This window comes from Schistocerca americana, chromosome 2 (assembly GCF_021461395.2).
Source record: "Schistocerca americana isolate TAMUIC-IGC-003095 chromosome 2, iqSchAmer2.1, whole genome shotgun sequence".
NCBI lineage: Eukaryota > Metazoa > Arthropoda > Insecta > Orthoptera > Acrididae > Schistocerca > Schistocerca americana.
In genome coordinates, this window is record NC_060120.1 from 1056264233 (window position 1) to 1056336321 (window position 72089).

Consider the following 72089-nt stretch of genomic DNA (forward strand, 5'->3'; position numbering starts at 1 on the left):
ACCAAAGGGATTATCCTATGAAAAGATACGGAACCCCAGACCATCATTCTTGGTTGTTGGGCATTAAGGCAGGCGACAGTGAGACTGGTATGCCACCGCTGTCTGGGGAGTTTGCATACGCTTCTTCGGCCCTCTTCAATCTGAGCCACAATGACCTCCAAAAACGAGATTTTCTCATTTAAAAAAAAAAAAATCTTTCTCCTGAGTAAAGCATTCGATTTTTCTGAACTTGTAATCATTTCTTTGTCACTGAATATCCATAACAATCACAGATTTCTGACCCCTTTCAGATGTTTTCGTCATAGTGCTTTATTTTTTCTTCTTTTCTTCCCTTTTTGTCCTAGAGTGTTCTTTCATAACGCTTGTGTTTATGCTAGATCTCGAGATAATTCTCTTTTGCCAGAAAAGCTTGTCTTGTTATTGGGAGTCTTTATCACATATCTTCTTTACTTCTGCCGTCGTCTATTATTTTGCTCCCCAAACAAAGAAACTCGTGTACTTCTTGGACTGTCTCATAATCTAATTCCTTCAGCATCGCTGATTTGAGTAGATCACTTTCCACATTTCGTTACTGTTCTTTCATTTTCGTTGATGTTATCCTTGTAATCTCTTCTTCGTACACCACCAATTCTATTTAACTGACTTTTCAAGTCTTTGTCGTCTCTGACTGCACTACAATGTCATCGGCAAAACACAAGGCTCTAATTTATTCTTCGCCGGCCGCGGTGGTCTCGCGGTTCTAGGCGCGCAGTCCGGAACCGCGCGACTGCTGCGGTCGTAGGTTCGAATCCTGCCTCGGGCATGGATGTGTATGATGTCCTTAGGTTAGTTAGGTTTAATTAGTTCTAAGTTCTAGGGGACTGATGACCACAGCTGTTAAGTCCCATAGTGCTCAGAGCCATTTGAACCATTTTAATTTATTCTTCCTTCAATTTGATTTCGTCTTCAAAATTCTCTGCCTTTTAGGCTTTCTGAAACTCCAACATGGATTGTCTGCTACAACGTGTCGCACACCCCTGACAGTTACGTCAGCTTTCGGAACTTCCGCTGATCTCTACAAAAAATTTTTTCATAACATTCGACTGCCAGTAGTGAATTGCTTACAAATTAATAATTTTGAAGCCTATACTTCAGTAAACTCTGTCATATGAATTCCCTATATTTATAAATTCAGTATAGGTGTGGAGGGTCCGTGTATAAGAGTTGCCAAGTGCCGTAGATTGCTGAAGAGGTTATACACCGTCCAGTCACATTGATGTAACCACCGCCTATGTTCCACGTCAACTTATAATAACCACTGTGGCAGGTGGCAGCACAGACAGTGGGGGGTATACTCGTATAAAGCATGTCGTGTGGTGGTGGGGGGTGGGGGGGGGGGGGGGAAATGGGTGCGAAAGAGTGCAGTCGTTGTCGTAATATGAAAACGGAGCGATTTGTCTGACGTCCAAATGGGTGTGGTCATTGGCTATTGGGTCAAGGGTGGAAGCTGAGTGAGGTTTTATACTCCATCGACGTGAAACGTCAGAAAGCAAGCAAGAGGGAGCCCAATGGCCTGTGGAACGTTTTGGTGGTATTCCCTGGGTATCTTCGTCGTTTTGGAAGGCACAATGGATCCGCACAAGTATGTATGTATCCTATGGCACCATGTCCGCCCCTACAAACAGTTTGTTTTTCTTCGGCACGATGGCTTCTGCCAGCAGGAAAATGCAATGTGTTGCACAGCTCACAGTGTATATACGTCGTTCGAAGAACACTAAGATGTATTTACCATACACCACTAGCCACTAGCCACCAGCCTCCAAGGATTTAAACCCAATCGAGAATCTGTGGCACCATCACGATCAGGCTTTTGACCATGGGCCCACAACCGTGAAACCTAGGGCAACTGCCCACAGTACTGTAGTCGGCACGGCTCCACATCCCTCTCGGTATCCACCAGAACCTAATTAACACTCTTCCTGCACGTCTTTCAGCAGTGTACACTGCAAAGAGCGGTTATTCAGGCTTGTAACAGGTGCTCACATTTAAATGAGGGACAGAGTGGTAAGAGCTACAGGGACAGGGAAGCACAAACAACTCAGGTATGCCACCAACACTATGTTTAGAGCTATGACTCAACAGTCAGATTACTACCCTCTAATCATTCCGTGAAGACCTTTGCCTTTCACTGATAAGTGCCTAATCTCTCTATAAACGTGATGCAGCCTTCCTCCAGCAGCACCTCACGATCATTCACCCTTCACCGACCCTCTTTCAGGCACGTCGCTCTGGATTGTCACAGCGCGACCACGACACACTGAAGGACACCAGGTGGTGAGAAGACAAGTCCTTACATCGCTGGCTGGAAGTGGATGAAATTTGTTTCTGGCCAATCGTTAGTTGGCAGTCCCATTTGAAGTTCAGAGTCCAGCACGAGATTATGGGGGCTAATAATTTAAAGTTGCTGTGGGCAGTGACAAGCTACTGGGTGTGATATCAGTAAGCTCTTATATACCCCATAAAATCAAACGGTTCCAGCGAAGAATGTTCTCAAAAGTTGTTACCTTGGTATCAGTGAGACGAAAAACAGTAATCTCTGTAACTCTGCTCATTGGCATTTTACACACGTCAGTATCTTTCAAGACGTACAGCCACAGTAATAAATGAAATAAAGGAGTTTATGATTAGAAGTCACATACACGGTATTTTATTTTTGTATATTAATCCGTACTGAGTTTGTTGCTCGCTTCCACCTGTATCTGCACGCACGTTGCAAGAACTATGACAGGGGTTTTGATCAGGTTTTGACTGATTCACGAGGAACGTTTGTGCGTATAATTTATAATTATCTCGCGGAAATTGTGTGAAGTATGATGGAATGAAGTCACCCGCCGCCGTAGAAACAACTTCATTGCCACTTTGCGCTACAGCACCACACCTGCGGGCAGGAGGTGTGGTATCGATAGCTACGATGCCACGGCGTAGGTACAAGTTCTTAAGTTGGCACTACGACACCGACACCGACGACAGCGCTCTCTAGCCGGCGCTGTGCAGCTCTAGTAGCGCCGCTCCAGGTTCAGCCCATTTGATTCCGAGCAGACGACAAACTAACATTGTTTCATTTTCATAGTGGGCGAGCCACTACAGATTTTGCCTGTGTTAGCTTTGATACATCCGGCTTCCCACCTACGTGTTCATCATAGCCAAAGTTATGTTAACCCTGTATTTACTGTCTTACCTAGAGCAAACATCTTTTACTTTAAAAGCAGCACCGAGATTTTTACCTTACCTGCTCTTACTCGCTTCCTACATTCGGCCTACCCTTCTGTTTACAGGAGCAGACCCACGCGCCGCCTTGCAGGAGGGTTACAAAACGCGAGCAGTGAATCAAGGGAGAATCAAAGCTTAAGAAAGTTCTACGCTATGCCTCGTGGTCTGGTGGTTTTAGAGCCACGGCTGCGTACATGTATTGTTTTATCTTCCCTCTAGCACAACAGGAGAAATTTGATTTTACTGCAGCATTCTTGCCATAACCCGCAAATTATCACCCCCTGGAAGCATGGAATCGTCCGGAGATCGTAGTGCTACGCCGAAGTGAACAACACGAATCGATACCACAGACATCATTTCTGTTGAAATGTACTTTCATAGCTGTTGTATTTTGTACAGCAAGAGAACTGCTTTTTGATCTAGGCATCATGTGATGGTTTCATAGTCCATTACAGTTGTAAGTTATCAAACAATCCTGTGGCAAAGAGCGACCTCAAGATATATTCTACACGCAGAAAGAATTTAAAATTTAGATTCGATCTGCTTTTTATTCATACAGAAACACATGAAACGCCTAACAAGTCCGTATTTAATACGGTAAACTTAATCCTTCAAAATTCACTCTCTGTACAACACATTTTCACAAGAAAAGCAGCCAGAATTTCTGCAAGTCCGACCAGAATAATTTTCATGAAGACACTCACAGACCCACCACTCTTCGTGAGTTAAACATTCAGTCGTTTCAGTGGTCTTCTTAGTAAGAAGTGCCCGCCAAAGTATTCCGTACAGAGCGCGAAATATGCCACGCGGAATTGTTACTAATACCAGAAAGTTCACACGCTCATAAATCTCCAAATATTTAATTTAGAGACACCAAATTTTCATTAAAATGTTCGTAACTCCAGTCGCTTCCGTCACGACACGCTCTAACCGAAGTGATCTCACTAGTTCTTCATCTTATAGACTATTTTTACGGAGCTATCTAACGTGGTGTTATCCGTAGGCCGGTTAGCAAACGACTATCTCGAACTCCTCTGCTCTCTTCCCACCTCACTATATTCACGTGGGATCAGCTTAATTCTGATTAGCTGTTGATCTAAACGACCAATCAGATTGTTCCTTCCAGATCATTCTCACGGCAAAACGTGCCTTATTGAATCACTAATCTGATACTAATTAATATTAAAACTTCAGATTCTATGTATTTGTTTAATCAAAACAAGCAAAGTACAAATTCTTCTCCAGATTGATAAATAAACTTATTCCACTTCTAACTTTCATTCTGGCTGCTTTTATACAAAAGCAACCTCACACCGACGTACGTCATCTGAATCAGGGTTGCACCATAACTTTCCCATTGTCTACTTGTAAAAGGTTTTATGAAAAACGACATATTAAGTATTAACGTATGTCCCACATACACTCTCTCAATCATTCTCATAATCTCACAAAGCAAATTTATAAGCAAATAATAATTTTGAGCGATTTTTGTATTACATAATATGAAGTAACTAAAGTTTTGAAAAGAAAATTCTAATTAATTGATTTTATACACTGATAACTTTGTAATGACATCAAATGATAATGAAAGTCAATTTGTTATTGTTCCTAACTGCGTTTTAAAACGTAAGCGTCGGTCTTAGAACTTTTAGGTAATTTTCCTTATCTCCAGAACTATAATAAATAAAAATCTGAAATTTCATCATAATTCCATTAGTAACAAAAGGCTGTGTATGAAATTTGAACAAACGCGAATGACAACTAATGTGGATTCGTAGAGGGTATGAATTTTCATACCGACTGAATGTTACTCTATGAAGTTCTCATGGCAGGCAGCGTCAGCTGCGCTGTGAGCAAAGCGAAAAAAAAAATAGGCGTAGCCATCCTCCAGCCACCGTACCAATCGGCTACGTGCCTTACTGCAACGAATGTCATCCCGTAATAACTTGCTACGTTACAAGCTTCGAAAAAACGCAGCGGCACGGTAGGCGTTCAAATGCATTTAGAATCAGAATTTCTTTTATAGCTGTCTAATTTCCATGTTTTCTATGGTGAAGGTGTGTGCTGTATACCTGAGGTTCGGGAAATATTACCGCAGCGTAACGAAAATTTAATGTGATAGCCGAATATTAAATGTTATTGAAGGACATTATTTTAGTGTTGGAATTGTACATTTCCGTGAAATCACAGCTTATGAATTAAAGCTCGCTCTCATTCAGCTGGTAAAATCACACTGACAGTTACACATATTTTGTAGACAACCAGTTCAAAAGATTTACTTTGAGAGTGTGACAGCAGACTATGATTGCCAACTTTGATTATAATTAACGGAAACACTTCAATCGGGGCACACTACATGTTTTCGTGAGTAGGTATAGCGAGTGAACTGTAGGACTCGTTACATTTGATAATATGAACAGTAATAGAAAGGAAGACTGAAGTGCAGTCGTGTCAAGAGATGAGTATCATTCGAACTGATTTCTATGTGGATAATGATTCGAATAAGTAGATCATTCAAACAAGTTAATTAGCTAATAAATTACCCATAAATTAAAAAAAAGAAATAGCATGTAATGCCACTATATTTTCTTTGTTTCCTTATTAGTTAGTACTTTTTCTCTTGGCGCAGTGTAGTTACTGTTTTATAAATAACTTATTAATGATTTTTCCGGAAACATGCCTTTGTAGCTCAGTGGCGTAAGTTCCACATTACAGAACGTAGGGTTAGGATTCGATCCCACGATTTCACATGTTATTATCGTTCCAATAACGATAATTATACTGAACCAAGTCGCACATTATTTCGTAGTACGCGTTGAAATGTCGATTCCCCTGGAACTTACTGTATCTGTTCGAATGTGAGAGGAAATCAAGGAAACACCACGATCCCTAGTAAATCACTACAGTACACAAATCATCCTTCAAGTTGTGCACTGCTTTACTTGATTTACATAGTGACAAATGAAACCAAGAAATACTTTACGGCGGACTGCCTCAGCCGTTTGTGGTATAACGCACCGGGCAGTCGCAGTGTTAAGCAACCAATGTAGTCAGCCAACTGACGGTCAGTTGTGACCGATCAGACGAAAAGATGAACGTAGAATACGTTATGCTCTTTTTCTTATGACAAACGTACTTTTCTGTAACTATAAAAATGGTTTTTGCGTCGTTTTACTTGCTTTATGCGCTACGGATTAGAAGTTCGCTTGCATAGCTATTGGAGCTGCTGGGAAATATACTCACCTATTTTTATCCAAACAATTTTACATGAAAATCTCGTTGGAGGGAAGCCCCATATTCAATAAGGGAGTACCGTAACTGTACGTCATTGTCGAAGACGAGACATTTTGTATCAGAAAATTTCGTGTGCCCTTATGGAGCGAAGAGTTTAAGAAACAATAAAAGTATCTTTGAAAACCGACTGTCTTGGATTAGGCGGTTTATAGAACCCGCTCTGGCAAATAAATGGATAACGGAGAATTTTCCATCACCCAGCGGATGTTCCAGACGAATTAGGAATCGCCGATAATAAATGAATGCTGTATTTTAGAAAATAATATGCCAGAAGAGATGGCTATAAATTTGAATTCATATTGCATGACCCTCCAGAACTGGAAATTCCCCCCAAGTCCTACAAGGCGTCGAAAGTCTTCATGAAATTTGTTTCAGGATGCATAGAAGGTCTTGCCGCTGCTGCATGCGCATGGACACTGAGGGCGGCCACATGCTGTGATGTTCCCCACGGGACAGCCTGCTCACCCGCCAGCGCTGAGACAGCTGGCTGTTACAGCGGCCCAGTGGGTGGACCACGATGCACGTCACTTTCTATTGGCTGTCGGAGACGGCCTACCTATTGCGTTATTGCAGGACTGCACTACCGACTCTGCCCCTTCATTAGTCTCTTCACCTGCAATATGTCTGCGCTTCCCACTGCTAACATGGCGCAAAACTCTACGTAAGCGGCCAACGATGTGGATGCAGCCGACAAAAATTCTCGGTCTTCAGAACTTCTCTTAGATTGCCAGCACTGTCGGATATGTGTCTCTCCTTAGTATAATTCAGCGATTCGTGGTTGTAGCGCTACAAAATCAATGAACCAAGCAAGAACTCAGCAGTTCCTAACGATTAATATCACTAGACTTTTAATCTAAAGTCTCCTAAAACGTTCCTGAAATACTGCTGGACGTATAGAGACATGTTAAATGTTTTAGGATTAACTCTGAGTAAGCTTGCGGTTAGAATTTGGAACAGTTTTTCGATCCGATACCGTCTACGAAATTACGTAGAGCTTTGACATTCAAAACTTTCGGAGCACACTCTGTGTTCGGCTATACAAAAGAGTCCGTAATATTGCATAACACTTGCAACTTGTGTACCGCGAAAGTGCGATGAGACGATTATTAGAAGTTTTTCAGCTTTGTGTACCAACTGCAATTATTACGTCAATGTCTTATCCACGATTTGAAAGCAGATATTTCACCTCTATTCTTGCTCATGACGAAGGGAGGCTTAAAACAAACTTCAAATATAATAGCCAAAGAATTGTCAAAGAAATCGGGTCACAAGTTTTGAATGACATTATGACGTAAAAAGGAGATCTTATTAGGAATGTGATTTGAGAAGTAATATTAAAGTGGAATTATAACGAATTGTTCGCGGAAAACTACAGTGGAGTTGACGATTTCTCAGTTTTTGCTGAAGAAGATTAATATCTGAAAGTCATACATAGAAGTCATGAATTAAGACGAGTTCAGGAGCGAGTTGTATGAACAGAATGTATTTTCTTTAGTGTTAAAATGGTAAACCTTCATAAACCTAATAAATTTTCTGATGAGACAATAAAAAGTGTTCTGAACGCTAATTTAAAGAAAGGAAAAGTACTTCCTTCCAATAAATGACAAAGAATTATAGCTCTAAATAATGCAACAGAATTTCAAATTTATCTATTATTTCAGACACTTTTTATTTACGGTTGACGAATAATTGTTTTTATACGTCCAAGTAAATAATATTTCGAGTAGTATCTGTTGTTCATCAATAACGAACAGTAAATTATATCTGTATTCATTATTCTTCGCCCCCGTCTGGTGATAAACGAAGAGCATCGCGCTTGCGCACACTGCTAATTCACAGCCTGTGTGACAGAGAGTGCAGGCACGTGTAGATGTGCTGGAGCGGCTGTCATTAGCATCGGTAATCTTCTCCAACTTCCATGAACGTTTGCGAAGCGTATTGGCCCTGTCACTCGCACACCACAGGCGTGTATGGACCACGCGGATGGGTCACGTGGTTGCAGAGCTGTAGTAACAACTGCAAGAACACTAAAAGGAAATCTTTCAGGCTCATTGCAATGTTAAAAGGCTGTGGGAGAAAACATCGCCCTCAGTGCTTTTTCAGACGTGATCGGAAAGACTGTCGGTGCTGTAATGCTTGTTGCTTCCAATGTGGTCGTGAAGGCCACACTGAAAGTGTACGTTTACGAGGCAGGCACGGCAAGGGCGAGAGCCGCCACTACGGTAACGTGCGGCAACCACAGCTTTTGCGAGCAACAAGTGTGAACGGTGCAGGCAAGGCCACTCACTCAGGCGTGAGCTGAACCTAACACTCCTGCATCGCAGAATTCTTCCACAGCTATACGCAGGTAGGCAGACACAATTGCTCATTTCTAAGTGGAACAATTAAGATGCAGTTGGACACTGCTGCTTCTGTTTCCTTGATAAGAAAAGAACTTATGACAGAATCGGTTGCCCTCCGCTATAGTAACCTACTTCTCTTTTGTCTGCCAACAATGGAAAGAAATTAGTTCGTAGTCTGCTAGCAAGTTTCCACCGAGTGGTAAAGTGTATTCCATTTCATGTACTCATTTCTAAGAACAGTTCTAATATACACTACTGACCATTAAAATTGCTGAACCACGGAGATGACGTCCTACAGACGCAAAATTTAACCGACGGGAAGAAGATGCTTTGATAAGCAAATAATTGGCTTTTCAGAACATTCACACAAGGTTGGCGCCGGTGGTGACACCTACAACGTGCTGACATAAGGAAAGTTTTCAACCGATTTCTCGTACACAAACACCAGTTGACTGGGGTTGCCTAGTGAAACGTTAATGTGATGCCTCGTGTAAGGAAGAGAAATGCCTACCATCACGTTTCCGATCTTGATAAAAGTCGGATTGTAGCCTATCGCGATTGCGGTTTATCGTATCGCGACATTGCTGCTCGCATTGCTCGAAATCCAATGACTGTTAGCAGAATATGGTATCGGTGGGTTCAGGAGGGTAACACGGAACGCCGTTCTGCGTTCCAACGACCTCGTATCACTAGCAATCGAGATGGCAGGCATCTTATCCGCATGGCTGTAACGAATCGTGCAGCCACGTCTCGATCCCTGAGTCAACAGATGGGGACGTTTGCAAAACAACAACCATCTGCACGAACAGTTCGACAACGTTTGCGGCAGCATGGACTATCAGCTCGGAGACCATGGCTGCAGTTATCCTTGACGCTGCATCACAGACAGGAGCGCCTGAGATGGTGTACTCAACGACGCACATGGGTGCACGAATGGCAAAACGTCATTTTTTAGGATCAATCCAGGTTCTGTTTACAGTATAATGATGGTCTTACCCGTGTCTGGCGACATCGCGGTGAACGCACATTGGTAGCGTGTATTCGTCATCGCCATACTGGCGTATCACCCGGCGTGATGATATGGGATGCCATTGGTTACACGTCTCGGTCACCTCTTGTACGCATTTACGTCACTTTGAACAGTGGACGTTACATTTCAGATGTGTTAAGACCCGTGGCTCTACCCTCCACACTATCCCTGCAAAACCCTACATTTCAGCAGCGTAATGCACGACCGCATGTTGCAGGTCCTGTACGGGCGTTTTTGGATGCAGAAAATGTTCGACTGCTGCCCTGGCCAGCACATTCTCCAGATCTCTCACCAATTGAAAACGTCTGGTCAATGGTGGCCGAGCAACTGGCTCGTCACAATGCGCCAGTCACTACTCTTGATGAACTGTGGTATCGTGTTGAAGCTGCATGGGCAGCTGTACCTGTACACGCCATTCAAGCTCTGTTTGACTCAATGCCCAGGCGTATCAAAGCCGTTATTACGGCCAGAGGTGGTTGTTCTGGGTACTGATTTCTCAGGATATATGCACCCAAATTGCGTGAAAATGTAATCACATGTCAGTTCTAGTATAATATATTTGTCCAATGAATACCCGTTTATCATCTGCATTTATGCTTGGTGTAGCAATTTTAATGGCCAGTAGTGTATTTGTGTTCGATTTATTTGATTTGTACAACTTGTGCTTTCAGAAAAATGTGTTACAGGCTGCTGTTCCTGTGCCTCAAAGTAATGTTTCTTATTTGAATTATAAACACAACGAAAATTTGAAATGGGTATAAAAAGGGTGAAGAACTTTCGAGCGCACATGATACTGAATGACTATGCTCAGCCGTTTTTTTTTTTTTTCGCGCAAGACCTATCACCCATGTACTATGCGAACAAGCTGCTCAGGAATTGCAAAGATGGCAATACAATGTGGTTATCCAACCCGCTTCAACTAGGCAATGGACATCACCCTTGATCATTCTGACTTTAAAGCAACAGTAAACTCACAAACTGTAGTGGATTCTTTTACACTTTCATATCCAGATGAATTGTTGGACAGACAGTGACAGGGTAAATACTTTTCAAAGATAGTTTTGCAAACAGCATATGTACAGCTACTCTTGGATGAACTGTCCCTGGAATACTTTGTGATAAACACTCACCTATGTTTGCTCCAGTTTGTAGCACTACTGTTCAGAAGTTTTCTACGGTTCCTGGGCCAGTTAACAGCGACAGTCCTTTCCTCAACTAACTTTCAGAATGATATTGTCGTCATCGGTCAGACTCCTGCAGAATATTTAGCAAATTTAGGCTGTTCAGAAAACTTCTTTCTGCACCTGGTTTAATATTGTAGTACATCACACCTTTGGACATGTGTACAAGCATATTGACAAACAGAAATGACGTATTCTTTTGTTCTAAGGATACCTCAACTAGCCAATGTCGACAACGTCTTAAGAGAAAGATCTAGTGATGCAATGATGTAAGGACAATATATAAATATAATGCCACGATCGTGTGTGTGAATGTGTAAATTATCTCCACAATATTGTTGTCTTTCTTAGAAATAGTGTGTGTGTATGTTGTGTGCACTTGGAGCGTAATAATGACCTTTCTTTTTGTGAAATTGACTGCAGCAAGCAGAGCTCAATAAAATGAAAACAGAGGGGTTGCAGCAGAGCAGTAACAATCAAAATACGATAAAATTGTAACATTAGGATTAAACTAGAAATTCTTGGTCATGAAATTCATTATTGTTGTTTTTAAGATTCATCATTCTGCTATATCTTTGTTTAATATTTTTGTCATCAGAAAACAATCATAGTCATTAATTAATTGGTCATATCTGTTTGGGAAAATAATTTTACAATCGTTATTGAGCTCCATACAAATTATTTCAACATATCTAGTATCCAAATATTCACAACCAGTAATGTTATTAAAGTATGTAGCTCACTAATCTTTTAAACAAATCAGAATTGCTAGCAATGCTGAGTTTCTTAAGCAGAGTATCCATTAACATGGAGAAAATTCGCAGCAAAATTAACAATAATAAATTGGTGACTAACAGTTCCAGAATACATCGATAAATAAACCTAAAATCTTATCTCTAAATTCCATGCTGTGCATCATATGTTAGATTTTTGTTACCATACATGTCTTTATTATTGAGTATGGCACACTGGTTCATTGTTATTTTCTATGTGGCCAATGTATTTATTCATCTTCACATATTTATGACATAGATAGGATAATCTGTTATGAAATTGTTTATATTTATGTTAACATCGCCATTCAATCGTGTATCTAACTTAAAACCTTGTAAACCATCATATGCCTTCAGATAATTGTGTGGTGAATGTATATTCCATATTTCGTGAGCATAAACTTTATTTCTCCAATTCTTTAAATAGTTGGTCTGTAGTTTAATATGACAAAAGAGGGAAGAGTCAACCAGGTGATTGTTTTTTCCGATTGGTTTGAAACATAACAAAAAGAAAATGAGGTATATGAATCCTGCAGAATTGCAGTAATCTGTGATATCTGGCTCAAAGTTTTCATTCCATTCTGTCCAGCTGCCTCTATGATTTGTGGTTCAAAGAATCTTTTTTTCTGTATTTTTTTCTCTAGCTCAAGTGAACATTCTGGTTTCTACTTATGTATGGGAACATGGATTATGTTGAGCCTACAACAATTTTGCTGTCCTTAGGAAATGTGGTCACATCTGCAATACCAGCTTTATTATGATCATCCCACTGAAGAATACCATTGTTTGCACTAGAATTCAAAGTAAAAACTACAGTAATATCTGCTTCCCAAATCACTTTCTTATAATCTTTGTAAAGATAATATTTCCTTAAACCATTTCCAAAACAGCTGTCAAACATAAGTATGAATGAAGTCAGTTAGAATACCACTTCCATCAGTTAATTTGTTTTTACATAATGAATAATCAAAAACAGGAATATATGCCAGATAGGTTCATGAATTAGGCTTCAATGAAGCAAAAATATTAGTTTCTTGATGAAAGTGATCATTAAGCAAATATTAGATCAGCCAAATTAAACTTTTGTCAGTTAATTCAAATACAATGATTTTAGGAAATCATTAGAACTAATATTTTCATTAGCAAGAACATTTCAGCCATTAAATCCATGTACACATCTAATACTGTCATTGGTATTCATTTACAGTTTAACAACACTTTCAGTAAGATCTCTACTTAAATTTCATGTGTCTTAATGTGAATATTTGGCATTTTCAAATAAAAATTTTTTCTAATCTTTTCAAATTGATTGACCAACACAGATCTCTAATGTCCCTTTTTTTTGAGAATAGATGACTTGCCACTTGCCACTGAATTCGTATTGGTGACTTACTTAGTATTAACAAAAATATTATTAATGAAAGGAAAATCGACTGGGAACCAACAATAATAATTCCAGAGAAGGAATCGAAAAATAAACACGGTAAGTTTTTACCTACTTCTATTTGATAGGCAATACTAGAACCAAGTGGTCATGGGAAAACATGTGGAAATTTTTAAAGACATTAAAATTTTTGAGTGAAAAACATGTGGAAGCATTTTGAACAGTAAAGCACAGAAATATTTTTAAGAGAAGAAAATGTGGAAATATTTTAAAGTGAAAACTAAGTTAAAATATATCTTCAAGTGAAAAACATCAATCTCACATACCACTACCTTTGCTACTGTTAATAAGTAAATTTAGTGATTTTACTATCAATAATGCAAGAGGAATATCAAATCTGATTAGATTTTTGAATAATCTTAATTAAACATTTCGATTGATTTTATTGAAATTGTATGTCTAGGGATTAGCTCTCAAGTACATATGAGAACTGTCATCAAGAGGATAAGAATAAAGTGAATGGTGTGTAAATGATTAAAAGAAATGATTGAAAACGTCTCAAAAACATTTACTACCAGGCAAGCACATGCAATTAGATACAAATGAAACATAATTAATCATTATATTTGCTATTTTATCAAGTTATTCATTTTTTAACACAAAATCAATTTCTTACCTATATAAAGGGAGACCAAGTTCAGACAATTCACAAGTTCTAAACTTCATGATTTTCATAGGAGGTATTATTTAAAGGGATGTAGTAAGCTTAGAAAAGCTAGTTTAATTATTTCACATAATTCATCTATCCCTGTTTCATATAATCTCAATACCTTGAAATTGGTTGACCTCATAGCTATAGCTAAAAGTCATGGTATTGGTCACTACAGAAAATTGAGGAAATCTAAATTAATTCAGTTATGTCACAGAAACTTCCTTTTCAAAATGAATTATTCCAAAAAACTAATTCAAGACCAAAACATGTGGTTAATAAAAATTATTTGTAGAAATTTGATAATGATATTTTTGAAACTCCTCCGGCAACAAAGGACAGAGGAAATAGTGGGACTTCATCAAAAATTTCCATTCAGCAGTAAACAATTTTAACAAGTAAAAGAGACCAAATCATCGAAAAAAGAGTTATTTGATATTAAAGAAAAAAAGATCTAAATTTTATTAAAAATTTAAAGCTTCGTCTTTTGGTTATAAAATTGTCTTTAATAATGCTAATATGAGTAAATTAGATACCATTAATGAAAAACAAATTATTTAAGGAAAGCACTTTATTCTATGGTATAAGGAACTTAAAAGGGAATTAACTTGAGAAAATGGCACATGTCGAATATACTAGTTGCAAATCCATAAACAGTTTATCGAAATTTTACAGGATCTAAAGTATCAGATAATACTCAAACATTTGCTCAAGTTTCATGCAATCAGTGATCCACTATGACCTGCTGCATCTATCGATATTATAGCAGTTACCACATTAAATATTCAGATGTTAAAAATTCTTAGAAGTAGTAGTACAGGTAATAAAATAATAAATTTAGATTATGACAGAATGATTAACAGGTGTATCAGAAGCATTAATAATAACGATAATCTGTTTTGTACTAGAGCTGTAATAGTAGCAGTAACGTATCATATAAATATTATCTTGGGCAGTGAAATAACTATAGCTGAAATTAAGAGAATTATAGAAAAAGATAAACATAAATTACAAAAAGAATTATCTGACATAATATATAGCCTGTTAGAATAATGTAATGACAAGTGATTTATTCTAGATGATATTAAAAATGGTGATTAACTATTAGATACACAAATAAATGTTGTATATACTGAGTATTTCAATTCAGTTATCTATAGCAGTCTTGAGAACGCAATAATTGTATATTTGTGTAAATTCCAAAACTATTTTGATGTAATTAATAGTATTTCAGCATCCTTAGGCTTATTATATTATTGTAATACATGTAATACACCATACAACACCAAGAACAAACACATTTACGAAGTAGAGGGAGAAGTTTGTATGTAATGTTAAATGGAACAACATAAAACTGAGGAAAATGAGATGTATTGTGAAAACTACAATATTGTTACAATGAAGAATGCTTCAAGAATGACCAAAAGGTCTGTGATACAGTTTATAAATCTGAACAATGTAAGAGCATTAGTTTGAAATCTGGTAACATAGATTTGGCTCTCAAAAATGTGGAAACTGTACTCCATTAAATGCTTCAAACAAAGGAAAATTATGTGGTGTTTTCTCATTCCTTCCAAACGAAATTCTTGCCAACATTTCTCATCCATTTCATCTGACATAATACGACAAAGTTTAGCCCAACATCTGGGCATTTCCATTTCGATTAGTGTACTCATCTTACGTGGTAAGGGGCGATCTGTAATAATTACTTGAGAGCAGGTGAACTTCTTAGCTAAGATCGCGTGTGGACAACCTTTATTGTCGATTACCGGTTTCTCCCCCCCTCCCCAGTTTAAACCAACCAACAGGTTTCGTTAAGCGCGGTCACCATCTTCAGATCTCAGTATAAGGTCGTTATATGTGTCCTATACAAGGAGAACTAATACTCTTCCTAAAATATTGCCAGGTATTTGAGGGAAGAGATGAACGATGCATCTGCAAGTCTTGCGATTCCCTGACTATAGTGAAGTACACACTATTGTGTGGTACGGGACACAGGCATTTGGCGAATTACTCTGTATACTAAGGTTTTAACCTTAATATGTCCATACATCGTTCATCTCGTCCCACACATACCTGGTAATTTTTATGGAAGAGTTCTTATACAGTTGGTGTAGGAGACATGTAATAACCTTTTATGGAGATCCGAAGATAGTAACCTTGCTTACCTAAACAGATAATCGTCAATGAAGGTTGTTTATAAGTGACCTTGGCTAAGTTCACTTTCTCTCAAGCATTGTCCTTTTTGGATAATTGAAATGACAGATTACTCCAGAAAATTTATAGCTATCGCTGCCACCAATTCAGCTACTGTTACTAAATGAAATTGCAGTGCTGCTAATAACTTTCTATTCGCTCTCCTAGTCCCATAGTACCAAAAAATCTGTTCAAGTGTACTGTTACAGTCACTTCGCAAACACTGAATATTACACAGAATTTCTGCCAGTCGATCTGACCCTCCCTTGTATAATACGTTATATATAGGTTGTAGCAATTGCGAGAGCGGCTGGTGTAAGCTGGAATTCACTGGCAGAGTACTGCGGCTGCCTCGTCGCAAAGATCAGGAGTGAGATGTTTCAGCAACACCAACTCTGATGGCGGCGTCTCGAAGCGTTAGTGGCAGCTTGGATGTTTCAGAAGATCAGCCGCTCGCACTGTTAACGCCACATGGACGTAGAATTTCACTTTCTCCCCCAAATGGCTTCTTATTTTTTTCTTGTGCCTTCGTCTTCATTGCTGCAAGTTCGCCATTTGACTTCATCTTCGTTCTTGGACCTTCTTTCTGCAGAATATATCTTCTTTCCTCAGAACGATTCTCCTGTGGCAGATAACTTCACTATTTTCCAGTTCATGGAGTTTTATTCTGGTTCTGCCTTTTGGGGACAGCGACGACGACTTTCTGAGCAGACGCATAACTTATCTTCCTAATATTATTACTTTTTTAAACAAAAGAAAAAATTTTCTTTATTCAAAGTCAATTACAATGATACATGTCAACCCACTACCTAACTACATTACTGTGCCCTAAATTTACAATCATATTACAATTACTGCAGCTTAATTAGCTAATACCACATGTATGTTTGTACTTCTATTATTTCACTACTACAAGCATTTCTGATTAACTATTTACTATTAATCTATTCTACCCGTATCTTGGTTGCTAGTTAATTGTGACTTGTTCTCTACAGCTGTTGTTTGTGTTATGTATGTTCAACTATATATATTCCTAAACTGATCTACACTATCTGCAGCGTTACAGGTGCGCCAGCATGTTACAAAACTACTCTGTTGGCCTTGCCCACCTAGCTAACCGCAGTTGGCTTGCCTCTGGCACTGAGCTGCCCTAAGACGTTAAATCGCTGCAGTGCCATCAAAATGAATTTGCTTATCTCATCCTACAACTAACCTATTTCTTATATCTACTGTCATTGTCGGTGCGTTTTACGATCGGTTAGAGATGTACACCCTTCCCTCTAATCCCAGACTTGACGGATTCCAGCTGTGAAGCGACTGGCCAAGTCCACGCCTCGGCGGAACAGGACAGGTGCACGAAGTCTAATTCGGGTTTGGATCATTGTCGATTGTTCCTTAAGAATTCTTTAAGAACTTTACTGGATATTTCATCTGAGCATTTGTTCAGTATGTGGAAAGTGTCCTCCTGGCTGAGCAGGTAGTGCGTGTCATGGTTAGGAAGTCGTTGCCTAAGTTGACCTGCAACATCGTCCAAGAGGGGCCACTCATACACCTCATGGTTTGGAGTGCCCTGCACAGCGCCACAGTCACACGTTGGTGTAGCCCGCTTCCCAAACCGGCATAGGTATGTCGGCTACGGTCCGTGTCCAGTAAATAAGTGCAGCAGTTCTCTGGTTGGTTTAAGGTAGGTGAGCTTTAAGCGCGCCTTTCTGTGTGACAGCAACATATATGTTCTCGCCCTGTTTCATCACTGTCCCAATGTTTTTGCCGTAATTCTGCCTCCCTTCGTTTGATACCAGACTTATCCCTGACATAAACACCCATTATTTCCACTATTTTTCCCCTCCTTTCTTTCTTCACCCAGTACCAGGCGGCCAGTTCTCTGATTATTATGTCAAGGGGACAGAGCCCCATTAATACAAGCAATGCCCCCCAGGAGTTGTTGTTATTACTTTTATTAAATGTGTCAGCTTATCATTATGCTTCTGACGATTATAGATTGGTTTAGGTTTGAATTAAGACAGTTTTCATATTATACTCCGCGATTAAAAATTTTTCACCAAAGTCGTGTAACACTCTTGCTGTTGTTTAGTACTTTGCTGTGATAAACCGAGACGTACTGTGACTGAAGCGCTACGACTTGAAATAATCTCCATATCTCACATTAGTTTTTCACAATAATTAATGTTCTCATCTTTATAACTTTCGGATAATTTACAACTTTCAGATAACTAAGTTTGAACTTTCAGTAAGAGATAACTTTCAGATGTTGTACATCACAGTACATTAAAATAGTCCACCATAATACCAGGTGGCTGTGAATTAATAACATCGGAGAAACTTTTATAGCAATTTTTCAATATCATATGTTGACTTCAGTTTTGATTCTGATTTACCAATGTTGCAAGAATTCTTAACTGTTCAGTAGACAAATTTGTAATACCTCAGATAAACTATCACAAATAATACTTCACCTATTAAAATTTTACGTTACTTAACAATTGTGGTGTCACCGCCAGACACCACACTTGCTAGGTGGTAGCCTTTAAATCGGCCGCGGTCCATTAGTGTAAGTCGGAACCGCGTGTCGCCACTGTCAGTGATAGCAGACCGAGCGCCACCACACGGCAGGTCTCGAGAGACTTACTAGCACTCGCCCCAGTTGTACAGCCGACTTAGCCAGAGATGGATCACTGACAACTACGCTCTCATTTTCCGAGACGATAGTTAGCATAGCCTCCAGCTACGTCATTTGCTACGACCTAGCAAGGCGCCATAGCATTTGATATTATTTTATATTGTGGTTATAACATGTACCGTCAAGAGAGATGTTCTACAATTGTGGATGAAAGTTAAGTATTACATCAACTACGTACTTTATTTGCTACTATTAATTCCTTTAACTGTTCCAGACCTCACGCCAATCTGCACGAGCTTAACGCGTGCCTTTCGGCTTCCTCTCATTGTGACTTGGCTGTCTTGCCAAAACACAACATTTTTGGCGACGAGTCTCAAAAGAGGATTTAGCGTTCGTATTGCCCTAATTTACTTGTGTCATGACTTCGCCACAATCTCCAGATGTACTGTCCGAATTTTATCGCTTGCAGAATCAGCAGACGCAGGCCTTATTGGATGCCCTTGGACAGCTCGTCCAGGGTCAACGTGCAATGCAAAACGATGCGGCAGCCGCCGCTCCACCGCTACAGCAGCCACAACACGCAGTTACACCACCTTTTCGTCATTTTGATGCGGCACTGGAAAGCTGGACGGAGTGCTCAGGCCAATTTGGATTCCATCTCGCTGTCTACAGAATTAAAGGTGACGAGCGGCAGCCTTTTTTGTTAGCATCCGTCGGGGTGCACACGTACCGTGTGATAGTGAAATTATTTCCCCGACGCGACGTAGCAACTCTGTCCTACGAAGACATTTTGTCTGCATTAGATGCATATTTCAAGGAATCAGTCAATGTCGTTGCAAAAAGGTATACGTTCTTTCATACAAAATGTACGGCCGGTCAAACTAATAGGGAGTGTGTTGCAACTTTACAAGGCCTTACAAGGGATTGTGCTTTTGAGTGTGAATGTGGACTCCCTTATTCAGATACTATGGTACGTGATGCAATTGCACAGAACGTTTCTGATGTTCGTATACGGGAGCAAATTTTGAAACTAGTCAATCCCTCCCTTCAACAAGCGATAAACATAGTGGATAGGCAAGACACACTTGACTTTGCTCAGGAATCATTTGAACCTTCGCCAGCTGTGTGTCACATTCACCGGCCCGCCGGGCGCGCTGCACGGAACGGTAAACAGCCCACGCGCCCGTCCGCACAGCTGCCGGCAAGCTCTTTGCTACATGTGCCACGCAAGCACACAAATGCAGTGCTAAAATCATGCCTGCATTTTGCTACTAGAATTCGCGTGACAATTGTCCGTCACGCCAAGCTATTTGCTTTTTCTGTAATAAAAAAGGACATGTTCAAAGTGTTTGCCAGAAAAAGCTCAGATCGGACGCTCACAACCATTCCAGGCCCTTTGCTTTGCGCTGGAATCGGAATCGAACCAAGAATACTCAGGCTCGTGAACCTTCACCCATTGACATTCATGTAGTTAATTCCACTCCGCCCAGTGCCACTTTCTCTAACAGTGACTGTGTTCGTCTCGCAAATAGTGTGCGTCGCCATCGCCGGAAATCGCGTCACGTCGCAAGTGCTTCTGTACCAGTGTCTGTTCACATTGCACGAGACAGTCGCTCTTGTCGTCAGCAGGACAATAAACTTTTTGTAGACTTGGACATTCATGGCAAGGTCATACCATTCCAACTCGATACTGAAGCTGCAGTTTCATTGATCAATACACGTACAAACAACTGGGCACACCTCCGTTGCGTGCCGCAAATGTTAAGTTAAATAGCTGTTCCGGTCAGAATATCCCTGTGTTATGACAGTGCAGCCTTCTTGCAACATACAAGGGACAAACAAAACTTGCGTCATTTTGCGTCCTTCGTTCTTCTTCTGCAGTGAACTTGTTTGATTTAGATTTATTTCAGTTGTTTAACTTGTCTATAGTAACTCAGGTCCTCTCAGTGAACCAGACTGTGCCTTCAGCCAGTGTTTCTCGTCTATGTGAAGAGTTTGCAGACATTTTTGCACCGGGCCTCGGTTGCGCTACGAACTATAAAGCACATTTGGAACTGCAAGTAAACGCGCACCACAATTTTTCAGAGCGCGCAATGTTCCTCACGCATTGCCTGATGAGGTCGCAAGAACATTAAACGATTTAGAATCACAAGGTGTAATTGAACGTGTGTCGGCTTCTCTCTGGGCATCACCCTTAGTAATTTTGCCAAAACCTTCCGGAAAATTGAGACTTTGTGTGGACTTCAAGGCTACGGTGAATCCACAACTAGTGATTGCAACTTTTCCTTTACCCAATGCACAAGGCATACATCCGAATCTAGAGCACCTCCGTGCCATACAAGACTTGCCTTCGCCGCAGAATTTGAAGCAGCTAGAGTGTGTGCTGGGAAAAATTAATTTTTACAACAAATATGTTCCCCATGCCTCTTCCATTTCGTCTCCGCTTCATAGCTTACGCCGTAACGGTGTTCCGTTTGTTTGGCGACGGAATGCAAACGCGCCGTTTTCGCCTCAGTCAAACGGTGCCGCTGAACGATTTGTCCAGACTTTCAAGTCACAGATGTTGAAGCTGAAAGAGTCGCATTCTCGGGAGGACGCGTTATTGCTCTTTTTGCCTTCGTATCGCTCTCAGCCCCGAGATGGTCGCTCGCCGGCTGAGTTGCTCCATGGTCGTCCTCATCGAACATTGATGTCTTTGCTACATCCGCCGCATCAGGTTCCTGTGCAGCGGCAGACGCCTGCTTTTGCACCAGGCGACATTGTGTACAATCGCAACTATCGCGGTTCACGGCGTTGGCTCGCAGGGCGCATTCTTCGCTGCCTCGGCCGCGCTATGTATCTGGTTTTGGGGGCCTCTGGTGAGGTGCGTCGGCATCTCAATCAGCTGCGCCTCTGTCGTCGCACGGGTTCTGCCGCTCCCCATCTGCTTTCAGCGACGGTGCCGTCCGGTCAGCGCTCTGGGGACCCATCTACTGGCTCGCCTCATCCCCAGGTGTTACCGACGCTGCCTTTCATTTTGCCCCATGGCGACGCGCCGCCGTCGCCGCCGCCGCCGCCGCCGCCGCCGCCTGGTCTCCCGCCGGCGACGCCCGCAGTGGACGCTTCGCTGCAGCCGCCAAGCGCCTCCCTGGGTCACGCGCCGCCGAACGCTTCCCGTGACCAGCTGTCCTCCGACATGGAACTCTTGCCCGCTACGGACCAGATGTCGTCTTCGCCCTTCGGCTGCCCCGACGCGATGGAGGTCGACCCTTCGGCCCCTCCTGTCTCTTTACGGGCGCATACACCGCATGTTGGCGTGCACCCTGGCTAGGTTTTCAGGCGTTTCCTAGCTCCCCTCGGACCGAATGGCCGGGTGCGGGTGGCACAGCCTCGACTGTTGTTACGCTCCCCACCTCGTCGCATACGTCAACATGGGGTCCTCCCCACGGCGGGCGGAAGCCTTATAACACAACCGTTCGCCGACTTGCCGGGGGAGGAATGTGGTGTCACCGCCAGACACCACAATTGCTAGGTGGTAGCCTTTAAATCGGCCGCGGTCCGTTAGTATACGTCGGACCCGCGTGTCGCCACTGTCAGTGATTGCGGACCGAGCGCCACCACACGGCAGGTCTAGAGAGACTTACTAGCACTCGCCCCAGTTGTACAGCCGACTTAGCCAGAGATGGATCACTGACAACTACGCTCTCATTTGCCGAGACGATAGCATAGCCTTCAGCTACGTCATTTGCTACGACCTAGCAAGGCGCCATAGCATTTGATATTATTTTATATTGTGGTTATAACATGTACCGTCAAGAGAGATGTTCTACAATTGTGGATGAAAGTTAAGTATTACATCAACTACGTATTTTATTTGCTACTATTAATTCCTTTAACTGTTCCAGACCTCACGCCAATCTGCGTGAGCTTAACGCGTGCCTTTCGGCTTCCTCTCATTGTGACTTGGCTGTCTTGCCAAGTCACAACAACAATCATGTAGAAGCTTACGTCGCTGAAGTTACACCGATACAAGATTATTACAACACTAATCAGATTCTTTTCTTTCCGTTCTTAATTGAAAGAGTGATCGGCGGAGTTTTGATACACCAAAACGCATCTACACGCGAGGAATGACTGTCTGGCCCTGAAAAAATCCATACAGGACCTCAAAACCTGCCAGCTGCGCCAGAACATCTACATCTACATCTACATCCATTCTCCGCAAGACACCTGCCGGTGTGTGGCGGAGGGTACCCTGAGTACCTCTATCGGTTCTCCCTTCTATTCCAGTCTCGTATTGTTCGTGGAAAGAAGGATTGTCGGTAAGCTTCTGTGTGGGCTCTAATCTCTCTGATTTTATCCTCATGGTCTCTTCGCGAGATATACGTAGGAGGGAGCAATATACTGCTTGACTCTTCGGTGAAGGTATGTTCTCGAAACTTTGACAAAAGCCCGTACCGAGCTACTGAGCGTCTCTCCTGCAGAGTCTTCCACTGGAGTTTATCTATCACCTCCGTAACGCTTTCGCGATTACTAAATGATCCTGTAACGATGCGTGCTGCTCTCCGTTGGATCTTCTCTATATCTTCTATCAACCCTATCTGGTACGGATCCCACACTGCTGAGCAGTATTCAAGCAGTGGGCGGACAAGCGTACTGTAACCTACTTCCTTTGTTTTTGGATTGCATTTCCTCAGGATTCTTCCAATGAATCTCAGTCTGGCATCTGCTTTACGGACGATCAACTTTATATGATCATTCCATTTCAAGTCACTCCTAATGTGTACTCCCAGATAATTTATGGAATTAACTGCTTCCAGTTGCTGACCTGCTATTTTGTAGCTAAATGATAAGGAAACTATCTTTCTATGTATTCGAAGCGCATTACACTTGTCTACAGTGAGATTCAATTGCCATTCCCTGCACCATGCGTCAATTCGCTGCAGATCCTCCTGCATTTCAGGACAATTTTCCATTGTTACAACCTCTCGATACACCACAGCATCATCTGCAAAAAGCCTCAGTGAACTTCCGATGTCATCCACAAGGTCATTTATGTATATTGTGAATAGCAACGGTCCTATGACACTCCATGCGGCACAGCTGAAATCACTCGGAAGACTTCTCTCCATTGAGAATGACATGCTGCGTTCTGTTATCTAGGAACTCTTCAATCCAAACACACAATTGGTCTGATAGTCCATATGCTCTTACTTTGTTCATTAAACGACTGTGGGGAACTGTATCGAACGCCTTGCGGAAGTCAAGAAACACGGCATCTTCCTGTGAACCCCTGTCTATGGCCCTCTGAGTCTCGTGGACGAACAGCGCGAGCTGGGTTTCACACGACCGTCTGTTTCTAAACCCATGCTGATTCCTACAGAGTAGATTTCTAGTCTCCAGAAAAGTCATTATACTCGAACATAATACGTGTTCCAAAATTCTACAACTGATCGACGTTAGAGATATAGTCTATAGTTCTGCACATCTGTTCGACGTCCCTTCTTGAAAACGGGGATGACCTGGGCCCTTTTCCTATCCTTTGGAACGCTACGCTCTTCTAGAGACCTACGGTACACCGCTGCAAGAAGGGGGGCCAAGTTCCTTCGTGTACTCTGTGTAAAATCGAACTGGTATCCCTTCAGGTCTAGCGGCCTTTCCTCTTTTGATCGATTTTAATTGTTTCTCTATCCCTCTGTCGTCTATTTCGATATCTACCATTTTGTCATCTGTGCGACAATCTAGAGAAGAAACTACAGTGCAGTATTCCTCTGTGAAATAGCTTTGGAAAAAGACATTTAGTATTTCGGTCTTTAGTCTGTCATCCTCTGTTTCAGTACCATTTTGGTCACAGAGTGTCTGGACATTTTGTTTTCATCCACCTACCGCTTTGACATCAGACCAAAATTTCTTAGGATTTTCTGCCAAGTCAGCACATAGAACTTTACTTTCGAATTCATTGAAAGCCTCTCGCATAGCCATCCTCACACTACATTTCGCTTCGCGTAATTTTTTTTTGCGGATGCTAAGTCTCCACGTTGAACATGAAACAAATAGAAAAGACACAAATTTTTTCCAGTATTTTGCAAAGAGAGGTTGTACATCTTCCTTTTGTTCTTGTTCTCTTATGCCGGCAACGGTCTGGAGAAACGACAGTATACTCAGAGATCCAAAAAAACGGCGGCATAACTTCTCGAATTGAATCTTTATACAACACGAGTAAAAAATGTTTAGTAAACGTGGATTCTAAGACGTCTCTTGGAAACTGTGAAAGAAATCTCTTCATCTTCGATACTGTGAAACAAATCTCTTCTACTACTATCTCTTTCATTTCAATATTTTGTGACGAGGTAGTACGAGAGAAAGTATCCAGTAACCATCCACACTAAAATGCATACCTTAAAAGGTAAGAGCACTTGTTTATCTTCGATACTGTGAAACACAAGTCTCCCATTGAGCAAGTGGTATTACGTCTTAAGGTATGCATTTTAGAGCCCATGTTGACTGGATTTATTTTCCTACTTTCGACCATACTACCTCCTCCCAAAATATGGAAAGCAAAGAGCTTACAGTAAATGAGGTTTGTTTCGCATTATCGAAGATAAAGAAATGCTCATAGCTCTTAAGATATGCATCTTAGAGTCTACTTTTGCTAGACATTTTGTCTTCTTGCTATGTGAGGAATCCATTACGGAAGTTCTGCCATCGAGTTTCGAAACACTTTTTTATATATTTATTCGTCCGTGTGTGGATGCACCCAATCCTTACTTTACAAAGTCTCTGCAGTATCGTATACCAAGCAAAAGAACTCCATGAGATGCTTACGCTTCTTCAGTAACGTCAGACCGACAACAAAGTGCATTCACCTTGTTTCACAATCGGTCTACTATTTTTCCAGTATACCGGCATCATAATTTTCTTTTAAGTATTTCCCCTTATAAATAATGCGGGAAATATTCACCTCTAATAACAAGTAACTGATCTGAGGACTTTGTTTCTACTAGCACAAAAAGAAAATCAGGGCCTCAGTCGCTATTTCTGTAGTTCTGAAATTTGAGTCCAAGAGAAAAGTGAATTTCTCTCATTTATTTGCCTATTTGAACAGTACTGGAATCATGCAGCTGTCAGAATGACACACACCTTAATATAATGTAGTACCTAATATACCTGAGAAATCTCGTCTACTTGAATGTATCATTTTACCCTAAGCAAAAGGAAAAATAGTTATAGAATGTCTTGTGGTTTCCATTGTTATGTAACTTGATATGCTACAGGTACCTGGCGACTGGCTGCGTTTATGGTATTCCACCATGGATACCGTCGCGAACACACAACAGTCACAGAAATTGTTAGAAAAATCTGTATTCCGTCATGGAGAAACTGCAAGCATGTAAAACAGCCGAGAACAAAAATGGTTTCAAAACAGCAAATACCTTCGAGAAAATACGAACTTTCTCATCAGTACTCCAATGAGGAGACTTATCACGTACGAGTGACAAAACTCGATCACTCAGGTTGCTTGTTCCTTGCACTACAGCTTTGGAAACTTCTTTTCCATTTTTTTGGTCACTGGTGCGCTGCAAACTATAACATATTTTCTTGGGTAGCAGAGCTTCCGGAAACAGTTGTGACTCTGTCATTTTTAAGAGAGTTTGTTTTATAACAGGCTCATGAAAAATCCTGTGGACATGCCTAAAGTTGTACTACTGTCAAAAAACCATTCAGCCATTTTCCTTAACGTTTTGATAGAAGATCAGGCTTCTGGTATGACTGAAAATGTAATTCATCACTACAGTGAAAATAATCTCGGTTATGAGAATTGCAGGGTGTGATTATCCACGCCAAGGTATTACGTGGGATATTCCTTCGGTTTCAAGACCTTCGCTGCGCAGTGCCGATGGTACTGTTACCGACGACTGTGCCGCTAAAGCGGAGTTATTGAACGCAGTTTTCCGAAATTTCTTCACCGGGGAAGACGAATGCAATATTCCAGAATTTGAAACACGAACAGCTGCTAGCATGAGTTTCTTAGAAGTAAGTACCTTAGGGGTTGCGAAGCAACTCAAATCGCTTGATACGGGCAAGTCTTCAGGTCCAGATTGTATACCGATTAGGTTCCTTTCAGATTACGCTGATACAATAGCTCCCTACTTAGCAATCAAATACAACCGCTCGCTCACCGATAGTTCTGTACCTACAGACTGTAAAATTGCGCAGGTCGCACCAGTGTTTAAGAAGGGTAGTAGGAGTAATCCATCGAACTACAGACCTATATCATTGACGTCGATTTGCAGTAGGGTTTTGGAGCATATATTGTATTCAAACATTATGAATCACCTCGAAGGGAACGATCTATTGATACGTAATCAGCATGGTTTGAGAAAACATCGTTCTTGTGCAACGCAGCTAGCTCTTTATTCGCACGAAGTAATGGCCGCTATCGACAGGGGATCTCAAGTTGATTCCGTATTTCTAGATTTCCGGAAAGCTTTTGATACCGTTCCTCACAAGCGACTTCTAATCAAGCTGAGGGCCTATGGGGTATCGTCTTAGTTGTGCCACTGGATTCGTGATTTCCTGTCAGGAAGGTCGCAGTTCGTAGTAATAGACGCCAAATCATCAGTAAAATTGATATCAGGTGTTCCCCAGGGAAGCGTCCTGGGACCTCTGCTGTTCCTGATGTATATAAATGACCTGGGTGACAACTGAGCAGTTCTCTTAGGTTGTTCGCAGATGATGCTGTAATTTACCATCTAGTAAGGTTATCCGAAGACCAGTATCAGTTGCAGAGCGATTAAGAAAAGATTGCTGTATGGTGTGGCAGATGACAGTTGACGCTAAATAACGAAAAGTGTGAGGTGATTCACTTGCGTTCCAAAAGAAATCCGTTGGAATTCGATTGCTTGATAAATAGCACAATTTTCAAGGCTGTCAATTCAACTAAGTACCTGGGTGTTAAAATTACGAACAACTTCAGTTGGAAAGACCATATAGATAATATTGTGGGGAAGGCGAGCTAAAGGTTGCATTTCATTGGCAGGACACTTAGAAGATGCAACAAGCCCACTAAAGAGACAGCTTACACTACACTCGTTCGTCCTCTGTTAGAATATTGCTGCGCGGTGTGGGATCCTTACCAGGTGGGATTGACGGAGGACATCGAAAGAGTGCAAAAAAGGTCAGCTCGTTTTGTATGATCACATAATAGGGGAGAGAATGTGGTAGATATGATACGCGAGTTGGGATGGAAGACATTAAAGCAAAGACGTTTTTCGTCGCGGCGAGATCTATTTACGAAATTTCAGTCACCAACTTTCCCTTCCGAATGCGAAAATATTTTGTTGAGCGCAACCTACATAGGTAGGAATGATCGTCAAAATAAAATAAGAGAAATCAGAGCTCTAACAGAAAGGTTTAGGTGTTCGTTTTTCCCGCGCGCTGTTCGGGAGTGGAATGGTAGAGAGGTAGTATGGTTGTGGTTTGATGAACCCTCTGCCAAGCACTTAAATGTGAATTGCAGAGTAATCATGTAGATGTAGATGTAGATCCGCTAAATCTGAACATAGATTTTGCACGAGATACAGTCAAAGGTCGTTTTGCACTGCATAATTTTGTACCTGGAAAAGGTGGATTAAACTACTGCTTTCAGAAGATGAAGGATTTAGGGACTCACGCAGAGGACAATGGTCGGTACGTGGAATGAGAGACTTATTTGCAGAGTATTTTGTTACACATGATCACCTTAGGCGGCAAAATACATATGTACAGTAAAATGAAGTAAAATAAAACAAAATGTTTTTGTAACACCTATCCCGAGTGATAATTTGCAGAACTTTCTCCAGGAAATTGTTTTCATTTTTCAGTTTGAATGGTCTTGTGATGAAGTGCCCCAAATTGCTGGTCTCATCTGTGCGCTTCGGTGATAAAAGATTTGAAGTTAAAACGATCCATAGCGCAAACGTGGAATTCGAGGAAAGCTACGTACAGGTAAGCAACATTTGATGTTAGCAGCGCTGCTGACGCACTGGTCAGGTTGGCAGACCTGCTGGCAGAACCTCGCAGCTGTAGCTCCACAGCCAGCACTGCCACACTCAGGTAGATGCTAGGTGTGGTTGGCTCCATTGTGTCCCGTGTGTTCTGTCTGGGTTCTCCGCAAGCAGAGGCGCCGTGGCACCCCTCTGTCGTAATGCACTTGTAGTGGTCGAGATACTTACGTAACTGCTGAAGCAGGTACACAGGTACCTGCACTGGGCCCGTCCACAAGGCTTAGATAGCACACACCAAGGTGTCTTCACTGTTGTGCAGATGTAACTCTCACCACGAGAGACTGATGTGGAAATTCTGGCCAGACGTACTGGTGGTTAAAGCGTGCACCATAACATAAAAAACTAGATTACATTATTTCTAAACGTAAGCATAACGTGCACAATGTTTTTGTCTTAGGATGCAATAAAATGCTCTGCTGGAAAAAAAAGTTAGTACAGCCTTTTAGAGCTGTCTGATTCACGCAAGATTGTTGCAACAGACCATATGGAGTACATGAAATTATTCCATTTACAGATCAGTCGCACAAGGGATTCAGAGATAGCATGTATCGACCCACGCCGAAACACTTGTATTAGTACGTCGTGTGGTCTCCACAGGCTCCAGTCTGGAACCGCGCGACCGCTACGGTCGCAAGTTCGAATCCTGCCTCGGCCATGGATGTGTGTGATGTCCCTAGATTAGTTATGTTTAAATAGTTCTGAGTTGTAGGATTACTGATGACCTCAGATGTTAAGTCCCATGGTGCTCAGAGCCATTTGAACCATTTGACTCTGGCATCCGAGGGATTGTACAGGTAGCGAGTATTGTCTTGGGATACATTATTCCACGCCTGCTCCACCTGTTCACATAGTTCTGTAAGGGTTGTTGCATTACCATTCACACGAGTCACTTCTCGTCGCATAAAATGGCACACGTGCTCGATTAGAGATAAGTCCAGAGATCATGCTGGCGAGGGAAGTTGCTGCACGTTCCGCAGAGCACACTGAGTTTCACTTCTCGCAGAGCACATTGGAACAACACATCACATTTCTGCTGCAAGAAGGCCAAAAGAACGGGTCTAACAACATTCTGCACGTACCAAGTTGTGGTCAGCGCCCCAGAAACACCAAAGGTGAACGAGAGTTTTAGCTTATCGCACCCCAGATAATAAGGCCTGGTGGGAGGCCAATGAGTCTTGGACGAATGCTCTTTGTGAGACGGTGCTCACCAGGTCTACGTCGTATGTGCAAAAGACCATCACTTTCATTGCTGAAGACTACGGCGCGCCATTCCATCGTCCAAATGATCGTCTCGTGGCACCAGTAGGGTCATGCATGTGATGCTGTGGAGTGAGTGGAAGACGTGTTAGAAGTGTGTGTGCCCATAGTCAGAATGCTAATAATCGGTTCATAAAAGTTAATGTTGATACATTTTGGCACACCAGCCCTCTTATCTGTGATGCGGTAGCTGTACAATCTGCCACTGCTGCTCTAAGAACTCGGATTAAATTGTAATGCAATGAACCATCTAGAACAGAGTGGCATGGTAGAGAAGAGACGATAGCGACAAACGGTAGGAATCAAGCTGAAATACTACTGGGTGTCTAGGCAGGAGAGGTTTTTACGCTCGAAATGGTTAGCAGCTCTATCCCCAGGACTAGAGTTTGTAAGTTTGTGTGATTTGATTTCTGGTTGGGACAGCACCACATAGTGCAATTTTTGCGACTTCGATTGTTTCGTGATTCGAGTTCATGTACAACATACAAGTCTTCATAGAGCAGTATATTTTATGTAATGTGGAATTAAACAGTATGCCAATCATGCGTGAATTGTGAGTGGATTTGTCAATTTGATTGCCTAATAAACTTGCTGTGATAACAAATGCCTCTGCGAGAGAGTTAATCAATAAACTACAGGGTTTCAAAAGTATTTCTTGTGTTTCCTAGCTTATTTGTACTGTAGTTAACAAGTCTGCAAATACGAGTATTTTATGAACTTGTAATTCTTTTAAAACAGAAAGAGTTTTGCAGCAGTGTGCAATCAGTCTGTGAACTGCAAGTAATGGGTTACATTGTACGCAAGTCAATGTGATCGTGCATTTACCTACCCCTCCCAAGATACTTTTCTCAATACACAGTGTGGCAGCTGGCACCCTTCTGTGGCAACCGCCACCTCTCGCCTCTAATTGGGGCAACCGTGTCACGGCCTCCAGCCGTGAACTGCGGCTGCCCAGCTCTGTGTACTTGACGCGCACTTGCATCGCCTTCGCACCTTGAACCTCTACGATGCAACTAAGAGTTTTAACCATATCTGCCATTGAAACTTCCTGGCAGATTAAAACTGTGTGCCCGACCGAGACTCGAACTCGGGACCTTTGCCTTTCGCGGGCAAGTGCTCTACCATCTGAGCTACCGAAGCACGACTCACGCCCGGTACTCACAGCTTTGCTTCTGCCAGTATCTCGTCTCCTACATTCCAAACTTTACAGAAGCTCTCCTGCGAACCTTGCAGAACTACCACTTGCAATGGAAACATCCCCCAGGCTGCGGCTAAGCCATGTCTCCGCAATATCCTTTCTTTCAGGAGTGCTACTTCTGCAAGGTTCGCAGGAGAGCTTCTGTAAAGTTTGGAAGGTTGGAGACGAGATACTGGCAGAAGTAAAGCTGTGAGTACCGGGCATGAGTCGTGCTTCGGTAGCTCAGATGGTAGAGCACTTGCCCGCGAAAGGCGAAGGTCTCGAGTTCGAGTCTCGGTCGGGCACACAGTTTTAATCTGCCAGGAAGTTTCATATCAGCGCACACTCCGCTGCAGAGTGAAAATCTCATTCTATATCTGCCATTGTTTTCTACTCGCTTAACATTCTTTGCAGTTGAATGCCGTATTGGTTCGTCGCCTTGCGACACTGTTCTGCCTGATCCCCTTTTTAACCTAGGTTTGATGGCACAACTGAACAAAACTGTGGCGTAAGTCACCAGAGACTATGTGGAAAATGAATGCGCGTACTGTTACTGCAGTCTATGATGCCATTTCCAGGCACGTTCCTGAGACTTCAGTGTTGGTTTCACCTGCTGTATGAGATGCGACAAGGCACACCGAAAATTCGTCTTCTGGAACCTGCCGAAACTTTGAGAAAACTCACAGTTTCCCTAACGGCAAAGCTTTGGGGCTTACTTTCCGATTTCGCACGTATCCCGTCATTCCAGTTTTCATGCCACTTGCGCTCGCGGGAAGGTTTATACACCTGTCCTAAGCTTATTCTTCGAGTAGCAATCTGTTTTCCTGTTCTGCAGCTTTGCGTTCGACTGCAGCTACCCTTCTCGCTACCCGCTCTTGCTTGCCGTAATCTGGGACTGATGCGTTTCAGTTTGGGCAGTAAACAGAAAAGTTGCCGGTGCCCATTCTCAACATAGTGGCAGTAGTAGGATATGTTGTTTAAATTAAAAAGATATAGCACACGGTCATTAAAATGTAGCACAAGACCATCTAGTATCTCTGATGGCACTGTTGTCATACGAGGCGTTCCGGCGTAACATCAAGGGCCGGCCCATCGGACTGAAACGTAACCGCAGAGAAGGCAGTGAGGAGACGTCAGCCAATAGAACGCTGACTAGAACGACACCACGACAGGAGCGGCGCCTATACGAATAGAATATAAGCACCATTCCAGCTAGCCTCGTCCGCATTAGAAGAGCTGCACTAGAAGACGAGCCGTCATTCTAACTCTTTAGTCGTGACTTATTTTGCTCTGCATAGAAATTGTATACATCGAAGCACATTGATTATTTGGATGTCGCGACTTGCTTGCGACATCTGTTTGTGAAAACCCGAAGTATTGTCAATTTAATTTACTGTAATAGACTCCATTAATAAGATCTGCTTGAATTTTGTGTAGCTCTCCGAGAAAACAGCTCCTAGGCACCCAATATTTGACGAGTGGGCAAGATCCCACACGAGGGTTGCCCAGAAAGTAATGGAATGTATTTTTTTTCTCAACCGTAAACAATGCTACGAATGCGAGGCGTTATATATGTATTATTGGAAGTCTGAGTGAGCGCGCCACGTTTCCGTCACTTCAGACAGATAGCGTAGCTGTACGTCAGTTTCAATATGGCGTCTGTAGGTGATGTACGTACAAGGAACGTGCGGTCATTGAATTTCTCACTGCAGAGATAGAAACTGTGGGTAATATTCATAAACGCTTGTGCAAAGTCTGTGGAGCATCTGCTGTCAACAGAAGTACAGTTAGTCGCTGGGCACGGAGGGTCATCAGGAAGTGGTTCGGCGCAGCTCGACGATTGGCAGCAGTCGGGGATGTCATCCAGGATGTCATATCTACCATGTTGCATCGAGCTGATGTCATTCGCGAGAACAAACGCCATTAGAGGATGCCATGCGTAGAAGACATTTTGAGGACAATGAGGAGGTGATTCACAGTACGAAGCACTGACTCTGCCACCAGGACAAGAACTGGTGCCGACAGGACATGCACGACCGTGTTTCGCGCTGAAGGAAGGCCACAAAACGGCTTGGAGATTACGTGGAATATTAGGGTGTGTAGATAAAACACCATTCTTTTCGTGTGTAATTCTCATTATGTTCAATAAAGACTTGTTGAAGAAAAACTATGCGGTGCATTACTTTCCGGGCAACCCCCGTAAATAAATGTATCAATAAGACACAGTAATGCGTAAATACGGATTGATTGCGCACTTAACAGGAATAATGAGGCATCTTGTAACACATTGAAGTCTCCGTGCAGTCAAATTAGGCAGTAGGCCTGTTGTCACACAAAATTTCAACAATTTACTGTCGTCTCATTTTCGTCTAAAACACAGGATCAGGCCTAAGGAAGCACACTTGTCAGCATATAACACGCGACATGTGAAGACACTGCACACTATGAATCTTGCTTCACGAACACTGTATTGCAGTGGATCTTCATTTCGTAAGAGGTAAGCCTGCGCCGTTGCGAAGTTTCCAAAATGAAACGTGTGAGGATGAGATTGCCTCCTTTGAGACTAAAAAATAGTCGGATTATCGGTTTGACAGAACTCGGCTTGTTAGTCGTCACTGCCCGCTACTGCCACTGTGATTGAAACGTCTCCTCTCTCTTTCCTACCTACAGCCTGTGTGGGCAGACACTACAGTGGACATCTGTGTTTTCTGGAAAGGGTACTTCCGCTGATTTGTCACTACTTCGTTTCCATCGATCCCAATGCATCCAGCCAGTCAGCAGTGTGCCGGTATTCTTTGCGTATTTTAAGGAAAAACATATTGCCCTGCGTCATATAGATTGCGTCATTTGCTGGGTACATTTCCTGAACAACATGCATACCGCCAAGGGTGTCTCAGAGAGACAAAAAATTTCCCACCACAGTAATTTTTTTCTCATCTGCTGCAGTGCGTTCTTGATCACTCACCGTACTGAAAACTGGTTCGGTAGGAGAGTGTAAGTGATACAATAAGGAAAGAGCAAAGTATCCGACACACTCTCCCTGCGCAGACCCATTCCTTGTTTTTAATTTCAGAAAAATAGCATTAAAACTTTTTTAAAGCAATAAGCGGAATGTATATTTAGAAGTACTATGTCATGAACAAGATCGGTGCGAGTCTGACACTATCACCACTCCTTCGTATGAACTGCCATGTCAGGTACACAAAGTTGCTGTGGATCAGGGGCGGCCAAAGTTTTCGGCAGGAGGGCCAAATGTTTCAGAGGGCATTTCCCCGTGGGCCGGATTAACAATTTTTGTTCTGTGAACCAAAAGCAAATAATATTAATTACTTTTTAAAGGAAATGAAACAAATTTGAGGAAAGAAAATTTATTATACAGTTTAATGAAATACAATGTTAGTGGGATGTCTGGCTTTGCTTGACTGAACTAAGTGAGCCAATGTTGATGTCAACTGAAGTTGCTTTTACACGCAGAGTTTTCCAGATGAACATCGGTGATTCGTGTTCTCATTTGTGAATTTATGTAATTCGTCCGACGAAAAAGTTGTTTAAACTGCAGTGTTTCCAGATAATGATATAATTTTTAAAACATTATTGTAAAAAGCTGGCTGTTTCTTCTTGTCCAAATGTGGTCTGTAGAACTCTTTCAAAGCAACGTGATTAAATTTGCCTTTTTGCTGTGTATCATATTACATTTGTTAGCAATCCGTTTGTAAATGTCCCGGTGGCGAACTCATATCTACAGACAATGGTGTAGCAAGTAAAGACAGAAGCAGACGATGTTTCTTAAAATCTTGAAATCGGTTTTAGAATTCGTATTTCAAGTCAGATATCAAAGGAACGTATTTAATCGCTGCCATCTGTGTGAAGTCCGCTTGCTTTGATAGTGTAAGGAAATGTGTCAAGTTTTTGTTCGCAACGTTCTCAAAGCCCAAGTTTCATTTGGAGTGCGGAAATTAGATTATTCATGACATTAATTAGCTAGTCTTTTCCCTTGGAGTCGAGTATTAACATCTTTTAGGTGGCTCATCATATCGGCCAAGAACGTAAAGCCGGAAAACCATTCTTTATCTTCTAACTCCTGGACTCTCTTTGACTTGCTTTCAAAGAGTGATTATATTTATTGCTTCAAATCAAAACACCACACTTTTCAACGTTTTCGTACGGGTTAGCATTCTTACTTCTGTATAGTACGAAATGTTATCATGCACTGGATCCAAAGACTTCAGAAATTCTTGGTATTGACGGTGATTCAATTCTTTAGACTTAATAAAGGTCACTGTTTCGACAACTACCTTCATGACATGGTCCGTTTCGTGGGACTTGGCTCATAAATTGTATTAACAGATAGTGTAATGTAAGTTTAGCAAAGACGTATTGCAACTTCGCGGGTCTCGTTTGCAATCAATTGAACTAAACCTTCATATTTCCCAGACACTGCTGAAGCACCATGCGCTGTTAGCCCCGATAGGTTTTTAAGTTTTAATGAAAAGCGACTCAATGTTGATATAACTGCTTCCAACAACTCGCGTGGTTTCGTGGTACTCTTAACTGGATAAAATGTCGCTAACACTTCTGTTTATTAAAATGGGCAACTACACCTGTGATGTGAGTCACCACTTCAGCGATATCTGCCATATCTGTGCACTCATCCAAAGCTGGAGAATAAAATATAAACTCAGATGCACGCTTTTCAAAATTATCATCCATTTGTCTTCAAATGTCGTCCACAGGTCTAGTAATAATTTGACGAGACAGGCTTACTTTAGAGTAAACCTTTTCCTTTCTGGCCACACAATTTCAACGATGGTCTCTTAGCATTCCTTAACCAATTCGTCATGCGAATGCGGCTTTGACTTTTTTGCCAGTATCATAGCTACTGCATAACTCACTTTCACATAGCATCTTGACTCTGAATTCACCCTTGTAAATATCTGCTGCTGAGCAGAAAGTTTCTTTTTTAAGTCGTTTACCTGGTATGGTCGAAATTGTCTCTTGTACACATTAAACAATACTGCATGTTTAGTCTTGTAATGCCGTTTGTTGCTACATTCTTTTGGAACCAAGAGAGATTCATTGCATATGGGTCTTGTTTTATATTCTACAAAATATAGTTTACAGTCCATTTGTCTTTAAAAGTTCTCAACTCCTCTCTAACTTTCCTCTTCTTAGGTCGTTTTTGTTTACTAGTTGACGCCATACCAAGTTTGCATCTTGAACAGATACAGTCATTTTTCACCATAACTCTGAAACTGACAAAGAGATCACACGGTAACCGGAGTTTTGTATTTTTTTTATATATGTGTTACGATAGCGCAGAATCAAATATCATTTCCCTAAAGTATGGTAACTCTACGTAACTCTTAAAAATTATCTACAAAAGTTGACTGTTTTGATGGGCTGTGTGCGTCTGTGGTAGGATGCACATCTGTCACATGGATGGCCTTCGATTCGCAGTTGTGGTAAATTTTTAAACAAAGGTTCAAGTTGGATGGGCATTTCCGTGAAGCATGGGTTATACGAAAATGGACGAAAAATTAATTTGAAATATTTTCATTTTTTTAAACAACTACAGATATAAAGGATCGATGATTAGGGATTTATAACTCCAATGAAAACTGGATTTTTGAGTAGGATATGTAATTAGAAATAATAATATGTGCAAGATGACAGCTAAACGTGTGTTAATTAACATATATTTATATGACGAAGGTATTCTAACTAAACGGAAAAAATTAAAAGTAATGACCGTAACTAGACTCGAACCAGCAGATCAAACAGTTGCCAGTCTCGCCGTCTCGAGCTACTTTTTTTTCTTTTTTTGTTTTCATTCATTTGATGCTTCACGGAAATGTTCGTAGGATATGGCACTTTCTTTCAAAATGTATATGTTTCAAAATACAACACTCTTCGGAATCCGACCCTTTCCCTTCACATGGAAGAGCCACACTGCTCATTGAGCTATCGGTCTTCCATTTTAGTATTGTAGGCACTTCGGTAAGTTCTCAGTCTGCTCTCTCGAGAATTTCTGAGAGTAGTGTCCAGCTGCTTTAGGAAATTGGTATTTTAGTTCTGAACGCCACGTATCATAAATATTAAAAGTGACCTATGCTTCAATTAACCCAGCACTTTCACTTTAAAATTTCGACCTCTTTTCGATTTCTTTTGTTATGATTGTTTCTTAAAATTATTCTATATTTCAAGCCGATAATACTATTAGTTGTTGTAAACATGAGAGAAAGGCAGGTAGATGAAGTTACACTTCTAGGATCATTTTTCTACGTTTGTAATGCGGAATCCTTAAACGTCATAAGAAAAAACACATTATTACAATTGAGTACTTATTTGTTTTGTACTACTAAAATTAAAAGGACGTATGGGATATAAACCATTGCTAATGTTGACTGGTGTACCTACTCATCATCACTGAATACATAAAATAAATGCAAGCGTACTAAGATTAAAGACAAGCATCACACATTAATTCGGAAAAGATAAAAGCTGGCTGTACCTACCTAAAATGATGATAGGTCTATCGCGATCGAATGTGCACCGCTTATTCACGTAAAGGGCCGTAAGTTTACGGCCTATAGTGTTTTGAGTTTGCAGTACAATTAAATATGGAGTGTTTTGCCTATGTCTGGCGCTCGATTCACTCTCACAGGCCAACGAACGTATCCGATTGTGCAGTCCTTACTAATGCTGACTGTTGGTTGCCTATCGCCAAGGCGAACTATATTTTCAGAATAAATTCAATAATTTTTTTCAAATATAAATACAAGGAAATATAACGATAGCTGAATCGGCGAACTGAGATATTACTATTTTAATTGAATATGATACGAAAGACACTCGATTGTATGCTCTTTTGGAGGTTTTCCGTGAAATAAAAGTTAAAATTTTTATATGAGACAGCTCCGCCGGCTTTGGATTGACCGCCGCTCCCTCGATACTCCTTTGCTTGGGCAGAAAAAGGCTTACATGGGTACATCAGGGCAATTGGACTTTTTCAGTTTGTTATATTTATGGTATTTAAAGTTTAGAAATAAAATATCGGAACGTGGTGGAATGCTTGCTTGTCACGTGTGCGGCCAGTGGTCGATTTCCAGACGATGTATCCCTTAAACAAAGGTGCATGTTCAAAGGGCATTTTCGTAAAGCGTAAAATACATAAAGATGGATAAAATCTGGTAGCGCTCAAGCCTGGAAATCAATGGACCACTGGTACAAGTTTCGTTTTTGTCATTTTCACCTTTCTTTTTTTTTTCTTTTCAATTCGCATACCTATGTCATTTAAATACACAGTTCTTCAAATATGTGGTAATTAACAAATGTCTAATTGGTATTGTTATACAAAATGCATGTTCCCTTATTTCTGATTATATATATCGACACAAAAATACGGTTTTCATTGCAAATATAAATTTATGCGCTCTCCAACTTCCATGCAAGCGTACTAAGATTAAAGACAAGCAACTTCCATGTACTTATTTTTATTTGTCTGACAAACCCTATTCTCAGGGCTCTATTTTATTTGGACTAATGGAGCTATGCAGATGTTTGTAAAAACGACAATGACATATCACTCCATGTTAATGTAATACTGCCGCCTTCTGAAGAAGATAGATTTAAATCTATCGAAACCTAGGTAAAGATTACTTTATCCTTTGCAACTGGTCGGCTGTTTTTAATCTTATTACGTGGAACCGTTGCTGTTGCGCAGCTATGTTTAAAATACCAAATATATATATATATATATAAATTAATATTTGTTGACGTTCATAAATATTGGTATTAAAGATTGTTTAATCCTCTCACGATAACAGCTCTGGAAAACATATTATTTATCTGGGGTCTTTTTTGACCCAAAAGGAATATTTAGAAGACATATTGGGATCTAAGGTGACATGAAGTAGTATATGTGCAGTTTCACATATCACAGTCCTTGAAACCTTCTGTACTGGGGATAGGCAAAAAATGTGAACGTCTGTATTTACTTGGCAATGGTTATTAATGAGGGGTTGTACCGCCATTTGCCAATAATACAGCTGCGATTCTTCTTGGGATACTGGACTATAATGATTGTATAGTCTCCAGTGGAATTATGTGCTGCTCTTCGATCAGAACCTCTTCTAACTCATGTAGTGACGAGGGAGGCGAAAATCTGTTCCGGAGTCTACACTCCAACACTGCCCACAAGGGTTCGATAATGTTTAAGCCCGGGGACTGAGATGGCTAGAGAAAACCCTGCATTCAGTTGTATGCTCCTCATGCCACGATTGTACTGTCCTGGCTTTTGTGAATGGGTGCATTATCATCCTCAAATATGGAATCATTTTTGGGGAACAATATTTGAATCATGGGGTGCACCTGGCCACCAAAATGTTCACATAATCGTTGGCTGTAACACGGCGTTTGAGAGTGATGAAGAGACCAGCAGAATACCATGATATGGCTGCCCACACCATCACACTTCCACCTCCGTGCTTAACCGCTGGAATTAAGCAGTCAGGATTGTATTCTTCATTTGGCGTTCTCCAGACGTAAACCCGGTCCGATGTTGGAAATAACGAAAACGTTTACTCGTCGGACGATATGGCGTGTTTTCACTGACAGGCCGTCCAGCATTTATCCTCCTGACAGAATGTCTTACGCTTCTTTGCGTCGGTTGTCGTCACTAATGGTATCGGTATAGCAGCTTGTCCATGAATATTCGCATTATTATGTTTACGTGAACACGACGATGTCTTTTCATGTTTTGTGTGGGCTGTCATGACTGTTGAAACATTCAGTAAGTTGGCTATCTGGTTACTGATGTCCAGCTAATCGGGACCCATAATCTGCCCTCTTTGGATCTGTGTTAGGCCTTCCATTGCACTTCGGCCTAGGTGGCTGACTGCACATAAGAAGTGTTCACTACCCCTAAACAACCTGCACTGATGCCTAATCCGTACTGAACAAGCAGAGTGCAGCGCGATACGTGCCTTACCTGTCGTGTTGATCGTCAATCGCAACTATCCCATTACTACCACTGGTCACATTATTTTGCCTATCCCCTGTACGTAAAAATCATTTCGTAATATTAGCGGATGTAGAAAACCAACAGACTATAAAAAACTTACTCTTCCCACCGTAGATATAGAGAAAACTATAACTGCTATTTCCTCCGCTATAACCCTGTTCGCGGTACCTGGTTACGCCCCACGGATCCATGCCGCAGGCTCGCTACCACTCAACTGGTCCGCCAGCGGCACCAGAGTCCGACTGCGGGGGTCACGGAACTTGTACACTGCACCGCAGCGCAGTCTACCGGAGGACTCTCCTATATAAGGACGGTGCACCAGTGCACTCGTTCCCAGATGTTCTGTTGCCGATTTCTTGTATCAGCTTCTATGTCTGTTATTCATTTGTGTGTGTGTCACTAAACTTTGGTCAATTGTGGCTGCACTGTTATCTGTGTCTTGCATTACGAAGCAATTGGCGATGTGTTTGGCGTTCAGTTCCAAGTGCTCACTCTATCTGGTTGTTCCTTTGGTTCCGCGAGCGAGGTAGGATAGCGGCTAACGCACCGGACTCGCATTCCGGAGGAACACGGTTCAAACACGTGTCCGACCATTCTGCTTTAGATTTTGCGTGATTTCCCAAAATCGATTCAGGCAAATGACGGGATGTTTGCTTTGAAAGGGCACTCCCGACTTCCTTCCGCATCCTTCCCTAACACGATGGGACCGATGACCTCGCTGTTTGTTGCCCCCTCCCCTCCCTCCCCATCCTCTTCACAAATCAACTAACCAACCTCTATTTCTTCTGTCCTCGGGGGCAGTGTTCCGATCAGGAGCATCAGCAGGCTCCTAAGGTTGCTGTTTCAAGCTTATCGACCAAACTGACTATGCAGGCTTCCACGCTGTTGACGTACCCGTCGCCTTTTCCCCCATAGCATAACTCGGCTGAAGACTAGGGGGCTTGCGAGAAGCGGCTACGGCAACATATTTTCGCTTTTGGTGACTCTGATGCAAGCATGTGTACGGCCTTGTTCCTCTCCTAGATTTCTCCTCGGATCTACCACTTGTTGTGACAGCCTGCTTCAGGGACCTGCGTCGCTATCGTTCGTCGAAATGTGTATATTGTTGTCAAACCATCACCCTAAACGCACTTATTTCATTGCGGAGCGTATAGACTTACGTCGCTGTCAGAAGCAGCCAACCAGTGTTACCGGGCTCGACCCGGCGAATACCACACCCTCAGTCGCAGGTATCAGTTCGTTACTGATGCTCAGGACGGTGCCCATGCTACCTCTAACGTACTTGAGGCCATCATTCATTTGGCTCCCGTCAACGAGCTGCGTTAAAACGCATTGTGGTTCGAAAATCCATATTCGCAGAAGGCGAGCAGTCTGAGGCTTGGCGTGACAGCGCCGCGGCGGCCGCTACCCCTGGTCCTTGTTGGGTGTCAGTCAGCTGTCTGGAGGAGGACGACGTGGCACTCATACAAGTGCTGTCTCCTCGTCAGACGGGACAGCGCCGTGCCAGACAACAACTTCCACAGCAACGGCAACGCTCAGCCCTCCCAGCCTGCCCATACTGTTTTGTGCAACAAAATAGGGCCACGTGCCCTAAGCCCAGGGCGACTTGAAAAACTGTAGGAAAAGTACATACAGCGTCTGTGTGGCGCTCCCAACCCCCTCCTGCGGACATCGACATGGGTGTTAACTGCGTGCCTCGAGCGCTTATAACTCATAACAGACTACTTATTGGAGTGCGTGTGATGGACAGAGTTTTCAGCCTACAACAGGACACAGGTGCAACAGTGACGTTATTGAACGCAAAGACGTATATGGATTTGGGATCTCCACCATCGTTTCTGGATACTCGAAAATTTATGAGTCACGACAAGCAGCATACTTCACTTTTAGGGCAAATAACGGCACCCACTGTGTATTAATCTGTGGTACGGTCCTGAACTTTGTTGGTAGTGGATGATATTAGCGCCGACAATTTGTTCAGTCTGGATGTTTTTGTGGTGTCACCGCCAGACACCACACTTGCTAGGTGGTAGCCTTTAAATCGGCCGCGGTCCGCTAGTATACGTCGGACCCGCGTGTCGCCACTGTCAGTGATAGCAGACCGAGCGCCACCACACGGCAGGTCCAGAGAGACGTACTAGGACTCGCCCCAGTTGTACAGCCGACGTTCATAGCAATGGTTCACTGACAAATACGCTCTCATTTGTCGAGACGATAGTTAGCATAGCCTTCAGCTACATTTGCTACGACCTAGCAAGGAGCCATAGCTTTGATAATTAATATTGTGAAGCATGTATCATCAAGAGCGATGTTCTACAAATGTGGATTAAAGTTAAGTATTACAGCAACTGCGTCCATTTTCTAAGTTCTCATTTCCTTTTAACTGTTCCAGTCCTCACGCCAATCTGCGTGAGCTTAACGCGTGCCTTTCGGCTTCCTCTCGTTGTGACTTGGCTGTCGTGCTAAGTCACAACAGTTTTCAGTGCTTTTGCTTATTCCGTTTCGGATTCCGTTGCACCTCGTTTCAGACGAACTCCCTTACCAGCACTTACATTCTCTGTGTTCTCAGTTATCGACTCTTTTTTGTCGGATCGGTTTGGTTGTCCCACCAGTTTTGCAGCCGACATTACCCTGAGACCTATGGGGCGACCGCGCTTTCTCGATGTGCGCCCTATCCGGTGCGCCATATCAAGTGCGCCTATCAAGTGAAATCAGAATTGGGCAAATCGATGTCGTCTGGGGTCATACAGCCAGTTACATCGAATGACTACGTTACCCCACCCCACCTCCTCATGACAGTAAAAAAACCGAATGGTCAGTTAATGCTCAATTTATCAGTGACGCTTACCGTTTGTCCCATTAGGGCGAGTTATTATCTAAACTCATTAGCTGCCTGTTTTGCACAACATCTGATTTACCTGAAGCCTATTTACAGGTTCCACTCAATGTGGAATGTAAACGGTCTCTTGTGATTAACATATCCTTCGGTTTGTAGCAATGTCTGCGTCACCTTCAGCGTTTTCTGGGACAGTTTACGATGACCTTTCCAAGGTTGCATCAACTATCTCGGTATCATCGCCACGAGACGAGTACATCACTGGAGGAGCATTTACATAATTTACTAATCGTGTTCAAGTTCTTACATACTGCATGGATGGAATACAACTTGGCCAAGTTACATTATTTTTCAGCCATCCATGGAATACTTGGAGTTTGAGGCTACTGCCACACCTTAAACATGTCAAAGGAATTCAAGTCTATTCAGGTATAACTGCATATCATTAAAAATTCATTCAGGGTCTGGACACGTTGGCCTATCCCCTCAGCGAGTTTCTCCATCAGGATGTTCCTTTTCAACGGGAGCCAGCCTCCGAGTGTGCTTTCATGAATTTGAAATCTAGATTATATTCTTTTTCTTGTCTGGCTACTTTAAACTCTGGCTACCACCAGGCTTTGACTACTGAGGCCTCGCAGGGGCCATTCTCGAACATCAATATGAGGATGGTTCCATACATCCAGTAGCTTACGCATTAGAAAAGCTCTACTTCAATCAGGAGCGCTACTCCCGTAAGGAAGTGTTCGCTATCGTCTACGCCCTCAAAAGATCCATGTGTTCTTCTGTGTCTCTAAGACCCAGCTCATTAATGAGCAAAAGCCCTTGGTTGCATTGTTTAATCCTTCTGCTCCGTTGCCCGCCAAGCCGGCACATCATATCGCCTCTGTGCTGGGCCGCGTTTCTGTCTCGCTACAACTATGAAACACATACCGCGCAACTTACCACTGCCGATTCGCTGCCCCAGATTGCGGTGGGTCTGGATCTTCATTTTGACTATGGTGAACTCCTTTGTTTTCACTTAAATGTTAAGGTGCAACATACAGCAGAAGCGTTTCCTATTACTGGCTCCTGAAACACAGCCGCTGTTACTGCCGAACCAGTAATGCATCAAGTTGTTCACGTCGTTCAGCACGGTTGGACCTTTGGGCAGGTCTCCTGATCCTTGGCGTAATTATTTTGCACTCTGTCTCTGCATTTCAGTGTTCGATTTTGTTGTTGTCTTAGCTATGGGTGTGCTGCCGCAGGACTGTGATCCTAGCCACCCTACGGTCGGGATGTGCTTCAACTCAGACATCACGGACAATGAATGTCTCCCATACAAAGCCATTGGCTCACAGGCCCATGTTTCGGCCCAGCATCGACGGCAACATCATGTGCCTTGTCGCTGTCTGGTGTCGGTGTGCTAACCAACAGGCAGTGCCATGAGCAACATTCTTTCGGCGATTTGTACTGCAATGTCTTTGGGAACATGGTCATGTTGGTTTCGCAGGGCCCTTCCTCAGTTCAAAAACTGTTTGTTGGTTTTCGATGTTTTCTGTAGATTTCCATATGTTATCTACTGTCCTTCGATGTTAGGATTGTATATAATTCAGCCCTGTCCAAAACATTTTCCAGTCCAGGACTGGCGTATAAGCTAGTGACAAATAATGGTGTACAGTCTGTGTCTCAGACATTCCACGATTTCTGCGAACAGTGAGGCTTTTGCCTGGTGACTGCCTATCCTCTTCATCTCCAGTCTAACGGCGAGGTGGAAAGCCTCGTCCACGAGTTCAAATGAAGAAGTACGTCACTGGCTCTTCCACTGGACATGCTTTTTGGGTTCCTACAGGTTTACGCCGGCGGTGGGATCGGAGTCATGCCAAGATGTTCTGTGGTCGCCAGGGACGCATCTTCCAGCATCTGCTAATGCCACCCCACCAACAGTCATCGGCGTGCCTCCCCACTGCGGTCTGGGCTTAGTTGCTAGGCCCGGACTGAAGTAGATTCCGTCCGCATTGCGCAGCTGCTGTAACCGCCACCTCTGTGTGACGCGCACTTGCGAGGAGCTGGTGGCGCGCCACCACAATCAGCTGCTCTCCCGCACCCCATCGAAGGCCGCAGGTCAGGCGCCGCCATCTCGGCTCCTCCCTCAGTGCCCCGGAACGTCACTGCTGTGGCGTGGGCGGGAAGGGGGGAGGGAGCAACTGCCACCAGCGCCTGCTTCTGTTGCTGGGTCCTTCACCTCTGATGCCCTCGCGACCGGCGCCTTGTCGTGGGCGATGCTTCACCATGTTCAGGTCTGGGACGAAGAGATGACACCAGCGCCCTAGTCAGCAGTCCTCTCTTATGATACTTAGCGGGGGTTGAGGGGGGCTGGGGATGGGAAAGGGGCCGGCTGCTGCGCATGTCGACGGACGCACCGTTTCTCCCCTACTCACCTGTTCCGGCCCATAATCTCATTCCGCCGCTACCATCGGTCGCACAGACACCTGCATCAGAGAAGCACCTTTTCCCCCACGAGTGTAGGGGGATTTCAACCCTGAACGCAATACCAAGATACGTGCCGCGGTACCACGCCACCGTCGCGCTACACTTCAACTCTTGTCTTCCAACGCCCTCTCCGCAGCCCGGCCACCACAGGCTGCCTGCGGTGACTCACCGGTCCTGTGCACATGGCGCGGCAGCTGCTGCAGTGCCTATAAAAGCTCTCCTCCATATACGGTCAGTGCAGCTCTCAAATGTGGATGGTTAAACACTGGTTAACTGCGGCCGCACTATTATTCTAATCTTGCATAAGACACCCATCATTCAACAGTCCCTCCTCTTTCAATAGGATATGGAACTACACACAATAATACACGCACATATATAACAAACTACATAGAGACACCACTACAGAAACAAAAGACGAACGACAAACATACAGTGATAGATCACAACATTATATACAGCATAGCAAGGGCAACCAAATACAAGGCCATGACGACATATGTGGAAGGACAGTATCTCGAAATCGTAACTAGAACCAAATAATAATTTGACTTTATGAAGCTTAGTATGGAAAAAATTTTTGCTGTCTAATGAAGCATCTACATCTACATAGATATTCCGCAAGCCACCATATAGTGCGTGGTGGAGGATACCCTGGACTACTACAGTCATTTCCTCCCCTGTTGGCCGGCCGGAGTGGCCGAGCGGTTCAAGGCGCTTCAGTCTGGAACCGCACGACTGCTACGGTCGCAGGTTCGAATCCTGCCTCGGGCATGGATGTGTGTGATGTTTTTAGGTTAGTTAGGTTTAAGTAGTTCTAAGTTCTAGGGGACTTATGACCACAGCAGTTGAGTCCCATAGTGCTCAGAGCCATTTGAACCATTTGAACCTCCCCTGTTACCAGTGTAACCTGCTGAATGCATGTAGAGAACCGACAGCACTTCCTTCCTCAAAAGCCGTAACCTGAGAAGCTGGTAATATAGGACGCTTGGGTCTGGAGTGAATCCAGCCGCGTCATTCTTCCCAGACGTGTTCCATTGGAATCAGGTCGGGGCTGTGGGAAGGCCAGTATACAGTGCTGTAAAATGTGTTCGTACCCTTCCTCAGATACCGTTTACTTACGCGAAATATCGGGCCGCACCTTCACCACAAGAAACACTCCCATTTGGTGAGGTGTTACGTCACTTTCGCGACAACCCGTCATGATTGGTAACGTTCTACAGGCAGCTGCTGAACCCAAACACTTCTATCGGACTGCTACACGGTACAGCCTGATTCATCACTACAGATCTCTCAGTTCCCGTTATCCACTGTCCACTGGCGTTGGACGTTATACCACGTGAACTGTCAATCACCACTGACCACAGGAGTATGCGACTAATGACGAACTGCTGCACCAATGGACCAAACTTCTTCTGCTGCTACTGGACTGCTGCTTGCACTTTGGAACTCACGAGTGATTGCTTCCTTTGATTTCACGCGATTTTTTTCGACCAACCTCGGCACTGCTCGACGGTCCCTGTCCTTCACTATATGAGGTCTGCCTGATCTTTGTTTATCTGTGGTTGTTCTTCCACGGTTCCACTTCACAGTCATTGCAGCATCAGTCATATGGGGAGCTTTAGAAGGGTTTAAAAGACGCTGATGGATGTGGTACTCAAGTGACGCACAATATCCAACCCACGTTCGAAGTCACTGAGCTCTCTTGACGAATCCATTCCGCCGTCACTGCCTCTATACTAACAATACAATACTGGGTAAAATACTATCTGGCGCCTTATATAATGGCGGGTTACGTCTGTTCCTGAAATGTAGTGATCAAAAAAATGGTTCAAATGGGTCAGCCCACTGTGGGACTCAACATCTGAGGTCAGTCCCCTAGAACTTAGAACTACTTAAATCTAACTAACCTAATCACATCACACACATCCATGCTCGAGGCAGGATACGAACCTGCGACCGTAGCGGTCGCGTGGATCCAGACTGAAGTGCCTAGAACCGCTCGGCCACCACGGCCGGCAGGTAGTGGTCAAGTTGCTAGTAACATAGGGGTGCCGAGATACGTTTGATGAATTACGGTAGTGAGGATTTAGATGAGAACACAGAGACAAATTACGGACAGTGAGATTTAAACTGAAAATACTGGCCTTAACGGACGTGGGAGAGCATGGAGAGGGACAGAATGAGCAACATGATACAACGAAAGTAGGGAAATATTCTGACTCATTGAGAAGCGTCAACAGAGTCGAGAACAACTGGAAGAAGTCTGGGGCATCTAGTTTAATGTTGGACAAATGAAAACTGGCATGACGTGTTAACAGTTTATGGAAATTTCGTCAAGATGAGAAAATGAAGCCTTTCATCTTTCTTTTAAATGTGAAGACTGCAGGATAAGTCGTTCCTTTAGATATTCCGACCAAAGTATAAATTACATAAATGAGCTTCTCATGTTCGGTCTCCGATTTCGCTCTGTCGATATTCTGCGTCATGCGTTGTATGTGACGATACAAATACTACGACTGGAAAATTTCCAGTGCCTGATGACGATACGTACTAATCGGAATTGTCACTAATAAGAATAATGTAATTTTTTGTGTTTGCCATTCTTCCGTAGTTGCTGTTTTGTTTAAGGAGATGTGTTCCATCTCTGCATATAAATGAAAAGCTGTTTGTTTTGCGCCACGGACGTTTTACTCCTTTTTATATGAAATACAAAATTGGGAAGGAAAGGGAAAGGGTGGATGAGAAGCTAGCGGTTTCTAGCTACACAGGGCTTTTTGGAAATGCAATGATGAAAGTTCAAAATTTCTGCCGTACCAGATTTCGAATCCGGGTTTACCGCTTCTCAATAGGCGAGACGTTAAAGACTTCAGGCATCTGGACCCAAATTTCCAACTTACCGCACTCCGCAACGCAGCATCCTACAGGAATCAATAATTTGCGACTAGGGGACTAATGGATGAGGGACGTTGCATTGCTGCGTGCAGCACGTTGGAAATTTGCAGAGGTCAGGGTCTGTGTTCAGATGGCCGAAGCGGACAGCCTGCTTTCCGCAGCGCTGCTACGAGGACGTCCTGTTTATGTCCCGCCCCCGCGGTCGCGAGTGACCGTAGATTTTTACTTCTTCGTCTCCGCTTCTTTAGAATCCGTCACTGCCGACGTACTATGGCACATTCACACAGACAAAGTGCCATCAAGATCAAGACGCTGATGGATCATGCACGGCCGCGAGGTTTTGAAGTGAAACGTTCTCTACGTGACGACGTTGAAAATTGATCCTCAGGACATAATTGGTATCCATCTCTCTATCACGAGCTGTGTTGTCTACGACAAGTTGTTAAGTCACGGGGCGTGTAACAGATTCGTGTGCGCACATGCGAGAGGAATGGGGCTCACAGTACTGGATGTCCACACTATCAATATCTACGCACCTTCATGGTCCCCCATACGTCACGAACGTTCGCAATTCTTTGCGGAAGACGTCGTCCCGCACTTCCAAGGCCGCCAAGACCATCTGGTGGTTGCAGGTGACTACAACTGCGTACTGGCACTCTGAGACAACCAACTTCCACGACATAATCCGTGCCCTGAACTCGAGACGCTAGTCCGAGACCTGCACATGGTGGACACTTGGGAACATCTTCACGGCCACCGGCAGGGATTCACACACTTCACGATTCACTCTTCAGTCGCATCGACCGGAGTTACGAGTCACGCTCTCTTGCCGCTGGGACACAGGATGCGGAACTGTGGCCTGCAGCTTTCTCGGACAACTCGGCTTACATTTGTGCCGTCACCCTACGTCAACCCCTGGAAACGAAACGTCGCTTACCTGTCGTACCCGGACTGGCGCCGAGCCATTGAGGATACGTGGCACTCGAGTGAAAATCTCCTCTGTGCATGTCCCACAACGATCCGCCGGCCGTTGGACTGCGCCAGACCGGCACTGAGGTGAACGTTGATAACCTACGATCGCGACCACGCTGCCTGGCTTAGACATACACTCGATTTTTACTTCAGGGTACGGCGAGACTGTGATGCTATGGCGCCGCCTCCGGAACGACAAACAGCGGTCCACCGTGCAGAGGTTCAGGTCATCGCTAATATGCGATGCCACCTAGAAAGGGTGGTCATGCTCTCGAGGACGCAGGATAGGATAGCGAGCGAACGCCGTCATGTTCCATGTACTTCGCGAACGTAAACGACGCCAAAGATCGCTGATACGCGTCATCGACACAGCGGACGGTCGTCGCCTCACCACGCAACAAAAGCACAGCGTCCTACGATCATTATTCCCAGCTTTAATCAGCTCAAACTCCTGAGAGCATTGGAGGACGTCTCTCAGACGATTACGGCACCGTCTCTCCGGATATGGGAGCGGCCTTGATGGAAGAAATTACGGAAGAAGAAGTGATCGACGCCATTAGAAAAGAAGCTGTAAGCAAGTCTCCGGGTCCTGATGGCATCCCCTTGGATTTTATCGGACTTTTCAATATTTATTAGCCACTCGATGGACGGACATCTGTCGCGAACTACTATACACAGAAGTGGCGCTCTCAGCGACCCTTTTAGATGGGATGATTATTCCTATTCACACACCGTCCGGTGGCTCACGGATGGGGGACTGCCGCTCGCTGACGCTATTGAATTACGACTTTAAGATCTTTTCTCGACTGTTGGCGGCGAGGGTACACTAGCCCTTACAACACGTCATATCACCCGATCAAACGTCATTAGGAGGCGAGAATAATAGTCAAACAGCACTCAGTGAATATCCTGACTTGATCTCACTGGCGAGGGCATGTCGTCTGAGACGGGTTCGCTGGCGGCAATCGATTTCAGTCAAGCTTTCGACCGCTTGGACCAAGAATACTTGGAAGCAGTCTTCCAACATATGCCGTACCCACAACCATTTGTTATTGTCGTCATGCGACTACTCCTTTTGCGACATCCAAGATGATCGTCAACGGCCGGCCTTTCACCATTTCTTGATCTTGTGATCCAGACCTCGAGCAGAACAGACGTAGTTTTGGGAGGTGGCGTCTCTGACACTGCGTTCCATGACCGGCCACCGACATCAATCAACATGAACCGCCTCCCCTTCCGTTGTCTACTTATTTGGCTATTCGACCTCCTAAACTGACCTAAACCGGGTAACTTCCAACCTTACGCGCGTCCCTTTTATACTATGCACTGAAGTACATTTTTTTTATTTTACCTATTTTCCTGTTCTACCATTTAATGGCAGTCCTTGGATACCCACTCACTTCCTGACCGCCCGACCTCATATACACTGACGTCATAAGCCTGTAAGTAGGCTGTTTAGGTTTTTTTATTGGTAACGCCACATACCGCTCTATATGAAAATCACTGACCGTGCTGTGTGCAGTCTGTGCCTGGGTGGCATTGTTGTAATATTCGCTATTGTAGTGTTGGGCTGTTGGCTGTTAACAGCGCGAAGCGTTGCGCAGCTGGAGGCGAGCCGCCAGCAGTGGTGGATGTGGGGAAGTGAGATGGCGGATTTTTGAGAATGGATAATCTGGAGATGTGTACATCAGAAACAGGACATTTGTAAGAATGGATGTCATGAACTGCTATATATATTATGACAATTAAGGTAAACACATTGTTTGCTCTCTATTAAAATCTTTCATTTGCTAACTATGCCTATCAGTAGTTAGTGCCTTTCGTAGTTTGAATCTTTTATTTAGCTGGCAGTAGTGGCGCTCGCTGTATTGCAGTAGTTCGAGTAACGAAGATTTTTGTGAGGTAACTGATTTGTGAAACGTATAGGTTAATTTAGTCAAGCCGAGGATACCTCACTGGTATCTTCTGATTTTTTCTTGTAGTTTGTGTAATTAGTGCAGCCTTTGTTTATTGCTAGCGCGTAATGGTAGAGATAATTTCCTTTGTAGTTGTAGTTCTTCATTCTTGTACAGTAAAACAGCTGTGGCATGCATGTAGATTTGCACCAAGTATTTCGCAGCTGCGCTTGCAATTGACGAGATATTATTTTCAATGCTATGTTAATGTGCTTTCTTATTTTGCTCTTCAAATGATGCTTTTCTGTGTTGTCGTGTGAAATATTGTGACAATAATGGCGTGTGAAAAACGTAATACTAGGCTCCAAAGTAAACTGAGAAATGACAGTGAAGACAAAAGCAGTGTGTTAGCGCCGCCGAGTAATGAATTAACTAATGTTCAAAGTAGTAATTTGGTAATAGTGCATAGGGAAATGGAGGGGGTTCCAAATAATGGTGTAGGCAGTGAAACAATTAGTGGACACGGAAGCATTATCTATCGATCGGTCGGCAACAGCTCGCCTCAGGAATCCGAAATGACAGGACACAATCTTGCAAATACTGTAGATTCAGGTTTTGCGTCCTCACCGTTTTCTCAAATAAGTCAAGACACATTTTCTGCTTGTCAAAATGTGAATGTTTCCGGTGCAAATGCACTGTCGAAAAGCATAGAGGAACAGATTCCAGACACTAATACATTATTATTGCAATTAATGCAACAAATGAAAGAAAATCAGAGACAAACACAGCAACAGTTAGACACAATGGAAAAAAATCAGAGACAACCACAGCTAAAACTTCAAAAGTTAGACACAATGGAACAAAAGCTTCAAAAATTAGCCTCAGTGGAACATACGCTTGAGCAAACACGTGAAGATTTAACTACTGAGTTACATAAAATCGAATCGAAATGTCAAAAAGTCTGTAATGACGTAAAAACACAAATTTGTGAGCATTTCCAACCTATTTTTTCGCGACATGAAAATGCATTACAGAATCACGAATCAGCCATAAAAGAACTGCAAACTATTGTTCATGAAAATGATGAGAACTTGCAAGCTAAAATTGACTCAGTTGCATCTACCGATTCGGTTACACCAATTGCAAAAACTCAGGAAAACTTAAAGGACACATTAGATACGATTTCAACACAAATGGACACTCTGAAACTTGGTTCAGAAGAACACACTGAGGAAATTAGTTCACTATCGGAGAAAGTAGCCGAACTCTCGGATCAGTTCACTAACTTATCTTCAGTGGTGGATGATGATCTGAATGACACAAGACCTGTAACCTTCACTGACGCAGAAGAGTATGAACAAATTAAGAAATTCAAACAAAATCAGAATCAAATGAATACGCAACACAAAAGAGAAATCCGGGAAGTACAAGATCAGTTGGCACAAGTAATACAAAAATTACATATTTCAGACGACACTCGCACTCCAACACGGAAAAGACACAAAATAATAACACAGGGCGTTTCGGAAATTATGAAAGAAATTGGCAAGGTGCACCGAATTTTGAGATGGAACCGCCGACACGACGCAAAAATGACCGATATGCTACTCGCCGACACGATGATTTTGACTATAAGCTGTTCATTACTACACGTAAATTCAAAACATTTAAGAATTCTGGCAACAACATTCATCCACAAGCGTGGCTCCATCAATTCTCTCTCATTGTTTTCCTCCCACATGGTCGTTAGAGCAAAGATTAGAATTTATGTGTGGCTACCTAGAGAATGAACCAGCTGAAAGAATGCAATCGGTCATTTACGATTGTCACAGTGAAGGAGAATTTTATCATGCCTTCCTCTCAGCATATTGATCTCAAGCTACACAAGACCGAGTAAAACATAGCATCCTAATGATGAAACACTTCGAACAATCTGAATTTTCCAGTCTTGTGACATATTTTGAAGACATGTTGCACAAGAATCAGTACCTGTCAAACCCATACAGCCCCTCAGAACTGATCCGCATTTGCTTAATCAAACTACCTGAACATTTACGACATATTATTTTGGCAGGACGTTTCAAAGACGACATTGAAGCATTTCAGTGACTCTTACAAGAATTAGAAATTGACACTGACAATTGCGGAATGCGAAAACAGGAGCTCAACAAATACAGGTCACATCCGTCGCAATTCCGCGATGAAAGAAATAATAACGGGACACGACAAGGCTATTGTCACAACACAAATCGTGACCAAAACAAACACCACCAGTATGACAACCGTTGGCAGAATAATAGTTACAGAGAAAGATCGCACTTCCGTAATTATGAGTATGATAGAGATAAGCACAGAAACAGACAATATGGAAACCAAAACAATTATTATCAAGGCAGACAGAATAACGTCAGACGCAATGGTACTCCATGCAGTTACGATTCCAGGAGAAATTCTCCACCCCGTGACCGACAAGAAAGAAACTATGGAATCTACCGACATGACGACAGACGATATGATCGTAACGACAGACCTGAATTGCATCAGAACTGGCGGGATTCAAACAGAGCAGGGCCCTCTCGACCAGGTGAATTTGTAGAAGTTAGGTCTCCTAATCGTAATAACGACGCGCGCCAATAAAGAAACAGACAATGACTCGCACCGCAGGCAGCCACGTGCGCCGGCTGGCTCAGAGAAATATAACATAGACTCTAACCATGAGAAAAATTTTAGCATTCCTTACCGAAGTACACAACATGATAATTGCTTTGAAGTTGAAACTCTGCGCACTAAGAAGATTCAAGGTTTACACCATATTTCACATGTAAAACCGTTTACTGAAAGATAATCTGTTTTTTAACTTAGTCTTTACCATAAAACTTTTCACTTCACGCTACTAGTACAATTTGTCACACTGAGAAACTATTAACATGCAACTATGTTATAAAGTTAACTATCCAGTCAAGAACCTAGGGAACTTAGACAAGTAATTACTAAAGCATTGTTATAGTGAACAGACGACACAGTGTTTTGTTATTTGTACATTCTTCCTTGTTAGTTGCACGATTATGTAACGACTATCAGGCTTACATGCATATAACATATACTGGCACTGCTAATGAGATTTTAATGCAACATTTTGGTTTTCTTGAAAATACATTTTGGATTTAAAGTACTTTCTGAGAGATACCAGACGACACAGTGGTTAGTTTATGTGACAGCTACACGATCTTATCACGACGCTACTAATGAGTGACCATTTACAATGTTGGTTTTAAGGTGTTTCTGTTTTATATCTGCACAGTATTTCTGAATTCTTCTGGAAAGTAAAACATGTTTTAGCAGTAACTTTCGTGGTATAGCTACAATGAGACAGCCTTTTCCGTAGCACAACAATACGTTACAGCACAATACTTTCTTCATCACGGCAATAAACGTAATAACTACGATATCTATACGCTAAGCATTTCATTTTCGCTTATGATGAGGTAAGTACATTGATTTCAGCAGAACTTTGCTTCCAGAGGACGATAACTATGACACTTCCACAGAGATTATCTTACAACAAGACGCACAGTTTAGCGCTACAGTACACGTTTTTGAGTGATTAATTTTGTACTTAAAACATTTATTTTTAAAGATTTTTGAATTACAATGATACAAAGGTTTTCCGTGATACATTTCATTCCATTGCTGTAATCTGTAACACCTGAGGGTATAATTACATTAATCCTCTGGGGGGTACATGCCTGCTTTGTGTACCATGTGTTTGGCAAGCACAAGGAGCCCTAGCTAATGTGGTATTTGCTTATACAACTTTACACATCGGTACCATATTTTCCCAACACAGAATTACACAGCTACCTGATTATTTAACAGAGAAACAAACATTTTTTACCTGATTATTTAACAGAGAAACAAACATTTTTTTTACTATATCAGTGACAGATGTTTACGCAATTACACAGTTGGGTACCTTCACACTTATGAAACTGCATTTTGTCTGTGAACTGTTCATATTTTTTCGAAACCATTGTGATATTATGAGAGCTTTGAATGATGTATTTGATAATGGATCATGATTTTCGAAGTACGTTTGAGGTAGATGACTTTATTAAAGGTCTTGAAATTATTGAAAGAAGCTGCGACGATTCTAAGATGTGATTGATCTGTTATGATGTTATTATTACGATGATGATGTGTATTATGCATTTGAGGTTTGTTTATGATCAAAAAGCTGATGCTATATGATAAATTTGATTGTGCTACGTATTTATTATGATGAAATATTGAAGAAGTGTCGAGGAATATGTATATGTGTAATAAGGTAAGGAATAATGAGTAGTGGTTAGGGACTCTGGTTTGTGATAAAGGTTGTTGGAAACCAAGAATCGTACTTTAAGAGTTATGAAATGTATGTAAATGCGTGGATGTATTACAATGCCAACGAAATTTTTTTGGACACTCTTATATTTATAGTATTTTGTTTCTACACATTTGTAACGCAAATTCTCAACCTGTGAAATTTTCTGTATGAGACTATCACTGTAGCGCAAATTGCTGTCGTAAATATTTCGGTAAGAAAGTTGAGTGACCTGCACGTAATGCGTCGTGAGCACCCAGCTGTGCCACCTGCCTGGAGAAAAAGCCATTAGTGTGTCCCTTTCAGAGGCACAGGTGGAGAAAAAAAGAGGCCATTATCCTCATTACTGACATTTCTTTGTAGAAATCATCGCAAATATGACACGCTCAAACTTGAAAACATATGATAACACTATGGGCTCTTAATTTATGTTTACTAAAATGCCTAATAAAATGATGAGAAACATTTTATATCTATTGTCTTTCTAGTTGAGAGATTGCTCATTTTGTTTAATATCTAGTTTCTAGCTGTATGGCAGCATTGGTTAAAATAAAATTTAATAGATGTACTAATATTGTTATTTTATGCCAATGGATCCAGTAAATAATAATTTTTTTTAACGATTTGGTAACTTGTCTGCTAGAGTAAGTTGTTGTGATGCACCACTCTAGTGTTAAGATGTGACATAGGTATTAAACATGGCCATTTTTACTGTAATATTTTTTCTGCTTGAGCTTTGTCATGATTAGATATAAGTTATAGCATTTGCTGCTGCTGTTTGCCAGGCATAGTGTTACTGAATTTGACTTTGTATTACTCTGTTAAGCCAGTTTTACTATGGATTTATTTTTCTTGTTTGCTGCACAGTGACTTATATTAGTTTTAATATTGCAATTGCTTTGCTAATTTCCATTTTTTTGTCATTGATGTTTGTGTTAATTTGTTATGTGCTGCTGCATTGCCTCGTCCCTTAGTTTAGTGTCTGAGCTCCGTAGATTTAAGTTAGCTTAAGATGGGGTAGGCTATATGAGAGAACGAGTTGTGATGAATTGGAAGAAATGCATTGAGAAGCTATAAGAAAATGGTTTGGCCAAAAAAAAGAAGTATTTTGAAAGATGATATGAACAAAGAAGTAGGGTTTGGGGACAATAGGTTTAGGTATAATTTTCTTGGAAATAAATGATGAGGTAAGATAATGGAAAATAAATAATAAGGTAAGAAATATGTAAACATATAAATACAGAAAGCATGCTTTGATAGGACGTTTTTGGTGGAAACAAATGTTGAAATAAGATGAAACATCTATGGAATGAAGTTTTGGGTTGGACTGCAGTACCAAATGTTACACTGAAAACAAACCCTGCACTTTCCTCTTGTGTTATTCTGCTATGTGTTTGTGTACCCTTGTTTATTTTTGTTTTTCCTGTCTTTATGTGTTTAGCTGATGACAGTTGTGTTGGAGAATTTTTCTAATAATATGTTATTTACTTTATAGACATCATTTATTCTGTTCTGTTTTAATGCTCATGTGTGAAATTAATGTTTCGAAAACTATTCTCATTATTTTATATATTCACTTATGTCATAATTCCTGTAACACTGATGAATCTGTTTATTTCCATTCTTTTGTAAAGCCTGTACTACTACAAATTTATCTGTATTGTTATGTTCTTTAATAATGTATTTTGTACCTTTGTTATTGTATTCTCATGTTATAAAACTGTAATTGACACCAGTTCATCAAATTTCTGATGGTCATAGTATATGTAAAATATGTGAGAAGTAGGGACTGTTAGTATTTGGACGTGTGTTAATAATTCAGCGAGGGACTGGTTAACAGCATTGCTGGTTCTAAGGACATTTAAAAAAAATTGTGGTGGTTCATGGACTTGCTATATTATCTGAAAGACTCTTCAATGGTGATTGTGCACCCGCACAGTCACAACAAATGGCTGATGGCCATCTCTACAGGGACTACAGTGGGTCTGCGTCTTTGATCACCCACCAATACCATTATCTCTACAAGGACTACAGTGGGTCTACACCTTTGATGACTCACCAGTACCATTATTTCTACGAGGACTGCAGTGGGTCTGCACCTCTGGTGGCCCACCAATACTGTAATCTCTAACAAGACTACAGTGGTCTGCTCTGTGATGACCTACCTACCAATACTCTTCAAAACTTCGACTGACTCTGCCGTGGGTTTGCTCTGTTGTGGCCCATTACCTGTCTGCATGTCAAGAGTCAGCACTGTCTTTCCGTTGGAAGGACAACACTGCATGGAAATCCACTACGTCTGTATGCAATTTCTTTTACTAATAAGACTTTGTGAAAAAATCTGTAATTACTATTATGATGAGTGATCAGGACTGTCTTTATGGACTGTGAGAAAATTTTAGCTTTTGACCAACATTGTATCAATAAGTGTGTGCATTTGATTTCTTTGTTATTGTAATTACGATTATGAAATTTTTTTTCAAATCTGTATTGGCCACTGCCCAAAAGAATTTGTAAAATTTTTTATTGGGAGCATGGGGGCTATGTAAGTAGGCTGTTTAGGTTTTTTTATTGGTAACGCCACATACCGCTCTATATGAAAATCACTGACTGTGCTGTGTGCAGTCTGTGGCTGGGTGGCATTGTTGTAATATTCGCTATTGTAGTGTTGGGCTGTTGGCTGTTAACAGCGCGTAGCGTTGCGCAGTTGGAGGCGAGCCGCCAGCAGTGGTGGATGTGGGGAAGTGAGATGGCGGATTTTTGAGAATGGATAATCTGGAGATGTGTCCATCAGAAACAGTACATTTGTAAGAGTGGATATCATGAACTGCTATATATATTATGACTATTAAGGTAAATACATTGTTTGTTCTCTATTAAAATCTTTCATTTGCTAACTATGCCTATCAGTAGTTAGTGCCTTCCGTAGTTTGAATCTTTTATTTAGCTGGCAGTAGTTGCGCTCACTGTATTGCAGTAGTTCGAGTAACGAAGATTTTTGTGAGGTAAGTGATTTGTGAACGTATAGGGTAATTTAGTCAGGGCCATTCTCTTGTAGGGATTACTGAAAGTCAGATTGCGTAGCGCCAAAAAAAAAATATTTTGTGTGAGTTTAAGCACAGTCATGTATAATTTCTCTAAGGGGACGTTTCAAGCCGTATTTAACAACCCCCTTCCCCCTTTCCTGTTCATGAATAGTAGTGAACCTGCGGTCGGAGAAGTCAGTTTAAGGACATAATAGGAATAAAATCATATTACTGTGTACTTTATATTTCCGTTAGTTACAACTAACTACAAATAGCGTCACTCACACCATGAACGTACAGATTGTACTGTAGCTTACAAAATGTGCTGAAACTGACGGCCATCAACTTCAATGTCAACATGACATCGGCGAACAAGATTCTGACGCACCCTGACAAACATCTGTGGTGTGTTTCGAATCACATCACAGGCAGCTACAATTCTGTCAACACTTCCATCTCCGTATCCTCTGGGGTCTCACACACAGGTGACTTTAGATTTCCCCATAGAAGATAATCAAGAGCTTTCAGGTCAAGTGGCCTCGCAGGCCATGGAATACGACCTCCCCTCCCAATCCAACGACCGTTAAATACAGCGTTTTGATGGCTGCTGACATCCACACTGAAGTGAGGCGGTGCACTGTCGTGTCGTAGCCACATCCTCTCACGAACAGCCAGGGCTACGTTCTTCGAAACTGAGACAGAACTCTTTGCACGAACCTCAAGTACAGGTGCCCATGCAAACGGCCAGGTAGAAGATATGGCCCAACGAGATTGTCGCCTATGATGGCGGCCCAAATATTCCCAGCAAAACGTAGTTGATGGTGTGACTCTAATACAGCGTGAGAGTTTTCCTCATTGCCCACGTGGCTATTCCTTTTGCTTGAAATACGATCATGATCACATCGGGCCTCGTTGGTAAAGAGCACGATTTGGAGAAAATCTTTCCGATCAGTCCATTGTTGGAGCGACCATTGACACAATGCGACTGTTGGTGCAAAGTCAGTTGAAACCATTGCATGGACTCTTGGGTGTAATTGTTGCTCGTGGAGTACACGCCACCATTCCACGTGAAGTACGACGACTACTTGTAGTGGGTTCTGCTGCAACACGCTCCAGCGTGTAACGGGCCATCCTCCTATAGCATTACTTTTCTTCAACAGTAATTGTCGATACCAGTATTATTTTTCTAATTTTGGGCAGGTCAGTATTATCTCAGTTGCTTTTCTGAAAACTTTCATATAATTTTCTACACAATATGTTATATTTCCAGCTAAAATTTATGAAAATGAATTACTCTATGAAATGTTTTAGTCTCGATGCTATAATCGACAAGTACTAATTCTGAATGTAGAGTTAAAATCATTTTTTAGAAACATTTGAAATTACAAACTATTGACACAATTGAAATTTATATTATTAATTACTGACTGTGCTGGTTACTATGTTTATTTCTGGATTCATTTTTGAAGTAATAATGTAACAGAAACTACTAGAAATTCATTTGTTAAGAAACATTGATGTAGGCTGGCAATGGCAAGGAAAGCGTTTCTGAAGAAGAGAAATTTGTTAACATCCAGTATTGATTTAAGTGTCAGGAAGTCATTTCTGAAGGTATTCGTATGGAGTGTAGCCATGTATGGAAGTGAAACATGGACGATAAATAGTTTGGACAAGAAGAGAATAGAAGCTTTCGAAATGTGGTGCTACAGAAGAATGCTGAAGATTAGATGGGTAGATCACATAACTAATGAGGAAGTATTGAATAGGATTGGGGAGAAGAGAAGTTTGTGGCACAACTTGACCAGAAGAAGGGATCGGTTGGTAGGACATGTTCTGAGGCATCAAGGGATCACCAATTTAGTATTGGAGGGCAGCGTGGAGGGTAAAAATCGTAGAGGGAGACCAAGAGATGAATACACTAAGCAGATTCAGAAGGATGTAGGTTGCAGTAGGTACCGGGAGATGAAAAAGCTTGCACAGGATAGAGTAGCATGGAGAGCTGCATCAAACCAGTCTCAGGACTGAAGACCACAACAACAACAACAACAAGAAACATTGTAAACCCTTCGGAATATGGTTATTTCCTCAGTGTGGGGATTCGTAAGCATGTTTCTGACGTCATTGGACGTATTTTTGTGTTTTGTGCTTTGTTAATGCGAAAAATCAAAAGACTGTGTAATATACTAAAATGTGGAAAAATATATTTGCGTAAAAAGAAAAATTCTGCAACAACCATCTTCAAATTTATTTAGATCAATCCAAGCGTGAGGACCTAAAATCTGACATTTTCAGTTTCAAGAATCAGACACCTAGACAAGAAGAATTGAAGCCAATTCAACATGACGAGCTAAGTAAACTAGAAAGTTCATTGTAATGCTCCTCTTCTATCTTCATAAAACACTAATGTGGACAATAGAAGAAGGGAGGGGGGGGGGGGGGTAGATTACAAGTATCTCCTCTTCAAAATCGGGTGTGCGAGTGGTCCTCATGTTGGCATATCCCTTATTTCTTCTTTCCAATGAACCACTCTCCCACATTCGACGATCGAGAGAAATAAACAGTCGTCGTGACGGATGATGCCTGTGAGAAAGTAGTTCCCTGTACAGCATTTCAGCAGCGAGAGCACTGCAACGTACTTGCCCACACACAGGGTGCATGTCACTGAGTTCTGCGATACTATACCGGTACTGCTCCATCGTATTGTACAGTACGTCTCTGAATGGGTCTGTTGTTCATTCATAGCACTTTCTTTCGTGGGGTAATGCAAGTACGATACAGCAGAGCCGCATTATGGACAACTAAAGTAAACAAAACATTCATCATGAATTCCTAGTAAGCACGCTCGTCCTCCTTGTTCCTTGCTGTAAGTGAATAATGTGCTGTAACTAAACAGCTGGCAAACAATAATTCCAGACGAAGCGGCAGTAAAGTTTACTTCCACATCTCCTTAAGCTGGCTCCTTCGACCCCAGGTTCGCTACCTCAGATTCTTCAGTGGAGCATTATCTATGTTCTGTTATATTTTTGCACGCTCTTACGGAACACTCTTACAATATGTACAAGGACCAAGAGAGAAGAATAAGAATGGAAGACCAAGAACGAAGTGCATGAAAACGTGTGTAAGACAGCGATACAGTCTCTCGCCCCTACTGTTCAATCGATAGATCGAAGAAGCAGTGACGGAAATAAAAGAAACGTTCAAGAGCAGGATTAAAATTAACGGTGAAAGATATCCATGATCAGAATCAATTATGACATTGCTATGCTCGCTGAATGTGAAAAAGAGTTACACGATGTGTTGAATGGAATGAACAGTCTAAACGTGTGTGTGTGAATTCTTAGGGGACTAAACTGCTGAGGTCATCGGTCCCTAGACTTACACACTACTTAAACTAACTTGCAGCACACACACACACACACACACACACACACACACATATAGACCCATGCCCGACGGAGAACTCGAACCTCCGGCGGGAGTGGCCGCGTGATTCGTCAGAGAGCGCCTCTAAACGCGCGGCTACTCCGCGCGGCAACAGTCTAAGCAGTACAGAATATGGATTGAGAGTAAACCGAAAGAATGACAAAGGTAACGAGATTTAGCAGAAATGAGAATAGCGAAAAAGGTAACATCAAAATTGGTGATTACGGAGTACATGAAGTTAAACGATTCTGCTGCCGTGGAAGCAAAATTACCCATGACGGATGCATCAAGGGGGACATAAAAACAAGACTAGCACAGCCAAAGAGGCTATATCTGGCCAATACAAGTCTACCGGTATAGATAATAGGCCTTAGCTTGAGGAAGAAATTTCTGAGAATGTGGGTTTGGAGTAGAGCATTGTATGGCACTTAACTACGAGTAGTGGGAAAACCGGAACAGAGAGGTGGTGCTACAGAAGACTGTTCAAAATTAGATGGACTGATGAGGAAAGAAGAATTTCTCCATAGAATCGCTGAAGAAAGGAACATATGGAAAACATTGTTAAGAAGGAGGGACAGGATGATAGGTCACGTGCTATATCAGGAAATAACTTTTATGGTACAAGAGGAAGATGCTGAGGGCAAAAATTGGACGAGAAGACAGCGATTTGAACACATTCAGTAAATAAATGACGAAGTACGGTACGAGTGCTAAAAAAATAGGGAAATAAAAATAAAAAAATTTAGACTTCCTTGCAGGTGGCATAATGCAAGTACGACAAGTGTTACGTTAAAAAGCGATAGTGATGGTTTTCTGAGCAGAAAAAATTGTTCTTGGGAGTGTAAGAAAAAGTGGACGAGTGTGTCGCTCACCATGACATTGTTAGGTACGCAGGTGGACAATGGCAGGAGCGCGGGACGTGTGCTGGAGATAGGGAGCTCATCGGTGCGCCGCTAAGTGCTCCCCATCGCTCCCTGCTCAGCGCCTCCTTAGTTCCACACCGCTGGAGTAGCTCCCGCGAGTGGCACGCAAGCCCGATGTTCATCAGCGGCCAGGTCGCGTTAAATACGTCATTAATCTTAATAAGTATGCGATCGGCAGCAGCGTCGTTTCCTAGTGCGAGTTTTGGAGGTGTGGGACGGAGCGGTTGGCAGCCCTGGCGCTCCCCTCAACTTGCGCTGCGGTCTCCAGCCGCTAGTCCCCGGCCCGGGTGTTTATCACAACGGTAAGCTGACTTGATTAATGTCTCCGCTATCAGATTAGCTGGCGGGAAGAGGGAGGGTCGATATGGCTGCCGTTAATGGCGTGCGGACAACGCGACCAGTCTTAGCAGGCTGCGGCGGTGGCGGAGGGGCGGTAGCCCGGGGGAACGTAGATGTGTAGCGGGCGCACGCCTGCGTACGCGTGGAGCTCTTAAAACTGAGAAATCGCACGGTGTTAACACAAGGTGTATTGCATACTTTACCTACATATTTATTCCCCCAGTGGTGTTTCTGGCGCTCCTTCTAGTATACTGAATCAATGAGTTTAACTGAATGAATGTCAACCGTCCGCTCCCGAAAGTACAGACGAGCAGCTAGACTTAAGTGTTTTTGTTGAGGTGAACCAGTGCCATTAGGGACCTAACACAAAAATCCCCTCACACTCTCAATGTTCCAGCACAATATTCACTACTCGGGCTCTGAATTTAGCATCCAATTGCATAAGGAAAGTTCAGCTACCTGCGACAATGGACTTCTGTCACTCCAAGTTTAAATCAAAAAACAAAGAATACACCGCACAAAACTAAGAGTGAACACTGGCCCTCGACTCTCGCAGTAATACAAATCATAAAGTAACATAAAAATAACACCAAACTATATACCTATTAAAATATTATCATTATAGCCTCTAACTGTCTTTCAAAAGACTTCAAATAATAATACCTTTAACACAGAAAATAAACGTCATTCGGAAAGGAATACAAATCAAAGACTGTCTGACTAGCCATAATCTTCACAAACTTTTTCTTCCTCCAGCAATAGCGACCTATGGTCTCCGTGCTCTTCCACATTGTTAGGCGCCTCCACCTCTCTCGCATCGGTCAGCCAGGTGCTCGCTTCCCTGAAGCTAGAAACATGGTCGTTGTTCTGAAACTGTTAGTCGTAGAAAAAAAATGGCTTAACTTCTGAGGTCATCAGTCCCCTAGAACTTAGAACTACTTAAACCTAACTAACCTTAGGACACCAAACACACCCATGCCCGAGGCAGGATTCGAACCTTCGACCGTAGCGGTCGCGCGGTTCCAGACTGTAGTGCCTAGAACCGCTCGGCCACCTTGGCCGGCTAGTCGAGGAGAATACGCACCAGACTTTCACACACTCATTCTTCTTCTTCTTCTGCTTCTACGGCCTCATTGGACCACTTCAGTCAATCATTTCTGGTCCTCTTCTTTGGTATTTTCCCCTTCCGAGTGGCCCAGTATCTCTTCATTCGTTCCGATGCTTTTCGTCGTTCCTTATCTGTAAATACCCTTTTCATTGTATGTCGTTTGTCAATTTTTGCTTTAAATCTTATTTCTGTGTCCCTCAACTTCTTTAAATTTGGCGTTTTGTTCTGCAAATCATCCAGAGTTATTTCCAGTTCTTCCATATCCTCTCTTATTTCCTTAAGCCATCCTCCTTGTTGTTTCAAATTCCAGAGTTTCTCAATAATTTTCCTTGATAATCTGGTTTCTGGTGTCCTCAGAATGTGACCACAAAAAGAGATCCTTTTCTTTCGTTAGTATCAGTGATGGGCTCCAGTTCTCTGTATACCACTTCATCTGGAACTATCCGCCATTGCCCAGCTTTTTGATATTTCTTATTTATGCATGTTCTAGCAATTCTTCTCTCTACATTTAAAATTTTGTCAATTCTGTTTTTCTGGGTGACTTTAAAAAGAGTTTCACTTCCGTATGTAACCTCTGGTTGAACCACCGTCTTGTAATGTTTTAATTTTGTTTTAATTGATAGACATTTTTTATTGTACGTAGACCATGTTAGTTTTTGAGCTTTTATCATTTTATTAGTTCTTGCTCGCCATGCAGGTATCTCGTCCAATTTATGTGTTATAATTTCACCCAGGTATTTAAATTGTTTCACTACTTTAATTTCACTATTGTTCACTGTGATGTGATCTATTACAAGTGGATCCGTTACCATTATTTAAGTCTTTTCAAATGATATCTGGAGTGCTAATTTTTGTGCTATATTCTGTAAGCTTGTTATTTGTTTCGTGGCTTCCTGAATATTATCAGCTAGTAATGCTAGGTCATCAGCAAATCCCAAGCAATTTAGGTTTATTTTATCTTTCTTAGTTCCAATTTTAATATTCATAGGATTTTCCTTGTACCATTCTCTCATTACATATTCAAGAGCACAACTGAATAGCAATGGTGATAAACAATCTCCCTGTCTCAACCCTGTTTTAATCGTAAATGGTTCAGATATTTCGCCTCTAAATTTTACTTTGGATTTGGTGTTTGTTAAGGTTAACTGTATCATTTTTATTAATTTAGGATGAAGTCCAAAATTCCTTAATGTTTTCATCACTGAAGATCTATGGATGCAATCATACGCCTTTTTGAAATATACAAAGGTTATGACTAGTTGTTTTTGCCTTCTTTTGTAGACATCCATAACTAACTTCAAGGTGATTATCTGTTCTGGGCAGCTTCTCCAGGATCTAAATCCTCCTTGATATTCTCCCAGTTCCAGTTCAAAAATGGTTCAAATGGCTCTGAGCACTATGCGACTTAACTTCTGAGGTCATCAGTCGCCTAGAACTTAGAACTAATTAAACCTAACTAACCTAAGGACATCACACACATCCATGCCCGAGGCAGGATTCGAACCTGCGACCGTAGCGGTCACGCGGTTCCAGACTGAAGCGCCTTTAACCGCGCGGCCACACCGGCCGGCGAGTTCCAGTTCTAATTGATCTTTACAGCGGTTGTATAGTATTCTTGACATGATCTTATACGTGCAGTCCAAAACGGAAATTCCTCTATAGTTGTCTGGATTTGATTTTTCTCCTTTCTTATGTAATGGATGTATTATAGCAGTAGTCCAATTTTCTGGTAATTTCTCTTCATTCCAGATTTTTACTATGCATTGGTGTAATGCTATCTTTACTGGTTCTGCTGCATATTTCCAAAGTTCAGCAAACGTTTGATCTTCTCCACTTGCTTTGTAGTTCTTGAGTTCTTTCAAAGCTCTGTAGACCTCATTAATTGTAGGTGGATTTATATTTTCTGCTGGTGTTTTAATTGGGGTTTCTGTGTTTATCGGAAGAAGTTCTGGGGGATCTTCACAATTTAGTAACTTGTTAAATGTTTCTGCTAGAATTTCTGTATTTTTACTATTGCTGTGGGCTAGGTTATTATCTTTATCTTTTAACATTAATGTTGGAGGATCATATCTTTGTAATTGTCTGCCAAATACTTTGTAATAGTCTCTTGAGTTTGTTTTTTCACTATTTGTTTCTATCATTAGAAGTATATCTTTTTGGTACTGACGTTTAACTCTCCTTATTATTTTTTGTGTTGTCTTCCTTTGTTTTGTGAGTTCCAAATATGATTTTTCTGTTTTTTCATTTTGATGCCTTAACCAAGCTTGGTGTCGATCCAACACTGCTTCATCACATTCATCGTTCCACCACTGGTGTTTTTTCCTTGGATTTATAGGGGCAACTTGTTCAGCTATTTGTTTCAATTTGGGAATTATTTCTTCCAGATCATCTGTTATTTTTTATCCCTGGTTTGTGCTTCATTATCCTCATTTTGTATCAGTTTATGAGGGTCATAGGTTCTCTTCTTCTTCTTCTGGTGGGATTTTTTCTTTGCTAATGGGGTTAATTTAATTTTAATTTTTATCATGTAATGATCTGATCCGGTATCTGTCCCTCTCAGTACTTTCACATTGTAAATTTCCTTGTGGTAATTCTTATCCATGCAGACATGGTCCAGTTGCCATTCTCCTTTTTTCCAGTCTGGATGTTTCCAAGTTTTTAGTTTACTTGGTCTTCTCTTAAAATACGTCGACTTTGAGATCATGTCATGGTTTCTGCAAAATTCTACTAGTCTTATGCCATTTTTGTTTGTTCTTCTTTGTGCTGTCCATTTCCCTATTATGTCTCTATATCTCTTTTCCCTTCCTAACTGGGCATTGAAGTCTCCAGTTAAAATTTTGATGTGATTTTTATTAATGTTATTCGTCGTTTGATCTAAGAGCTCCCAAAATTTTTCTACCTCTTCTCTGTGTTCTTTTTTATTATTTTTATCATTTGTCGGGGCATGGGCATTTATCATTGTGTACATTTTATTTGCAGCTTTTAGAGTTAATGTTGAGAGCCTGGGAGACTGTGCTTTAAATTCTATTATGGACTCTATTATTTTCAGACTCACCACGAATCCTGTTCCCAATTGTGGACACTGTTTCATGACTCTTTTCCCTGGTATTCCCTTATAAATCCTATATCCTTGTGATTCTATCGGCTCCTGATCAGTATTTCTCATTTCTTGAAGTCCGGTTATGAGAATCCCCTTGCGATCCATTTCATCCGTCAGAATTTTGAGTTTGCCTGGTTGTATGAGGGAATTTATATTGTGTGTCGCAATGTAGTTTATTTGTCCTGTCTTGAGTTTTGGTCGTCTGTCCGTTTTGGGTATTTTCAGATGCTCCGACTCATCCAAGTTATCTTTCAGGTGACTGCCCACTGTATCCGAGTGCAGTCTTCCTTGGTTATTGCCAAGCGGTGGATTATTCCTTGAAAGATTTCCTTCCATGTTTGACTTTCAAAGGTAGTCAACCTTGCATGGAGCAAGCTCCGAGTTACAACTACGGTTGTTAGCCGTAGAGGTTGTCTAGTGTTTGGTCCGCGAGAGCTATTTTATTTCGCTCAAGTCCGCCGGTAAACCGGTGAGGACCCCCCTATCCGCCACCTGGGACGCGCCACGTCGGAGTATCACCTCTCCGCCTGCTACGACACCGTAGTAACCTTAGGACACCAAACACACCCATGCCCGAGGCAGGATTCGAACCTGCGACCGTAGCGGTCGCGCGGTTCCAGGCTGTAGTGCCTAGAACCGCTCGGCCACCTTGGCCGGCTAGTCGAGGAGAATACGCACCAGATTTTCACACACTCATTATAATTAGTAATAAAATTTTTCTTCCCACTTGCCACTTTTATACCATAACTCAAAAACTGTCGTAATACACTGCACTATTTTTGCTTTCCTAATTAATATTTCATAGAGAAATGAAGGACACGGGTCTAAATGGACCGTGACACGGTCAAAACCCTCATTTATTGACTAGAGCAGCGTCTCTTTTCACTATAAAACACAGAGGAGAGACGGAATTTTATGCACAGTTTTAGTGCAAACATTACGGGAGGAACCTGACCACCAGATAAAAATTAGAAAACGAACAGAAAAGGAATATTCTATGACTACAAGTTGGAATGGAAAATATCACAAGTTTGAAGGAGATAAGCTAGAAAATCTGAAAATAGAAATGGGAAATACAAGACTGAAAGCGGTTTCAATACGGTTTAGTGCAATCAAATGAAACGAAGATAAAGATCTTCAGACGAATACAGTTAATACACTGAAGGGCCAAGGAAACTGGTATAGGCATGCATATTAAAAAAACACAGATATGTAAACAGGCAGAAAATGGCGCTGCAGTCGGAAATTCCTATACAACAAGTGTCTGACGCAGTTGTTAGACCCGTTACTGCTCCTGGCACGTTATGAAGATTTAAGTGAGTTTGAACGTGGTGCTATAGTCGGCGCAGGAGCGATGGGATATAGCATCTCCAAGGTAGCGATGAAGTGGAGATTTTCCCGTACGACCATTTCATGAGTGTACCGAGAATATCATGAATCCGGTAAAACATCAAATCTCCGACATCGCTGCGGTGGAAAAAAGATTATGCACGATCGGGACCAACGACGACTGAAGAGAATCGTTCACCGTGACAGAAGTGCAACCCTTCCGTGAATTGCTGCAGATTTCAATGCTGGGCCATCAACAAGTGTCAGTGTGCGAACTACTCAACGAAACAGCATCGATACGGGCTTTGGGAGCCGAGGGCCAACTTGTGTGCAGTTGATGATTGCGCAACACAAAGCTTTACGTCTCGCCTGGGCCCTTCAACACCGACATGGGTCTGTTGATGATTGGAAACATTATGAATCTCATTTCAAATTTTATGGAACGGATGGACGTAGGTGTAAGGGTATGGAGACAACTTCATGAATCCATGGACCCTGTATGTGAGCAGGTGACTGTTCAGGGTGGTGGAGGCTCTGTAATGGTGTGATACATGTGCTGTTGGAGTGATATGGGACCACTGATACGTCTTGATACTACTCTGACAGGTGACACGTACGTAAATATCTTGTCTGATCACATGAATCCATTCATGTCCATTATGCGTTCCGACGGACTTGGACAGTTGCAGAAAACAATGCGACACATCACACGTCCAGAATTGCTACACAGTGGCTCTAGGAACACTCTTCTAAACGCCTCCGCTGCCCACCAGACTCCCCAGACATGAACATTATTGAGCATATTTGGGATGCCTTGCAACGTGCTGTTCAGAAGAGAGCTCCACCCCCTCGTACTCTTACGAATTTATGGACAGCCCTGCAGGATTCATGGTGTCAGTTCCATCCAGCACTATTTAAGACATTAGTTGAGTCCATGCCACGTCGTGTCGTGGTACTTCAGCATGCTCTCGGGAGACATATACGATGTTAGACAGGTGTACCAGTTTCTTTGGCTCTTCAGTGTAGTAACACCATAAGAAAAAGACATAACTGGAATAAGATTCATCACAGATAGGAAGATACAGAAAGACTGAGTTGGACTGCGCACGCTTGAGTATTATGAATATTCTTGCCAGGATCGAAATCGAACCAAGACCAGCAACTGTACCTCACATATAAACATCGAAGTTGGAGAAAGTTACGACACAGAGAGGATATATTTGGTAGTTGAGCGGTAACTCTATATGTAAACGACTGTATGAAAGATTGGGAACAGGAATATTATAGAAGGATACAGTAGCGAATGCAGAGTTACCGGGGAATACTGGCCTGGTGTTAGGTGAGACCAAGAACAAGAAGCGGGATGAATTTAGGAAAACACGTGGAAGGGTGACCCAACTCGGTGCGTCATTTATCATTCCCAAACAAATGTTTTTTATTTAATAACAATTCAGTCATGAGTCATCTGACAGTTACCGAGATTCTTCCGATATACATAGAAATAGTCAAATTTTTTAAATTAACTTTACAATGTATAAGGACGTTTCAATTATACATAAAATTACAAATAGTACTCAAAAATTTCAACTGTGCAGCACGATGCTCGCCCAACTACGAACAGTTAATTAATTAAATAAAAGTGCGGTGGCACTCTTCCCCGCTACTATACCAGAACGCAATCCCACAACAAGACTTCAATGTAAGTTCAACGAACAGTAAATAAAAAACATAAAAATGCTTACATCTCCATTGGCTATACTGCTCTCGTATAGTAAGGTGCGGCCAAGCTGCCCAAAATCTATCAACACGTAAAACCGAAGCAACAGTAGGACTTCAGTGACTGGCCGCGATGCTATCCCATATAAATGACATTTAGTGCTTCACTATACTACCGGGTCCCTAAAACACAGTTAAAATGATAATGAGGATTAAACTCTTGATTTTTTAAGAAATCAAGAAACTCAGTGCTCAGGTTGGCCAAAGGCTTTCATCACACGCCCGCAGTAGCCTTATAATAACAAAAATACTGTTATTTCATAATTCGGCGACACTTCCGCCGTGATAAGATACCAAAAGAATAACAACAAATTACTCAAATTGAGGCTAGAACGGGAGATCTGCAGAATGGCAATGAGATCTGCTAACAATTAGGCCTTTTGCGATGACGGGAAATACACCGAAGCAGAAGGAATACACGTCTCTGTCTCGGGGCAGCTGAACAGCTACGCGTCACCAGCTGCCTATTCAAGGCTATCAACATAAACCAAACAACAAACAGCCAAACAAGTTCGATAAAAATTAAGCAATAATACTTGAACAGGAAACTTCCACTATTAAAGTTCAGTATGGGAGCGTGCTGCACGTTACATTGCAAGTTAACCTTGCCAGCAACAACAAGAGGCAAAGTACAGTGTCACTTAAAAGAATAATTACATAATATTACAAACTAGTTTTAAAAAACCAAGGTATGCCTTTTCTGGGGATTCTTAGGGGCTAATGGACATTGTGATTGGGATAATTGGGCATGGATGTCCTTAGGTTAGTTAGGTTTAAGCGGTTCTAAGTCTAGGGGACTGATGACCTCAGATGTTAAGTCCCGTAGTGCTTAGAGCCATTTGAGCCATTTGATTGGGATACGCAGCAACTGCACACCTATAACCAAAGGGCTCCTGAGTATGCAAATACAAGCGCAGACACACCCTCACACCCTTGACCTGAGCGTACGTACCTTTAGGCTGAGCACACAGAACCTTAATTACAGGCAAAATTGAATAACTCGCCCCAGACAGGGCGATGAGCTGTACAACAAATAGAAATTACAATCAGTTGTATCAAAACTCAGTAATAACAAACCATACGGAAACCTCCAGACCGAGACACACAGCCCCAAAGGGGTCATTGAAAGGCATAAGACATTGGATTCCTGGCCAGCTCACACCGGGCATAATTAACAATCTTTAAGTGCAGCAATTACCAAACAATCAGCTTCAGGAAGGCACTGGATAATACTGCCCTCCTGCTCGTGGTTACTAACATGTTGTTCAATACACCTCTGCGTATTTAGCACACCGCAGCTGACTGATGCACGTCGCGAGCAGGTTGCACGCGACGAGAGCCGCTTCTTGCACACCAAACTA